The sequence below is a fragment of the Oreochromis aureus genome, linkage group 22 (assembly GCF_013358895.1).
Source record: "Oreochromis aureus strain Israel breed Guangdong linkage group 22, ZZ_aureus, whole genome shotgun sequence".
NCBI lineage: Eukaryota > Metazoa > Chordata > Actinopteri > Cichliformes > Cichlidae > Oreochromis > Oreochromis aureus.
Window position 1 is genome coordinate 6,856,182 of NC_052962.1, and position 72,089 is coordinate 6,928,270.

Consider the following 72,089-nt stretch of genomic DNA (forward strand, 5'->3'; position numbering starts at 1 on the left):
GAGATATTGCACAAGTGAAAGAAAACGCTCCTACATATTTCTTTACTGTACAAACCAAAGGACATATCCTGGTCAAAAACAATTCTAAGATTCCTCACAGTATTACTGGTGGCCAGGGTAATGCTATCCATTTATGTATAATGGAAACAAACAAGTGTTACCAGCACAGAATCTGGTAGAACTTCTGGTAGAAAATCAACATTTACACAAACAAATTGTAGGTTATTAGATAGATTGATCAAACCACACAGGGCAGTAACTTTTAATACCTATAGCACAACTCTAATCACTGCAAAAATATTATGGTCAACAGTACTGATTGCTCCATTGCGGTCTAGCAGAATAAGCACAGAGATAAAACACTGTCAGAGGCCAGAAGTAAATCGTTTGTAAACTTCACTAATGCCGTTTCAGTATTGAGCTCTGAAACCCGACTGAAACTCTTCAAAACCTTTTCTCTGCAGATGATCAGTTAGCTGTTTTACAACTAAAAAATGGCTTGGCCAACTGTTGGCCGTCACTGACAATCCCATAAACCTAACCAAGTCCAAATCCTGATTTCAAGTGCCTCTACATGCAGTCCTTACTTTAATATTGGAGCACATGATATTATTTCAGTTTAGTCATTGGCTCGGCTTATATTGTCATGACTACAGAAAGCTTTCCTCATCTACAACCAAGGCAGGTCAGCATAACCTCCTGGATCGAAGATTACTTTAATCCATGGAGCTTTCCTGTATGAGGGACTGAAATCTGAAGATAGACCTAATCATTTACAACAGAGTGCATGTGAGCATAATGAAAGGCCTCAGACTGCAGCTTACATTTTTCTGAGCAGCTTATCAGACCAGTACAGTGTTTTACTCTAGCCTGTCTGTGGCTGTTGCTTGATGCTGACAGAGCGCCTTGCAAAAACCACAGGGCTGGCTCTAAAGGTGCTGGTCAAAAAGAAGCTCAGACTGGCCTCTTAAAAAAAAACACCTGTCCACCTCTTCATTCATTCAAATGTAAGTTCATATTTAACTTTAAGCTATATGAAAATTAAACCATAGGATATTTGAAGGTTATTTTTCCTATATTTGTGTCATTCTTATCATTTGTAAACAATGAAATTAGAGATAGGGTGAGAAGTTCGGCCATCCGGGAGGGGCTCAGAGTAGAGCCGCTGCTCCTCCACATCGAAAGGAGCCAGTTGAGGTGGTTCGGGCATCTGACAAGGATGCCCCCTGGGCGCCTCCTGGGTGAGGTGTTCGGGCATGTCCCACCGGGAGGAGGCCCAGGGCAGACCCAGGACGCGCTGGAGAGATTATATCTCTCGGCTGGCCTGGGAACGCCTTTGGTGTTCCCCGGATGAGCTGGAGGAGGTGGCTGGGGAGAGGGAGGTCTGGGCTTCTCTGCTTAGGCTGCTGCCCCCGCGACCCGACTTCGGATAAAGCGGATGAGGATGGATGGATGGATGGATGGAAATTAGATACATACAGTAAATGCCTTTGCTGCAGTTGGTACCTGTACATCTCACAATTCATTGTGATTGATGGTTCTATCACTAGTCACATCATCAATAAACACCAGTTTCATAAAATGTCGAAGAAGGGCTTAAAAGAAGAGTGCTTCAAGAAGCCTGGAGAACAATTACAGAAAACTACTTGAAGGACTTGCCCAGGAGAATTCAGACTGTGCTGCAGTCATGCCAAATATTGATTTCTATTACTTGATTAACCTATTTAAAATTTTCCAAGCAGAATATAATGAAATTGTCATGATCCTGGGTCTGTGACCCAGCGCTTTGAGTTTATTGTTATTATTTTTAAGTTTATTCTAATTTTGTATTAGTTCTTTGGGTTTGGTTATCGTGTTTATTATCCCTACCTGTGTCTTCCCTTTGTGTTCTGTTCGTGTCTCCGAGTTTTGTGTCGTAAAACAGTCTGTCGTCTTCTTTTTCTTCTTTTACGTATTATTGGCAGTTAGCAAACAAAAACAATCTGTGTGTTTCCTGTTTTACTTTGTAGGTCTGTGTCTCGTTATGTCCATTAGTTTCAGCTGTGTCCACCCCTGCGCGTCATTTCCTCATTACCTGGTGTGTGTATTTATAGTGTGTGTCAGTCTGTGCTCTATGTCGCATTGTCTGCTTTTCTCTGTGTTAACTGGTATTCAGTCTGCGTCTCTGCCAACAGTCTCTGTGCATTTTGCTCCTTCTCCCGTGTGTGTTTGGTTTCAGGTTAGTTCTTTAGTATTTCCCCAGTTTAGGTTTATTTGTTCCTTGCTCTGCTCTTCCTGTGTTTTTGCCTCTTCATCACTTCTGTAAATAAACACTCACTCGCACCCCAGCCAGTACCTGCATTTTGGATCCTTTTCTCGATACACCACACAACTGCTGCCCCAGCCGTGACAGAAATGAAGCTTACAGGTAAGTTCAATAAGGAAGATCTGTAATCACCCTGCCTGCTTTCCTGTGTGTTCAGCAGCTTTCCTGTTCTTTACGTGACTGCCGTTTTCTCACACTCTTTCAATACTGACATCATTACTCTAGTCCAATCATCTTCTCACCTGCTTTTGATTTTTGAGCCAATCACCCTCTGCTTTATCTTCACCACCATCAACATCTAGAATCCAGTGGTTCCTGTCCTAAATCTTATCACTGCTGAGATCACATTCTGCCATGACAGGTCATCTGTGTCTATTCGCCATTTACATTCATTTCTCTAGCTCAATAAATTGTGTTCAGTTCTTCCAAGTGATCTGTCTTTATTGACGGGTGGCTTGAGACGTTTGCACAGTACTGTATTTCCATTCCTTAGATCCCATTAAAGTATGGACTTACATTTTTGGAAACGGTGTGGGCAGAGCAGTGGCAATCGTAAGCATATACAATTTGGAACTTGACAAAAGAAAAATACAAGCATGAATTCAAGCTTTTATCAAGTTCAAAGAAGGCCATACTGAAATTTTTTTGTATGGTTTAATCTCCTTATGTTTTTAAGATAAAGATAATTTAAGAATATTTACATTAGTAAATAACTACAAGATCTTCTTCATTTACAACTAACAACCATTACAGATTTAGATTTAGAAATAAATTACCGGTGAAATCATTACATACTAAATCAAAAGGGAATGTCAAGAAATACCTGCAGAGAATAAGGCAAGTCCTGAGGAGTCAGCGGAATGGGAAGAGCAAGATACAGGCAATCAGCACCTACTCCCTGCCAGTCATCAGACACCCTGCTGCGATAATAAGCTGGCAAAAGGAGGAAATAGAGGCCATTGACATCAAGACAAGAAAGCTCCTTAACATACATAAAGGGTTTCACCCCAAATCCAGCACGCTGAGACTAAATGCTAAGCATAAGGGAGGAGGGCAAGGAGCAGTGACTGTCAGAACACACATCCATTGGTACATCAGGAAGATGGCCACAACTGGCTGTGTACTTAGTGAATACCCTCGGCAGCAGAAACCCAATAAAGAAGAGTAGCAAGAACAGGAACCATCGTGGATGGCCAGCAGGTACAACTGGGATATAAAAGAAGTGGCTGATATTGAAAAATCCTACCAATGGCTGGACAAAGTTGGACTGAAAGATAGCACAGAGGCCGTAATCATGGCAGCACAGGAACAAGCGCTAACCACAAGATGGGGTTTACTACGCCAGACGAGACCCCAGATGCATGCTGTACTGATTCAAGTAGAGGTGTGAAATTAGGGCTTTGACGGCTTCTGGGGAAATACTGATGCCTAGTTATTTTATATTGTCATTGTGAAAGTGATGGGATGTCACCAGGGCTGCCACATTCCAATTTTTGTTTAGAAAATCAAAAGTAGCTTATTATTGGGAACACTTGCAGTTAATGTAGGCTACTTCTATGATGAACACAATGTAGCTGATGTTTCTTTTTCTAAGAGATTGAGTGTGCCCTTTGTGAGTGTAGGTTCCACTGGACATGTTTACTATACCTTACCATACCATAATTTATTTACATAGCACTTTCATACAACAAATGGCCGACCAAAATGTTGTACAGCAGAAATATAAAAAGTACAATAAGAACAACAAATACAATAAAATAACCGTGTCAGTTACCCACTGAGTCAAAAGCCAACGAATAAAAATGAGTTTCACCACTGAAGTAGATGGCCTAATGTGAAGAGAAAGATCATTCCAAAGCTTAGAGTACACCATGCATTCTTAATAGTTTCAGCCATGATTTAGGGACTGAGAGCAACAGCTGCTCAGCTGACCGGAGGGAATGAGGGGGACATATGGCTGCAGCAGATCGGACAAATATACAGGCGCCAGACCATTTAAGCATTTACAGTTTTTTTTTCAATCGCTAACAAGCGCCTACCCATACTTCAGATACTTTTTCTAAACTCTTAACACAGACTCACACCTACAAAACACAATTGGCCAAATGGATAATTTTCTTCTCAAAAATACATTTTGTTAAATATATACTAACTCTTCATTTCAAAATAGAACACATCTTTCTCTGCACACACTAACTGTACAAAAACACTATAAATCTGACTCAATATGAAATTAGTCTGTCAAAGAATAACACTTGTTTTCACTTCACAAGGTACATGGAGTCAAAGTACACCAGGTTTCAAAATACTGGCTATTATTGACATTACAAAAACTGCATAGACTTTTATGTTTCAGTTTTACAGGTATTTGCATGCGAAACATGCAATCCACCATTTTGACACCAGAAATGTCTTGGTTGGTAACTGTATGTCCACATGTACAGTAATGTTCACATTCAAAAGCATTCCAGTAAAAAGCAAACAAGTTTTTGTTTCTTTACTGTTCACCACAGGAGGTACAGTAGAAACACGGTATGATAGGACAGAGAAAGTTTTACAGTATTGCTTACAGTGAACAAAATATCCATGAAACACACAAGAGCATTCTGAACAAAAAACAACAGCAAAAAGCCAAGATAAAAAGGGGGGAGAGGGGGGCTAAAAAAAGGCAAAAAATTTGCATCTAATCTCTGCGATCTTCAGGGTTAGGCCACATGTTTTCATCAACATCACATCTGATGTTATCCAAGTCGATGCACCTGGGATAAAACCGCCTGGTATGTCGGATCCACCCTTGGCAATCATCAACTGTGATGTCCCTGGAGCCAGCATCCATGGCTTCAAGGAGGGACATCTGGTCATGTGGCTGATGGTCATAAACCTTCCACCTCCATGCAGAAAAGAACTCCTCTATGGGGTTGAGGAAAGGTGAATAGGGTGGAAGGAAGAGACTTACCAGTCTTGGGTGGACTTCAAACCATGTTGTTATTGCTTGCGAGTGATGGAAACAGGCACGTGCAGAGGGGGGTGCTAGAGGTGCTTGAGCACCTGCCCCTTTCCTGATGGGTGCCCAAAGTGCCCTTTTCTTGAGGCAACTTTTTAAAAAAAATATATATATTTTTTTTTTAAATGTGTGTGTGTGTGCGGAGTCCTGTCTGTGCCCCTCGACAATAATATTTAACTATTAATCACAATTTGCTAAATAAAAGGATCTGTCTTGCATCAGTCACATGATCACCATTAACCAATGATCGCCCTTGACGGCAGAACGCGCTGGTTACGAGCCGGGAACGAGCTCATAAAGAGCACGCGCATTTTTAGCGGTCCGGAGCTGTAGGAGAAACACAAATTACCTCAGGCACACAGACTGATGCGACAAAACCGGTAAGTAGGTGTACAGCGTACACTGTAGTCTACAGCACACAGGAGTATTAGCTTATTACGTACACGTTGGTAAGTTGTCTTGTGACAACTGACGAACTGAAACAAATGAGCGTGCTGTGTGTGCAACAGCGCGACAAACATTACCTGTCCTTTTATTAACTACACAAGTAGTGCTGGTCATAGCTGCTGGCTCACTGGGTAAGGCTGTCATGGGTCTGTAGCTCTGTCACCGTTTTAGGAACATATTTAGTTTTAAAGCAAGTTACAGGGCTTTTCCTGCCTTTCTGGAGGATTATATTTCACTAAAAACGATCTAATATGCATGTCCACATAATTATGGATTATTATAATTATAATATTTAAAAACATACGCTGTATTTTAAAGAACATACATTAAGACACAGATTATAGTAGATTTATATTTTAAAATGCTGATTTTATAGCAGTAAAATTTTGTATCTCTACAGTTAAAAAATGTAATAAGCTTTCTCCCTGCACACAGTGGATAGTGAAACAAATGGAATCATCATAAATACATTATTTCATATTTATTATTGTTTTTCCTCATTGCTTTATTATTGTAGCTCTAGTAATAAATAATAATGGAAGGATTCTGGATCAGCACCATGATGCCTACATTATATACAGTATTCTGAAGGTCTAAAATGTCCCTGTGTGTGCATGCATGTGTGTGTTTTATGTATATGGATTTTTAAATTATTACTCATGATATAACATTGTCCAGACATGACTGGTTAGGACATGAGGAGGAAACAGTAGGAGCTGTGTGAGGCTACTAAAGGCAGTGGATCCCTCAGCAGCTGGATTACAAAGAACACAGGTAACATTAACACATGTACCAGTTGTTGGAGAGGTATTCCAGTATAAAATAATAATAAGCACAACTGGAATGTTTTGCTTCTATAACATTTTTCTGTCGTCATTTTATTATAGATTAAATGCAGCAGTTGTTAGGTGTGGATAATTATATAATAGTTTATTGCAATAGCAAGTTGTGCCTTGTTCTCAGATAGACAGCAAGTGGAGAGTGATATGTGAAATGAGGGGATGGAAAGAAGAAGAGAAGCAGCGTGATTCACAGGCAGAGCCTTGTTTATTTCTCACAGTTTTTTGTTGCTTTGTGGTTCCAAGCCCATTTTCTTATGTTCTTTGCATTTAGTTATTATCTCATAACACTTGTTTAATCAGCTACCATCTCTCCTATGAACATTTTAATGTCTACAGTCTCAGATCAGCACAGCCCTGCCCTCCAGCACTATCAGCAGCAGGAGCAGCAGCAACCCCTCAACAGCAACATTGTACCCATCAGGTAAAACATAGGCTACGTTTGCTTTGCCTTGTTGCCACCTCACAACAGTAATGTAGTATGATGCGATCCCATATTAGATTCTTGATGAATGTGTGTTGTTGTTATTCAGCCTGGTTCAATGTGCCCCTTTTTAACTTTGAGCACCCGCCCCTTTAAACGTCTCTGCACGGCCCTGGATGGAAAGCCACATTGTCCCAGGTAATTACAAAGGTCCTCATGTTTTCACCCTCCTGACCCTGCTCTGGAACCAGGCGCTGGTGGAGATCATTGAGAAAGGCAAGCAAGCGCTCTGTATTATAGGGTCCAACCTGACATCTGTGAAGGAGTAATCCTGCATTTGCAATTGCTGCACACATGGTAATGTTTGCCCCTCTCTGTCCTGGCACATCAACTGTGGCCCTTTTCCATTACATTTCGTCCCACGTCGACGCCTTTTGGCCAGATTGAATCCTGCCTCATCGATGTATATGAATTCATGAGGGGCCTGGTTGGCCTCAATTCCATAACTCTCTGAAACAAAGTTTATGTAAGTCATGTTATTACTGTATACCATACTGTACTGTAACCTAGTATTGTGTAGCTTACCTACTTGCAAAGTGCAAAGCTTATAGAACTGGACATTGGATTGAATATACACTATACCTGGACATATTGTCGTCGTAGCTCCTTGACCCTCTCACTGTTCCTCTCAAAGGGAACAGAGCTGCTTCATCCGCACTCTGTGTTTGGACAATGTCCGCGTAATGGTTGTGAGGCTGATTCTATCGATATTGTCAAATATCTCATGGTCCGCCACAATTCTAGCTTGAATTTCACGCAGTTTTATTGCATTATTTGCAGCAACCATTTCTACAATGGCAAGCTCTTGATCATTACTGAGGAGCTTTCCTCTTCCCCCAGAGGGTGGAAGACGTTGCATTCTTTAGAAAGACAAAAAATTCAACATATGCATTACTGTATGACCATATTGACATGTCAAGTGAGAATAGAAACAATCCATGTAAAATGCAATACTTACCTGTTGGTTTGTTGAAAGATGCGTATAATGGAGGCAACCGTTGACCGCCTCAAATTGGGCTGCACTCTTTCACCAGCCTCTCTTAGTGAAAGACCATGGTTGATTACATGGTCAATGATAGTGGCACGAATTTCATCACTGACTACTGTTCTTGCAGCCCTTGGAATGCCACCACCACGCATTCTTACACCTCTACCTTGCCCTCTCCTTGGGCCTGCTCTTCTCCCTGGGCCCCTTGCTCTTACTCTTCCTCGACCAGACATTGCAGTGTTTGTCTTTTTTTTGTTTCCAAAAACATCACTCCTCAAAGTCTTGCCTTATAAACCCCACTGAGTCTAAGCCAGAATGGAATAAGCTGTGGTTGGCCCAATTTACCCAACATAAATCAGCTGTGTGTCAATTATTCAATTGTTTGTTTATTATCAGCTGAGATATATTTTTGATATTGATATTGTTTTTGTACTGATATCATTGCAGAAGCAGAGGTTTTTATACTGTATCTAAGGTTTGGAATATTGTTTTTGCTATTGTGGGATGTTGTGTGTTAACATTCGTAAATACTACAAAAACAGTCCATAATTTTGTTGGGAGGTATAGCTTGTCTGTTAAGAAAATGTAAGCATTGTGGAAATGTGTTCACTGACTGCATATTGGGTGAAAACGACATGAAATGTGTGAATGGTATGGCCACAACAGACCGATGCTGTGCTAATTGTGTTTAGAGTTTTGAAAATGTGACAACTGTTTGGACAAACGCTTGTTAGCGACTGAAAAAAACTATAAAAGCCAGTAAAAGGGTTTTTAAAATAGATCCTAAATTCAATTGGAAGCCAGTGTAAGGTGGCCAGAACAGGAGGAATATGCTCAAATTTTCTTTTACCAATTAAAAACTCTGCCACAGTATTTTGCACCAGTTGTAGGTGTGACAGACTGCCCTGGCCAGCCCCCATTAAAAGAGAGTTGCAGTAATCCAAGTGTGAGATTATAAAGCATGGATGACAGTTTCCAAGTCATGCCTAGAAAGAAAAGGCTTAACCTTTGACAGACGTCTGAGGTGATAGAATGAAGATTTCACCACCCCATTTATGTGGCTATCAAAACTAAGTGCAGTGTCTATTTTTACCCCAAGATTAGTAACGTAGCTCTTCAGGTGAGGGGTCACAGTGTGGCAAAGTCAACATATGGGGTACCAGAGGAACCATTGGGACTGAATAAAATTGTATCTGTTTTACATTCATTAAAATAAAAAAAAAATATTAAAAAACCCCAAAACATTTGAGCCATCCATGACTTAACATCGCTAAGACAATCAAACAGGAGTCTAATCGAGAAGCTATCAGAGTGATTGAAAGGTAGATCAAGCTGGCAATAGTCACCATATACATGACATGAAATTTCAGAGAGACAGCAGGAAATACAGTGAAAACTCTTGCGGCCCATGCGATACACCCCATGGCAAAGGGGGCACAGAGGATGAGACGGAGCCCAACTTAACTCAAAAGCTCCTGTTAGAGAGAGATGATTTTATCCACGAACGTACCGGAAATTCCCACACCATGCTGTAGTCAAGAGATCCATGATCCACTGTGCAGCGGTCAGATCCAACAAAACAAGCAATACATTGTTATGATTTAATGTTGTCAGTGTTTTGTTTTATGTTATGTTTAAGGATTTGTTCTCGTTTCCTGTTTTATTGTGAAGGTCTGCGTCTCATGTGAGTGTGTTCAGTTTTACCTCTGTCTCGTCTTGTTGATTATTCCCAGCTGTGTTCCCCACCTGTGTGCAATCTCCCTGTGTTTCCCTGTGTGTATTTAAGTCGCGTCCTCTGTCTTTGTAGTTTGGCTGGTCCGTCTGTGTATCCACCATGTCTCATCCGTGTGTTTCCCTGCTGCCCAACCGTCATCTGTTTTCTGCTGGCTGTTATTCGTGTTCAGGTTTGTGTTTCTGTTCAGGGTCAGTAGTTTAGTTTTTCCCAGTATAGTTTAGTTCTCCGTTCACCATTTTGTCCATCTCTTTTGTTGTGTTTGCCTTAGTGGCACCAGCCATTTTTAGCCAACCTGGTTGTCCATTTTAAGATAAAGCCTCTTCTCACCCACAATCTGGTATTCATCTTCTTTTATGTTGCGGCCTTGAGCCGGGTCGTAACAACATGTTTACCACTGTCCTTCACCAAAAAATGTCATTCATAACCTTTATGAAAGCTGTCTCTGTGCTGTAAAACAGCTTAAAGCTGGACTGAAGAGCTTCTGAAAATTAAAACTCATTTAGACAGTCATCAGCTAAGTGTGAACAATTTTTTTTTTTTTTTTTTTTTTTTCCAGGATCTTACTCCAAAAAGGAAGCTTAGAGATGGGTCTGAAGTTTGTCATAATTGAAATGTCTGAGCCTGGTTTCTTAGGTAAAGGATGGATGACGGGATGATTAAACTCACTCAGTAAAGATGGGTACTGATTGAGTTCAGAATATGTGGTCCAAACAGGGAATGAGATCATTCGGACAACCACATGATTTAGCGTTTCACACAATCTTCTCTAGTTCAGGTAGAGCAAAGGGTTGAAAAGAAATGGGCAAACTTGAACAAGGAGCATGCACAGCCAGATCAACAGAAGATAATGTAGAAGATCTTGAACTGGAAACCTTATCCACAAAGAAGGTGAAAAACTTGTTACACACAGCCTCAGAAGACTGCAAGGGAACATGATCTTCTCCATTTAATGCAGAATTTATGGTGTTATACAAAAGACAAGGATTATGTGAATTAACAGCAATGAGTTGTGAAAAATAACTGTTCTTGGCAGTCTTTTGTGGCAGTGTTTGTGAACCATCTATTGAGGATTTCTTTTGCTGTGCCTGTGTGTAAACCAATGCCAGCTGTAAACCAAGGATTTTTGGCATGCAGAGTGAAGCGGACGGGGCTCAAACCACCAGGCTTCCAGTCAGTAGGTGACCTGCTCTACCCCCTCGGCTACAGCCCCCCCCCCCCGAGCTTGGGCTGCCATAGGAAGTGCAGTTCTACCATTCCTTTCACAGAGTGATTACGGGGTGTTGCGCTACAGATATTGTGGGTAAAACTGGCGCTACACAGCTCAGGTGGCAGACTTATTGAGAATTTTTAATACTGTTTAATGTGTGTGTGTGTGTGTGTGTGTGTGTGTGTGTGTGTGGATTTAGCATTTTTGGTTTTGGAATACATGTTAGTGTTTTTATTTATTATGACTGTTAGGGACTTGGTCTTGGGCTGGGTGTCCATAGTGCTGAAAGATTTTTGACAGAAACAGTGTGGCCTCCCTGGCGGTGGGTCCCCTGTTCCGCATTTCCTTTATAGTTCAGCACTCTGGGTTGTGAAGCTGATGTGTAATGTATTTTTCATTCCGCTTCGTCAGGGCCCTAAAATACTGTTAAATCCATCCTCTCTCCCTTTTGATTTGTTGATATTATTTCAAAACACCATTAGGTCACTGACAGCCTTATTTTTATTGCATTACTGTATTTATTTCCATTAAAAGGATATTTCATCACTGAAACCCCCCTACGTGGTGTATTGGTATATTTTCAAACCTATGTAGCCTTCAATTTAGTTTGCAGGCTGCCTCAGCCTGTGGGTGGATCAAAGTGCGGGACTTGTGACAACGCTTAAACTTTGAAAGTGGCTTTAATGCAGAAATCTCTTCAAAACTTTTTACTATGAAACCCAGGTAACTCTGGAGCCAGAAACTAACTAATATATGTGTCAAGGAAAGGCCACAAAACACACAGGGAACACAACTATGTGGGGATGTTTGACGACGACATGTCAAAGAACAAAGAAAATCGAGGATTTAAATACACACAAGTTAATAAGGCAGAGAGGAGACACCAGGGCCCTGTTTCAGAAAGCCGGTTTAGTGCAAACTCTGAGTAAGTATACCCTGAGTTAACGAAAACTCTGGGTTTTCGGTTTCACAAAGCGAGTTTAGATTAATTCTGAGTGAGTTACTATGACGACACACTCCGTGAAGCTAACCTGCCCCCTAGCAGGTTTACTTCAACTAACCCTGAACTTCTCCGCCTCTTTGTCGGAAACCTGACTGTAGGAAGTGTCAGACATGGCGTGCCCCTTCCTTGAAGAGCCAGTAGATGTTGAAGCCCAAATTCTCCGCAGAGCTGTCCGCCGGGAGAGAGTGATTAGAGCGCGTTTGGACATTTTATCATGTCCTGATGATTTTCTGTGTGAACGTTACCGTTTTTCAGCACAATTGATAATTTATTTGAATAACATCCTCAGGCCTTATATTGCTCATGTGACACATCGCGGACATTCTCTCAGTTCTGTACATATTATTTGTATTGCACTTCGTTTTTTTTTTTTTGCAAACGGGAGCTTTCTGTATAATATTGGTGACGCTGAGCACGTTTCCAAGGCTACCGTCTGTCGGGCAGTCAGGAATGTTACAGTTGCACTGAAACGTCTCCTGTACTCGTTTGTGGTGTTCCCGGTCATAGACCCACAAGATTTATCAAAGAGGATTCCACAAAATTGCAGGTATCAGGATGAACAAAACTTAATTCATGATGTGGTGATACTTGAACTACTACTTAGATTTTACATTTATTTTCAGGGCTCCCAGGCGTGATTGGCTGTATAGATGGCACTCACATTCCATTCTGCTGCTTGAAGTGTTCCATTTCCAAAAAGCATTTTTTATTTTCTTGATCAAACAGGTCTTGTACAGCTGCTTTACAGGGAGCTATTGAAACACAGAAAATAGCATTGACATTCATAGTACATGCCTACTTAGGTTGGTTGTAAATCAGTGCTGAACATCTTACTGAGGAAAGGTTTGTTGGAGAAGTGGCTGGACCCTCTTCCTCTACATTTTTTTTTATATTTCATTTTACTTGCTGCCAGGAACGTTTGGGGCCTGTTGGGTTGCACATGCGCTCACATCACATCACAAAATAAAATGTATAAAATAAAAATAAAATGAAATATAATAAAATAACGTGTTAAATGGGTGGAAATCCTAGATCAATTTTTAAATTAACACTCACGCATTGACTCTGTCGGCTATGTATTGCCATGCATGCTCCCTTTCTTTTGCAGCTGAGGCTGTGTTACTTTTTTTTCCATAAAATTTGCATGTTATCGGCATATGCTGCCATCAGAATTTCGCCTCAAGCGCTGTAAAATACATTGGCCGTGCCTTCTTTCCCTCCGTCTCCATGGTGACTCGCTTAATCTGTGCTCCACTAATCAGGGCTTTATGCGCGTGCTTAACTTGGGGTTAAAGCAACTCGCGTTGATTGAACTAATTGTTATCAGCCTTTCTGAAACCGAATATTCGAGTTGGACAGTTCGGGGTTACTCAACCCTGAGTATCATTTTTAACTCTGAGTTTTCTAAACCGGCTTTCTGAAACAGGGCCCTGGGAATACAGCTAAACTAATGACACAAGGCTAAACAAAACTGAACATAATGCATATCAGACGAAGACACAGCAGCAACAGAGACGGAGACTAGACAACACACAGGGAACGCAGGGAAACCAAAACACCCCAAGCAGAACATGAACTGGAAATAGACATTTAATAAAACTCGAGAACTAGATTACTATAAAAAAAACCTAGAGCTCCAGCACATAACCAAAACATAATTACAACAACACTGAAAAATCTCTAAAAAAAAAAAAAAAAAAAAAAAAAGTTTTTTTTTTTTTTTTTTTTTTAAGGACAAAGAACAAAAAACCTCATACCCAGGAACCATGACAGTTTAAATATGCTTAAGTATTCAATCAATATATTTCCTGGGGGTGAGATTCACTTTGGCAAAAAAAAAAGACAAATGACAAAAACAGAAAAGAAATGAGATACTTGGAGTGTCAGATTTGACAGACCAGGAATCTGTTGATTTTGTAGTGAATGAAGAATAAATAAAAGAATAAATAAAATGTGGTCTTCCAACATGAATTGGGGCGTGGCTCAGGGTCAGGTTAACGAGTCAGCAGAGAGGGCTGGCATCATGGGCAATGTTCCCTCTAATTTTTCGTGTCTGAGCGAACACACAAACTCCCTGAGCGATCCCTTGGACCACTGTGAGCGACATTAGACGTGTGCACTGTGGTCATGCCAGCATCGAATCCATCCAAGTTACATGGTTCATTAAAATAATAAAATTACAGCATTTACATTTATGTTAGACTACTTTTAATTAACTGCTTTAGCCCACTTACAATGAAAATTATAAAAAAAATCTTGTTCATGACCTGTGTAGTATGTTAACACTATTGGAAGTAAAAAATAACTTGAACTCCAATTTTGACAACACAACTTATTTAAATTTAAAAAAAATAAAATAAAACTCTGACTTATATAATCAGTATGAGTCTGTGGTCTGTGAGAGAGTCCTGTAACTCTCTGTCTGCAAAATACAGTATATAATTACCAATGTTGGGCAATTAATTATATAGTTACTACTTCAAAAAAGTAACTGAGTTTTGCAAACAAAGTTTTTTGCAGCTGTTTACTTAAAAATGCAGCCAAGGCGTTTTTTTTTAAACAAACATTTCAAACTATTTACAGAACAATCAGCTGTTCTGCATCAAATTTGATGCCACACAAATTATTTGTGCCACTCCAAAAAATAATTTGTCCCCTATGAGATAAAGGAGAACAACAGCCTGATACCTGCAGGCCTGACAACAGGAGATGTAACACCTGTAACATTCAGCAGCCGCTTCATTGTTCTGACACACACAACAAAACTATTGACTACACTACACACTAACTACACAAGATTTGCGCTAAACGTTGCAAATCTCTCACATCTCAAAACACCGCCGTCACTCCTAAAACTTCCCCCTTCCTGAACAACTAAATGCCATGTTTTGATTGGTCGACATGGTACATTTTTCGACCAATGGAAAAGGGTGAGGGTGTTTTGTTTTTGCTCACAGGCGGAGAGTGCTTTCGAGCGTTTTCCTTATAAAACGCCGTTTTTACCCTTTCTTCCCGCAGTAAATATAAACAACGATAGTATTCAGGAAGAAAACCAAACATTGCAGATATTTTTATCATAACTCTGGTTTTACGTGGCCTATCAACACAATTTAAAAACTGGTATAAAGTCCACACTTTTTCCGTCAATTGTTCCGTCTGTCCTGCTCACATCTCCAATGGCTGTACACGTTGTCATTAACGTGGCTTCACTCCACATCAGCCATGCCGCTTTGCTAGCTAAAACACCGGTGTCGGCACATATTTACTTTCATTTCAGTTCAGGTTAGAATTTTTTTTGTGGATGAGGAGAGGGATTTGAAATTAAATTCTAAGGGCCAATATAGAGTAGCCAATATGTTAAAGTTCTGATCTTTTTTTTTCTTACTCTCATCTCGTTATACCCCACCCCACTTTTTAGTGTAAAAGTGTTTTACACTTTTTAGTGTAAAACTACACATCTTTTTAGTCTTGTTCCCTCATATAGTACCAATTTAAAACTCACTTTTGCACTACAATGAGGGACAAGGTATGTGAGGTAGTGAATGTTCAATATCTCAAGTAAAAATTTCACAGTGTACACAGCCTCATATTAGCTTGCAGAATTGCTACTACGCTGTTGACTTTGAGGTTTTATATTGATAAAATAAAAATTACTGTTGGTAAAATGAGTCAATTATCACTCTTCCTAATTCAAAGGAAACTGTTATTAATCTCTAAACATAACCATTAGAAATGTAAATCATGACCTAGTTGAGATAGAGTGGATATTGTAGAGAAAAGATCCTTTATGTCCTCACAGACACACTTTTTAAAAAGGTTCCAGTTTATTAAAATTATTATTATTTAAATAATTATTACTTATTTTAGCTCCCAATATATTTCTCTCAAAGCACAGTTACAGTGGTAATCTTAAATAAACAGGATTGTTCATCAAGTTCAGGAGTGTTTATTTTGAGAGTAGAATGGCAGAAGGCTATCCTGCATGTCAGAATACTCTTGTTGAACTCTTTTGAATACTTACGTCAGGGATTTGAGCCATCCCCTTGCTTGTTAAAGCGGTCAGCCCTTGGCTAATCAGCAGGGGGCTGTCTCTGTTGTTGTGGGTAATTGATGAGTGGCTGCTACAGAAGGAAACAGTCATAATTAAATTGAAACTCTTCAGCTCTTTCACTAGAGTATTCTTTGGCTGAGGTGACTGTCAGTCTCCATGGCAACCGCAAGATGCTGACACACATTTGCAAAGGAGATACAAAGTTGGGTGTTTAATTTCCTGCTGGCGGTGAGCAGCACACTCTGGGACTCAGAAGAGTCTTAGGTTATCTCTTGCGTGTTTATCCATGCACCCGTGGAAATGCACTTTGCCACGACTGACCAAAGTGAAGCACTCTTAGCTGTTAAACTGAATCATGGTCATGCAAGATGGATTGCTCCATTATGAAACAAATCGGTTTAAAGGAAATATTATGCCCTCTCTTTTCCTCATTACCAGGAAACCAAAACTAAAACTAAAAGAAACAAACAAAAAAAGCTCACAAAGTTTACTCAAAGCTTTATTTTATTTTCTTCACTTTTGCCTACAATTCAAGTTATACTAGAAACACAGTAGCTGCAAGATAAATGTTTTAAACAACATTTGCACCAAGAAGCCAAGAAATATGTTAACACTGCAAAAGAAGCAGTATAGTGTTAAATATGATTAGCCTTGCATTTGATATTGCAGTCAGTGGTTATCAACAGCTTAGCATATAACACAAATCTACATCTGTTAAATTCACAAAGGCTGCTTTAATATTCTGTTTACAGAGTTAAGCTGTAATGGATCAACGTCAAAAGTGGCAAAGTTGCTAACTATACTAATACAACGTAAACGACAGGCGTGCAAAAAATGTACAAACCCTGACAGAAGATTAAGAAATGAATCAGACGAACTCTTCTGAACAATATATCAGTAATAGCATTTACTGATATTTCACATCTTACAAGTCTCCCTAGTGATTCTCCTCTGTATCAGGAGTGAACTACTAATACATTTAATTATGAGTTATTATTCATCTCTGGCTCTCTTCCACAGCGTGTCTTTTATCCTGTCTTCCTCTCATCTCCTCCTCCCTCAGCCTGCTTCTCCTAGAGGTTTCTTGCTGTTAAAAGGGAGTTTTTCTTTCCCACTGTTGCCAAATGCTTGCTCAAACGAGGTTGTTTAATGTTGTTTCAATATAAAGTGTCAAAAGGCAGCTGTTTCTGTTAATTGGGTGAATTGAATTGATCATTGGAATTTAACCAGTTAAGCTGGAATTATTAAATAGCTCATGATAAATTACTATGACGACATAGATCGTACTACCGAAAGTCACTGAAATATTCGTGAAGCTTTAAAGCTTTACATCGTTGCATAGCAGTGATCATCATAGTGTGTTTATGTATATATGTCTGTATTTCCTGAACACGGGGCCAATCTGAGCGAAACTTTGCATGGAGTTTATCACACATACTGTGATCATTAACAGCAATATAATTTTACAACAGAAGATTGCATGTATTATATTCATTTCATATTCCCACATTGAAAGCACACTGTGTCACATTCTCGGTTTGCGTTTGTTTCACGTGTCACAACAATGTGTGTAACTTAACGATTAGTAAAATTTGTACACAATGGAATTTTGTTCAAGAATGATTTTTTTTTTTTTTTTTTTTTTTTAAATGGTGGAAATGTGGAAGCGTCCATATATAATGGGCATTTCCACGCAGTTTCCATATAATACTAACATGTAAACCAATGTATCAAAGTGCACTGAATATTAAAGTCTGGCAAGTCTGTTTTATGTGGTTAGAGTTCTGAAAGTTGATTAATCAATGTAAAAATACTTAGTGTAGTCCTTGTTGCTGGTTTTAATCAGTAGCACAGCAGGTTATATGAGAATCACTTAGAGGCGGGGATCGGTTACCTTTTTGTCACATTATAAACAAGGATAGTCTCAGAAGCTTTCATCTTTGAAATTAAATCTTGCGTCTTATTTGGCCAAACAGTTTTTCTGTATTAAAATTTATATTTGGGAATACCAAATTCCACATAAAAAAGAAGCTGTGTACCCAATCCTGTTTCATGTAGCACAGGACACACTTCTGTGTAATTTCTCACTGGAAAATGTAGGCTTCCTTTTGACTATTAACAGGATATTGTTTCAGTGCCTTCCATTACAAAACATGACTTAGAATTTTCTGGTTTTTACTGTTGGGACTCAGGTTTGGTTAGATGAATCACAGCCCGACACGATCTGTCATGTTCAAGTTTTGGAGTCCTGAAGCTCCAGGAGGCGGGGTTTAGGAAATGTTTATTTTTGTGCCAAAATAAGGATTTAATGTCTCTGACTTAATCTTCCAAAATAAAAGTAGTGTTTATTCTGAAAGGCAACAAATAATTAAATATTGCTTAGCACCTAAAAATAGACTAAGTTGTTTGGTTTACAGGGCTAATGACAAAGAGATTAATGGGTTAGCAAGCTGTGTTGAGCTTGAGGTCAGTGTTTTCTGTGTTACAATGGTTCTATTATTCACAGCATATTGTTAGTGTTATATATATTCCAGCTGTAGGAATATGTGCAGCTAAAACCCCTAAATGAAACCCAACTGTTCCTCTTATTTTGTACATATTCTTCTTGTTTGTCATTTATTCCTGTTTCGTCACTACTTATATGTCCTGCACAGTTGGTGTGGAGCACCCACAGTGTTATTGTATATGTACATTGACAGTTCTATTCTATTGAAGATACAAACTGTGTCGTATTGTCAGTTGGTGATGCAAAAACTCTACAAAGGTTTTTATCCTTGGTTCTAATCTGCTTTATTTGAAGTCTGTTTTACATTGCTGGAATTGCAGCTACTAAAACATAGATTAGAAAAATAAAAAGAGCTTTTGTTATAACTAAGAAGACCTATTAAATCAAGAAAAGTAAATACTGTGAACTTGTGAATTGTGAACTGTGATTTTCCATGTCTACTATAGTAGGCTATGGAACCTTTAATGTTCAAATGTATAAATTTTTAAGTTTCAGAGCTCTAATGTGCAGTTCTGATATTAGAAATAACCTTAGCTCAAATAACCTCTTGAGCTAAACCCCAATATTAACAATTTTCTGCTGCATTAGAACTTATTATTTGCAACTTGGGTTGCATTGTACTGTTACATTTTTATCATCATTATTTAATAATGTCTCTAATTGGAGTAAGTTGGGACTTGTGCAGAAAAACAGTCACATGTTCTGTGATGGCCCTTTCACATAGAAAGCGGTATGCACTGCAGTGACTGCTGGTTGAGCGAATTTGCTCAGTCTAGCCACACGTCTCTGCCAATACTACGTCATTTTTTGCATCTGCGTATGTTTATGTGTACTATATGCACCTAGTCTCTGTCATTCCACAATTCTACTGGTTGGCCCTTGACACACCCCTTTTATGAGAGTGTGCACAGAATCTGAAGGTTGGCTTATCGAAGAAAGTTGATAACCACTTTTGTGATAGCCTGTATTTTAAGCTTTTACGTTTTTGTTTTTTGTTTTTTCAGGCCAGCTAAGGCAACAAAAACCTGGCTGTATTCCTTCATGGTGTATCAAAATGGCCAGATGTTCAGTTCAACTGCCTGAGGACCATCTCCCTGGTAAAGCTTGAAGCCTCCATATCCATTAAAGCAATATTAGATGACTGGAATAGACAAATAAAGGTGGTGGTAGTATATAACTTATTTTTCAGGTTTGGACTCACACAGAGAAAGTAACATTCCTTTTGTAGCTCCCTGTATCGCGCTATGGAAAGTATCTGACTGTAAAAGAATGAGAAAGCCTCATAAGGAGGGCTAATCCTGGTTGTACAGTGTAAATCATCCACATACATTTTACTTATTCATACCCTGAATTCACATGATTCATGCTTTGCTTTTTGTAGTAATTGCTGATTTAGTCAAAACTGAAATTTACACACTTGTCATCCTTTGGGATCGCTAAGTCTGTACATTCCATCCTGATATAGTTTGGTTTTGCGAAGATAACAGCAGCTCACACATATTCTGCACACCTGACAGATTTGGCACTTAGAGCTACGCAGAGCAGGTATATACACCACATTACACTTTATATCACACACTATCACTGTAAGAAAACATACACTACAAAGGTATCAATATCCTGCTGCAAACAGAGATTTTTTTGTTTGTTTGTTTGTTTTTCTCTTCTGACCATATCTCTGTGGGGAAGTCCACAGCCAGTCCAAAGGGAAATTGCTGAATCTGTAAACGGAACACAAACTCAAATCCAAACAAATTGTAAAGACTTATTTTGCTTCTCTTTCTTCTTTGCTTTTTTTCTTAAATATTTTTGAGCCACATAGATCAAAAGCAAGGTGATGAAATATCAAGAAATATCAAATGCCAATATAAGCAAAGCGTTAAGGAAAAATACAGAACCACAGACGTACCTCGTGGTCATTTTATCTGTGTCTGAAGCCAAATTTGTTGTAATGCAAAAGCTTAACATTATGTACAAATTTACATTTTTAATTCATTTTCGACCATCTTTTCATTCACAGTCTGCTCCGATGTGTTGTTACTGCTACATTAACCTCATTTTGTCAATTATGCATTTCAGCACTCACCAACGCGACCGTGACTGTCTCGGAAATATTTCCACATGAGAGCAAATTCAGATAAACTCTGGATTATTATCTCTAACACAACTCTTTGTGTATGCAAAGCTGAAATGATCATTACCTTCACATTGACGGAGTTTGATTCATGTCGAGCACCGTCATAGCACATAAAACACCAAGAATGATTTAGCTCTGGCTAATGCCATCTTACTTGTCTTAAATGTGCTACAGATATTCAGTGTAACAGTTTTCTAATTTAAAAATGATCAATAATCTTAATAACCCTTGGAGCAGTTAGTTTGACATCAGGATGGACGTCTAGAAAATAAGATAAAGCCAGTCTCAGTCTGAACAATAGACCAATACAATGAGTGAAGTGTTGTGGCTGCCAACAGTGTTCTTCCATGGCAGGTTTATCATCCTTTAGTGATTCTGCTCAGAGGCTTTCTGTGCGTTTGACACCACTACAGAAAGTCAAGTAGGTAAGCAGAAAAGAAGCCCATGGAAATCAAAACACAAGTGGTTCGATGCTATTCTGTCTTTTTCTAAGCACAAACCCCATAGAGTGGGCTCAATTCTGATTCCACGTCTGTTATGACAGACCTTTTTCAAATCCACTGAGTCCAAAATTGTCTTTCAGCACAGGCCAAGTGTCTCTTTTTAAAACAAAGAAAAATACAAAAAAATCCCCCAAAGGGTGGTTGAATCACACGGAATACCAAAGAAGAATTCTCTGCTTCTCCATGTAGAGAGTTGCTGGCGTTGTGCAACAAACTACACTGTAATTCATCATCTAGCTGTCGGTGGGCAAGAGTTGTATGATTCTCCTCTGTAAGGCTCACTTATTATGAGATGATGTTAAATATACAAATGGAAAGAGTTAATCTCCAAAATTCTTACTTTTCAGTCTTTTAATCCACATCAAATGTCTCGGATGAAATGGCAAAGTCGGATTTGAAAAGGCCATTGTTTTAAACTTTTGGCTTTTTGTACATCAGTCATTCTCTGCTCTATTTTAGTACCAAGATAAATGCCATATGAATGGCACTGAGACAGACTCCTTCAGGGATTTCTTTACTCTTTTTGCATCATCAGAAAGTTCAGCTTTCATTCTCTAAATTATGAACTGTTTCATTATCTTGATATAACATTTTAGGCCATCAATATCATTCTACTCTCAGTGCCTCCGTAAGGCATCACTTTGAAGGGGGACAGTAAGAACTTTAATAGAAATATAAGATCAGAGTGAAACTTGTTTTCCATTACCTTTAATTATTCATTTGAATGTCTCGTTTGACAGCCAAATGAGAGAGAAGAAAGCAAGAGTTGACACAGTCAACTCTTGCTTTGAAAATATCTTTTAAAACTCTGTTGTGGAGATCTGGGTGACTTCTGATTGGAGATCTTGCTGGATCCTCCTTGAACGAGAGCAATGGGGGACCCGGTCCATGCCTAGTCACGCCGGCTTCTTTCCTGCTTCTGTTGGAGCACAGATGGACACTGGCTCCCTGGTGGTGTTGTGGCCTCTGGTCAGACTGTTTTGCTCCACACGGGTCCGACAGGGGAGGCAGAAATCCCTGAAGCATCGCTTGAAATTTTCATCCAAAAATGCATAGAGGACAGGGTTGAGGCTGCTGTTGGTATACCCCAAAGCAATGCACAGATGCCAGCTAGCTATCACAAAGGGATTCCTGCTGTCAATTTCTATCATGGTCTTCACAATGATGAATATGTGAATGGGGGTCCAGCAGATGATAAAGGCCGCCACCACCACCAGGACCATGCGGGTAATGCGGCGCATGTTGCGGTCTTTCTCCTTGGAGCCTGAGAGCAGACGAACACTCCTCAGACGCAGGATCATCAGACCATAGCATATGGTGATGACCATCACAGGGACCACAAAAGCAAAGATAAAGACGCAGATCTTTGTCACAGTGTCCCAATACCAGTCAGGCTCAGGAAACTTTAACATGCAAGTGGTTTTACCTGAAGAAAAAAAAAAGAACAGTTAGATAAAGTAAGGTTTGTGTTAATTAACAGTTATAAAAGTTATAAACAGTTATAAAAGATCTGAGTAAAAATCACAGGCTTTAAATCCAAGATCAAGAACCTTTCGTGTGTAATGCAGACTTTTAAATTCAGCACATTTTCACACGGTCTGTCATGCAAGGTTTCATAATGTTGCACTCAGCTGTTCACACAATAAGATATAAAAAGTCGTCTAACGTATTGAAGAAGACAGCATAAAGCAAAAGCTATCAGATGGCCACTTTTTGTCATCTCACACAGTTCCCAAGCACTATAATTTTGTAAAATTTATAGAAGCAATTACACATGTAGTGACATGTAATTCACATGTAACTTTAGGCACACACTATGGAGGCCTTTTCTATCCTTACTGCCCACCTAAAGCATATTAAAATACCACACACACACACACACACACACACACACACACACACACACACACACACACACATATATATACATACATACATACATTTATTTTGTTGTGTTTAGCTCCAGTCCACAGTTACTTCACAGTCACCAAATCCTTATTGATATTATTATAACAGCTGATCAGCTATTAATTCATATATTAACAGGGACTGAGAGCAGACAAGGGGATTGGGTTTTGGGGGGAAAGCAGGAGTAGAGAAGCTGCAGAGAGGCGTTTGAGACTAATTCTGCTTCCTGGTCCCAACTTTGGATAAGCGCATTTTGGGAGGGGTTTAATAAATTTAGCAAGATTTCTAGAAATACTCCATTGAGAGTAAGAGGAACGCTATCTTTGCTTACAGGTTTCTAGGTTTCCCAATTATCTATAGAGGCCACATCGTTTTTTTGGATACCACTCACACAGCCAGCTATTTAACGTGTGGCTAAACATATCACACCTGGTCCATCTGGGAGGGGACCAGAGAAAACTACAGTCCAACACTGTTTTGGCAAAGTTACACATCTATTCTTATATTAATTTTAGTGACCTCTATTTGATGTGAACAGGTATCATTACTGCCGGTCAGCAGTTTCAGGTTTCTTTTAATGTTGCCTACTCTGGCCCTTGGAAGACAATTCACTATGGCTGCTGTGGTCTCTAGTTTCATATGTCTCAAAACAGAATCGCAAAAAAACAGAGTTTGTTTCTCAGTGGGTCTTTTGCCAAGTGGGTTAAAATGATTCAGACATGAATGGGTTGGTGGTGTACTGGGGATTCAGGGCTACACCTTTTCCTCACTGTCACCCAGCAATCCTATTTTCCCAGCTGCACGGGACACTCTGTCGGGGCAGTGCTAATGGTGCGTACCTGCCTCTGCAGACACTCTGAGTAGAGGTACCTTGCCAGCCAAAGTTTTTTTTCTGGCCCCCAGAGCTAGAAAATTAATTACAAGTAATTTTACTTGTAATACTAGTATTATTACTAAGAGAAGGCCAAGAATTAGCTAAAAATATTGTACGCTGAGCAGAAAGGTGCAGAAGGGACAGGTGAAGAGGGTATGCTACTACAAGTTAAGCTAAGCTAGCGAATCCCTAAAGACACAGTGAATGTAGCGGTGAATGCAATAACCAGTTAATTTAACACTGAGTGTGCTTTGAAGATTACACTATGAAATAAGATGTTATGTCAAAGTTTTAAATAAATAGGCTACACCAAAATAGTACTGTACCAGGAAGAGGAACAGATACTGTACCTCAGAGAGAGTGAAAGAAAGGCTTACAGTATCTGGTATTCCCACAGGTCCAACGCTACTTAGCTTCTGAGATCAGAAAAGATTGGGTGCTCAGGGTGGTGTAGGTGTAAACTTTTTTATGCTATAGTCAAAACACCTTAAACTACCTTAAACTATCACTTCACTGCATCCTGTCAGACACAACTTCTCAGCTATCACTGCTAAATGACAGCTAGATGACTTTAAATTTTTAATTGCATTGGGTAGTAGATATGCGATTTTTGGAACACACTGTGACGTCTCTAGTGGGATTCCACAACTGAGGATTACACACTTTGCTAAATAAAGGGCACACTACCTCCTATACCGGCAACTATATTTCAGCAATAGTATTTCAAGGATACATAGTTGGGTTTTTTCTACATTATGTTCCTTCAAAGATTTGCTAAAGGTTATCAGAGAAGGCTGTGACTTCATTACCAAATACATTTATTTGGAAAAATGAGTAATCCTCATGCAATCTTAGACTTATGTTGTGGCAACAAAAAAAAAAAAGACGTCTGGAAATTCAGTTCAAAAGGACCTACCCTACATTATCTGTCTCCTGGAATCTATTACCTTAGGTTTCGTTAGACAGTTTTTGTATCAAGTAGTGTAGATGTTTCAGAGGCTCTTCTCCTTGCTCTTAGAATACACAATGGATGGTTCAGAGTACTGATTCAGAATCAGTTGCCGCTATTGTTGCATTTCCTTTGTGTACAGTTTCATTTCTGACTGAAGGACCAGAAGGTTTGCCTGATAGATGCAAATTATTCAAATGAATGCAGAATTACCTTTGTTCTCCACCACTTCGACCAGCACTCAGTAACCATACATATTCAGCTTTATGTTTTGTAACAATATAAATTAATTCAGAAATCATCTTAAAATATTACCAAGAGGTAAAGAACATGCACTTGCAGTCTTACCATTGTCTGCCACTTTGGTCACAGCCATGATCATGACAGGCACACCAATTGCCGAGGACAGGACCCAGATGAGTATGTTGATCAACTTGGCCTTGACAGGCGTCCGAAACTCCAGCGCCCTGACTGGGTGGCACACGGCGATGTAGCGATCTACACTCATCATTGTGAGGGTGAAGATACTTGTGAACATGTTGTAGTAGTCGATGGCAATAATGAGCTTGCAGAGGACATCCCCAAAGGGCCAGGTGTTCATGAGGTATTTGGCACTCTGGAAGGGCAGCGTGCTGGTGGCCAAGGCATCGGCAAGAGCAAGATTGAAGATGTAGATATTTGTAGCAGTGTTCATCTTGGTGTATCTGGTTGTGGTCACAAAGTAGACAGAAGGTGTAGTAAAAGTTAAAAAGAAAATGATATTTTTTACAGATTTTTTTTTTTTTTCTAGTCAAAAACGGGTTATTTCAGATTATCTCACAGTTGCCTCCCTGGCCCAGTCTACTTGCAGCTGCTGTTGAACTGAAATTCATATAGTTGTTTGGGTACAATGCACTAGATTATTGGAGAGAGAAATAGTGTAGATGTAGTGTAGATGGGAAAATAGATGACATGAAGGCCTATGAATCGACATTTGAATAGAAAAAAAAATAGTCATTTGTGTTACTGGTGCATTTTTATCCTTTCTTCAGGGAAAATGGATCTTTTTCTGTTATTCTGTTACCTCCTCTAGATCCATTTTTACCTCTAGTCATTTTCATAAAGTTATTATAGAAATAATTAGATATAATTCCATGTTGGAACTGATTATAAACAAAGGCTTAGTTTAATTTATGATACGGTCTCCACTGCCTTGCTAATTTCTAGATTACCAAATCCCAAAAATAAACTACACGTTAATTGCTTTTCTCCTCAGATCCAAAGTTAAATTAAGAACTGAAACCAAGGATTCAAAACCAACACTAGAACAGCAACTCATTCAAACTCCATAAACCCAAAACAGTCACTGCAACTCAAACACAACAAGTACCAAGTTCCTGGAATATTAATGAAATTTAATTAGGGGTCAAAACCTCATCATTAACAATAATTAAAGGCTAGCAGCTTAATTAATAATAATTATTAACGATTATTAATAATAATAAGTTATTATTTCAGATCTCAAAGAAACTCAAAGGTTTTGGGATTAAAATCCAGGATGGTGACAGTTTTATTAACCCAAATTCAGACTGCCTTGCTCATAGTGCAAAAGAGATTCAAGTCACATGCTTCATTTGTAGCTCATTTCCAGCATATTTTTTTCGTAGTCTATAATCTTAACAAGAAAAAAATGTTGCTTTTTTTTCCATTTCTATCTTTAACTTTTTAACATAGGAGATATGGACATTACATTTTATAGCAGAAAAAGATAACAATATTATTGTAAAACCTAAACCATACACAAGCAGGCCATCAGCTAGTGGAAGCCAACCTCATTTGTACCTGTCCATGATTCTACAGTGGAATCACTGTGGCTATTTATTTGTGTTGATATGTAAAAAATTTAAAAACTTAACCTGGGTCTAAAGTCATAAAAGGTTAACTAGTGACAATGCATCTCAGAAAATGTTGGAGTATGAGTAGTTTAAGTACTTTCTGCAGGGAGTAATTATTGTATTACTTTTTCAAAAGCTTACAGGTAATATGTAACAGATTACTTTATATATTACAGCAACACTGTTATTTCTGCATGAGGGTAAATATGCAGAAATAATTGTGTAGGAGATGTAGATAAATAGCACAAAATATACTGTAGATACATTTAATGTGGGTTTCACTATTTGCACTATTTACAAGCTGCTGGAGCTTGTAAATAGTGCAAATGGTGAAACCCACCCTGCATAGACTCTCCTTGTGACCCATTGTAGAGCCAAAGCAGTAGATAGGTCATCATACTCTCAAACGTTTTAGTGAATCTTTTTTCAATCCACCACATGTAGTGAGATCTCAATAGAGGGGTTTGTATCCAAAAACTCAGTCACAGTCACTTATATTTTAAAATCTAATTCTATTTAATTAATAGATCTTTTTTTGTGTGTCCTTTTAGATACACTAAAAACCATGGCTGAATGACTTTGATACTAAAAAAAAATCTACTTTAATGCCGACATTTCATGTTTTTTCATTAATTGGATCTAGATTATTATGAGATAAATCATAATTAGGCTATGTCATTTTTTGAAGTTGTGGAACAGTTGCAGCGTGTCATATTAGGTCAGGCCTTAAGAGTTAAATCATCTTTGGGAGTTTTTCCACTAGAAGTATATTAATGAAAGAACTCTGTAGTCTGATAGAAAAGTTTTGTAATAAATTAGTCTAAAGCGAATGTGGGCTTAATCAGGAATTTATAATTACAACTGCTGTCAAAATGTCTCGACAGCTGCTCTATTATTCACTCTCAGCATCAACTTTAGTCTCTAAATGACATCAACGTTTCATTTCAATCTGTTTCTTTTTTTCAGCTGAAGGTAAAACTGACACAGACCATTAACAAATTAGCAATTATTTATAAGAGCAACGGGCTTTTTCATAATTCATAAAAGGAAGACTACTGGTGTAATTAATTAGAGGCTGCATTTCATTCATGTGTTCCATGTCAAAGAAGCTGCTAGTTTTTTGTTCAATGCATCTCAAAGTGGCTATCTTATCTTTTGCACCTCTTACTAATTATGGAGGGGAAATTGCCATCAAATATGAAATGTTAATCATTCAGGAGGCTATGCAGAGAATGATTATCCAGCAGTAGCACACAGAAGATTTTGCAGAAATTACATACAGTAATTCAGGGCAGCAACACAGAAAAGTCAACCTTATGATAGAGCTGAGTTTTTAAATTTCAAAAAGACAATGGTGGAATGGAAAGGCCAGAAATATAATGCATCCCAAATGACCTTGCACACCTTAGAGACATATTGAACACTGTAGGAGTGCCTGGAAAAAAAAAAAGTTAGCTGTGAGGTACCACCGGTTAGAGCCATAGCATCCTTCTTCCCTGAATGTCTAATCATTCTGCAAACTTTTTAAAATGATGTAACTGCACCTTGTCATGTAGTTTTTTTTTTTCTGCTGCACCAATTTAATTCTCCTTCCTCATTCCTGGTTCTATCATCCCTCTTTTTCTGCTTCTTTGGCCATGAAGAGTCAACCAAACACTTATCCGTAGACTCTCTGCCAATTGCTCTCAGAAGAACTGAAGAAGCTTCTCGGATGAGAGGTGAAACATCTTCAAGGAACCTTAAAGAAGTACAGACGCTTGTACTTGCAACTTGTAGGGGATTCTCAGTGATATAACACCCACTCTGATATGACATGAGGAAACAGTGGAAATGACACAGTAGAAAGATTGTTGAAATTTGAGTATATAAATCAGCTTTTGGCTGTAGACTTTTTCACTGACATTTTAGTCCCTCAAAGCATTTAATACAACAAGCCTCATTCACCCATTCATACAAGCAGCTCATCTACAGTATACTTAAGTGGTTTTTATCTAGCATTCACACACACATTCCTACTCCGATGGATGCGGTCAGAGAACAACTTGGGGTTAGTTGGCTCAAGGATATTTGGCATGCAGACTAAAACAACCAGGGATTGAAACACCAACCTTCTGATTAGGAGATGCCCTGCTCTAGCTCCTGAGGTACAGCCACCGCCAAGCTGTGTCAGATCCATGCTAGTATGCCCTAGCTTGGCTGGATTGTAAGAAATCCCAAAAATTGTCACGAAGAAGGGAAAAGCGCCTGCATGGAAGGCTCTCTTTTAGTATTATTGCTTTGGTCTACACTGCACAGTATGCATGCTCTCAGCAGGAAACAAGCAAAAGACACATAGACATACAACATTAATTTTACACCAGACACTGACAGGTTGTTATGCAGAAGTATTTTTCTGATAGGCACTAATACAAGTGGTCCTGAGGTTCAGTCACAGCCAGCTTTCAGCATATAAAGGTGACAGGCGGAAAATCTTGTTCCTGTAGTTTAATCACATTTTCTTTTTCTTTTTTTTTGCTTTGGGTTAAAACCATGGGCATCTTGCTAAGTGGCTGTCACAGCTATCCAATCGTTTCCTCTTCAACTAACACAGAATGAAAAAAGAAGTCTCAGAGCAGTGGGCTGCAGCGGGGGTCCCTGACCTTCATTTCTAAGCAAACGATGATGCACACTGAGAGTGTCTTAGTAATGCTAGCCATCCTGTTTCCTGGGCTCTGAAGGTAATTTCTGCTCATTCACCTTGTCAGCATGCCAGTGATCCCAACAAGTTAAATATCTTTTTTTGGATCATGAAGAATCCACACAGCCTTTATACTTTTAACCATTAAAGAAAGACATGTTATGAAATAATTATCATGATTTCTTGGGCTTCTAATTTTTTTTTTTTTATTTTATTTTTTTTACTTTTTTAAGCTCTTTATACCATTTTTGCCTCAATATATCATTTTTTTTCTCATGCTTAGAAATGTATGATGATGACATCCCTACAAGCACGTACCTTTACAGGTACTATGGTACCATGACTCAGTTTCAACATACCCTGGATATATTTACCTAATCTGCCTTCATTTATCTAAATATCTGCAATCAGGCTAAGTGGCATATGAAGGTTGTGATTAAGTCGAAAAGTCAGCCCAGGGATACCCAATCTGGGTACAAGCGTATTCATATGAAATTGGTGGGACTGGCAGCATCTGAACAGTCACAAGCATGGGTAGGTCTGCTGGCAGCAGAGCAAGTGATTTCACAAAGGCACGGTGTGCTGCTATTTGATTTCTTTTAGCCTATTTCACTTTCTCAGACAGGTGCTGTTGAAGTCATTTTTTTATTCAACAGCTTTGGCAATAATCAGGCCTTGGTGGGGGTAGTGAAATTGAGCTCAGCTTTAATAAAAGATGTGGTTAATCACATTTAATTCATGATTTAACAAGGTGGAAGGACAATTACTTTTTATTACTTTAGGGCCAAGTTGATTCGGATAGGTTTCTTTTTTTTTTCTTTTTTTTTTTTAATAAATAAAACCCTCATTTAAAAACTTTGTGTTTACTTTGTATTTACTACTTGTTTCTGCACTGTATTGTGATGCATAGAACAATACAATTGTACAATTGTGGCCAGCCAACAGAAAAATTAAAAAAAAAAAAGAAAATCAAGGAGTACACTGCTTTTTTTCTATATTTCTTACTGAGGTACATCAGGGGATGACAAAGACTTGTTAGCCAGTAAAAAACTGTGGAGCCTTGTACTATCTCTGCACTGATATCCTCGCAATCTTCCAGGGATGTTGACACTATTTTGCTTGGGACTGGTTGTTCAGTACATTCCATGCCTCTTTAATTTGGAACAGAACCTGCTCTAGTGCTGGTTAGGTCTGCAGCATAAGTCACCATGGCCGTGCACCTTGGTACGATGTGAAGCACCTTCACATCGTACCAAAGTACAACCTAAATCATATGAATGATGTCAACTGAAAGCACAACAGAACTAAGAAATTATAGTACCATTAAATTACAAAAAATGCTTAGAAAATTCTTAAAGGAAAACATAAGATTGTTTATTACCATTACACTGTTGTCACTGTTTGTGTTCTACCACAGGGTAAAAGTAAATATTCAGCATACACCTACTTTTTTATTTAGTATTGAGGATGCCCACTTCTTGAGCCCCTCTGGTTTGCATTGTCCAGCAGTGCAGTAGTGCGCTCAGGGAAAGCTTCTTTGTTTTAGGCCAACTAGCGGGCTGCCTAAGGAGTCACCAGCTCAAGGGTTACCACACAGATGGAATAAATATTAAGCAATTAATTTTATCTGCTCTTCAAAGTCTGCTGCTTGTGTCCGCTGCACCCTGCACACTGTTATAAAAACTCTAATTTCCAGTGCGCTCCATTGCCAGATGGAAGCAGTGCACTACCGGTATGTGGGCTACTCTTGCCGGTCCATAAACCAGTTTTTTTTACACTTTTTACACTTCTCCCATTCCTGGTGCTCTCAGCCTTTATTCTGACCCACTTGTCAACCAGTCAACATTAACACTGACACTTGTCATCTGGTTCTGGTGACACATAGTCAGGATATTTAGGGACTGCGTGGGAGCCCATATGGGGCGGGTGAAAACCCCTCTACCCCCTCTGTCCAACACAAATCATGTACACGGAGACACATCTGTGTGATGATAAATTAAGAATTTGAGAATCACATATGAGTAAGCAGACTAATGAAAATATTAGAAGATTAGGATAACGTCACCCACGCTGCTATAAAATAATGATGCAGATAATACTGAAAGCCTGGGAGGATGAACAAGAATTGCGAACAAGGAAAGATCGTATTACTGATGTTCTGAGCAGCAAATCCATTTTTGATACTGACAGCATATGAACTAGAAATGTAGAGGTAATCGTGGCTCAAGAGTTGGGAGCTCGCCTTGTAATCGGAAGATTGCCGGTTCGAGTCCCGGCTTGGACAGTCTCGGTCGTTGTGTCCTTGGGCAAGACACTTCACCCGTTGCCTACTGGTGGTGGTCAGAGGGCCCGGTGGCGCCAGTGTCCGGCAGCCTCGCCTCTGTCAGTGCGCCCCAGGGTGGCTGTGGCTACAACGTAGCTTGCCATCACCAGTGTGTGAATGTGTGCGTGGATGACTGGATGTGTAAATCGCTTTGGGGTCCTTAGGGACTAGTAAAGCGCTATATAAATACAGGCCATTTACCATTTAGATATTTCCCCTAAAGTAAACGCAAAAGACACAGTTTATGTTCTTAAATTGCTGGGGGAGAAAAGAGCTGTGGAGGAGGTTAATAAAAAATCTGTCATTCCAGAAATTGATGTTTGCTGTCTACTCACTTTCCTGTGAGATTATTTAAAAAAACTAAAGGTTTATTTTAAATTTACCTACAGCTGAGTCTGTGAGATTTCTGAAAGCAAGTAAATTGCAACCCACAGATGTGGTGTTCATTATTGCTGAGCGACAAGACCTATCAGAACCAAATCTTAACTCTCTGTCTGCACTTTTCTTCATCTCAGACAGGTGACACACCGCGACGGTTTTATAGTGAAAGGATTTGATACTCAGTGGCTGTCCAAAGGATGAGATTTGAGCTCCATCACAGCTCAGACCTCAAACTTGGGACTGTCACGGCTGGGGCAGCATTCTTGTGGTGAAGTGAGAAAAGGATCCAAAATGCAGGTACTGGCTGGGGTGCTAGTGAGCGTTTATTTGTAGTGAAAGCAAAGTAAAAAAAAACAGGAAATAGGAACAGGGAGCAACTAAAACCTAGACTGGGAAAACTAGAACCAAAACGGGGCCCTAGAAGTCCACACAAAAGGTTCTTTACCCACCCCAGAGCCCAACAACAGTCCAAAACAAAGTCCAAGAGACAGACCCGGGGCCGATGGCACAGAAGGTCGTACAGTTCAGGTGGCCGTTCCGGAGGCTGCCAACACAGGACTCTAGAGTGAAACATTTCAGGGGGTCGGCTCCGCAGAAGGTTGTGGCAGCGTGGAAACAGTTCAGGAGGCCGCCTGCACAGAAGGCAGCGGCGGCGACACAAATCCAAAAGCCGGCCGCGCGGAAGGCATTTGCAAAAACATGAAACATGACACCCAGTTTTATAGAACAATCAAAGCATATGTGCTGCAAGTTGCTGAGAAGATTATTTTTAAAACACCAAGGGTTAAACATTATTTTATGAACAACACAAACTCTGGATTTGGGCTCATAAATATTAAAGAAGTAATAAAATGATTATGCTTGTATGTTCCTCATTAGGCACCCATTCAATCTTATGACCCAAAATAACTCCTCGTGTATTTATGCTCGGATAAATACAAATAATGAGTAATTGGTAATCCATTTATCTAACTGTGAAAAGATTTTGTTTATTATTCAAATATGCTTTGCTTGTGATTGTGTAAACTCTGAATGACGATTCACTCTGATAAACATGAAGCCTTGCCTATGCTTATCAAATGCCTGTGAAGACAAGTTCCTGTGCAAAAACAGCGGAAAATGACATAAGCAGGCGTTTAGTATAGTACGGACAGAATGTTTAGTAAGATATGCATTTGTCAGTTAAGCAATCTATATTCTGAGAACAGGCGGAGACTGCCTCCGTCTGCTGTGTAACCTACATGCCTATATAAACTGCAATAAAGAAGAGTACTGGTGTGACTGTCTCTTCAGGCGCTCACCCATGTACATGTGATTTTATATTGTCTCATTGTGTCTCTGTTTTACTTTGGCAGCCTTCTATTTGGGAATTTTCCCCTAACATTTCTTGGTCCTTGAAGCCGGATGAGACGGCCTATTTAAAGCAACTCTCACAGAAAGCGCCTCACCAGGTCCCGTCGGTGCGAGAAGCCCACGTTGAAGTCTGCCGGCAGCTCACATACTAGGTGTGTGATAAAACCCAAGAGCGTGGTCGGGTCTTGGTCAGCGTTTTACAAGCGGTCCGCACCGTCGGGGGCTGATCAGGTGCATCTGAAGAAACCAGCGCCAAGGTAAGACAGACTACTTTGAGATAATAAAGGTTTGCGCAAAAACGAAAACGAAACTTAAGACTCGTCCAAGACAGACTGGAAGCATTAAGCTCGTCTTGAGGACTGGTAGTCAGCTCGCCCGCAGAGGGTTGGAAGCAGTAAAATAAAGATTGAGCTCGTCATAAGTGATTGGTAGCTCCCGAAAGGGTAAAATAGGCCTAGCTCGCCCACAGTGGCTGGAAGCAATACGCTCGCCTTAAGAGGCTGGTAGCGTGAGCAGCGTTAAAACTGTCTGTCTTTTATTGTCTTTTTGGTGGAATAAGTTGATTTTACAGCACAATAAGGAGGCTGAACTATTCCACTGATTTGTTTACTGTTGGTCGCTGAAGTACTGGTGAGCTGAGAGGAAGGTCGTGTTTTATCACGTAAAGGTGACACCGCTTTCAAGAATAGCTGAAAGTAGAAGGCGTGTCAGCCACCTCTCTCTGTTCTCGTGCCAGTGAAAGCGCGCCGCAGGTGTGTGTGTATTACTAAGCGCTAAAAGAAGCATAAACTAATAATGGGTAATAAAGCAACAAAACTCACTGCTGACGAGCAGTGGCTAGAAAAAAAGAAATGTCCAGGCGCCGGACAAATTGGTGCATATAGATGGAGAAATCCAAAGAAAACCTAAATGTCCCACGTGAGAGGGAAAATGTAGCCCCTCCGCATTAACTAAATTATAAGAAACCCTCCAAGCAGAAATAAATACTGAAAAGGAAGCTAAAAAGAAATCAAAGCATACACAAGAGTTGTAATATTTTAAAGCATGGAAAGTGGAATAAAGAAAAGGTTAAATTAAGGTTAACTTAAATTAAAGCAATGAAACAAAATTGGGAAGACAACCAAGCTGAATGAATAGGATGCGTGAAACCAGATAATTCACACAAAATATATCAATAAAAAAGAGATGCATAAGGTGTATTAAGGCTGTGTCATTGTTCAGCCAAGGAAAATGTCTCCAGCTTGGGAAGGTGTGAAGCTGCAGGTTCACACAAACCCGTGATGGATACATAATAAAATATAAACTAATATACTATTGTATATTAGTAGTAAAGTAGTGTATTGTGATATACTATTGCTGTTATAAAAAAGGAAAAACAATACAATGATAACATTAATAATGACATACTATTAATAGGAAAAGGCACCTCAGTCAGTTATGATGCGAGGTGGAAGATTATTAAAAGTAGTCTGATTCAAGCTTAAGGTTTGCTCAAACTCAGTACAATGATATAGGAAATGAAGAAAATAAGGAAATAACTACACTAATCAGGTGCATAGAGACACTTGACCTGCTTGTAAACCTGTCATCTTAGATGAGACTTTGTAAAGATGAAGAGCAAACCTATACTAACAACTAATGAGCCAAACCCTGTATACAACAGCTAAAGCTACAGGTTTGAGAAGCTGAATAAAATGAATTAAATATGTGGACACTACCAAGCTGATGAGCAAGTTACACATTTTTATTTGTTTTTTAGAGCAGAAGCTGCATATTAAAGGTCACACATGCAGCTGTCTGTGAGCTCAGTTTTTTCCTCACACTTCTGCTTTGTTTCTGGCAGCAGCTTTTTCTTTTTTCTTTTTGTGTCCTGACTCATGTGTGTAAAGCCTTCATGCCATCGACAATTTGTTTTTTTGTCTTTGTTTTTTGTTTTGTTGGTTTGAAAAATGAATAAATCTGTGATCATACTTGTGGATCACAGTGGCACATAATGATTAGGCACATGATTTACTAATGCAGATGTAATAACTTTATTCTAAAATTCAAGGAGAACAAACAAGAACAACATCTTCAGTTATGTCTTGTTGTTGTTCTCTGTGCAGTGTGCTTAGTTTTGTTTTTGTTTTTTTGAAATGTTGCTTGAGTGATGAGTACTGTAACTTCTGAAGTAGCTCTCACCATGTGTCCTTGATGATGATAAGTCCAGAGCCAGCTGAGAGCTGGGTTATCTGTTTTGTTTTATGTGACAAGGCTGAGAGATTAAAACTTAGGTTCTTGTTTTGAAAGAAAAAAAAAAAAGGAGAGGTTTTGTGTTTCTCAGCCAAGAACAACTACAATTTCATTTTCTGTTTTGAGACAGGATAATAATAATAATAATAATGATAATAATAATAAAACAAAGAGTGATGTTTTGTTTAAGTGTTGAAGCAGGCTAATACTGCAACATATCGTCTAGTGCATGATCTGCGAGCAATATATGAAATCATCTTATTTATCTTTAAATAAACTCCAATTATGGAGACCTGAAGTCACATGCTTAGGGCACACTCTCAGGTGAAGGCAGAAAGCTACTAAACAAAGAAAAGAAGCTATACAAAATGCACCACAGCCACAAAACTAAGTATTCACATTCTTTCTGACTCTTAGTGAGCCTGAGTTATGACCTTGGCTCCCTGTTTTCTGCTTCCACCAAAGGTGGGGTGACGCTCCGTGGCATGTGCTATGTTCTCTTTACTATCACAAAGAAAAACAAAAAGAGAGAGGCCCCTACTGTCTGAATACAATATTCTCTTCATAACTCGGCAGTATGAAATGTCATGAAACAGTGTAACTCACTCACAGTAAATCAGCAGTATAGGATGATACAAACCTATCTAATAAATCTAATGATTTCCACATTCTTTTAACTCAGAAGTGTGATGCAAACTAAAACTACATACTGATTACACAAGAAGTATGATGTGGCCTACAGCAGTATCATGATTCACTCATTTTGATTACAGGTATAATGTAATATATAACAGCATAATAATCTCACAACTGCTACAAGCACATTTGCCTTTCTTAACACACGCGAGTGAAAGGCAACTGTTAAGAAAATGCCCTTTTGGGTGAGACAGGCCCAGAGGCCCTGCATGCAAGCTATTAATACACATACATGCAATGAAGAGCAGCTTACACTAGAGCACACACTATATGTGCACCTCTATATCTCACATTGGTGTTAAAACAGGAAAAACTTAATAGTTTTGTTATCAACTGCTGAATTTACCCACTACTGACATTTAACTCTCCAGCTTGCAGGACAATAGGTGAAACGTTTGTGAAAACAGAGAAGGAAAAATAAAGACACAGAGAGAGTCTGGTATGACCAAGCAGTGACCAGACAATAAATTTAGTTGGTAATACAATAAATTGTGAGATGCTTTCTGCTTGATTGATGCAACACAGGTAATTTACATGGGAGGAAACTCCTCATGTGATGCGACATTTAGCAATTTGCAAGTGTGCAGCACATCAGAAGAATGACTATGAATTACAAAGGGAAACAATTTTACTGACAAAGGATGAACAAAAAGCAGCTCCCACAGCTGAGCAAAAGAAATGGCTGAAATGCGGGGCGAAACTAAGAGATGACTTGATGATTTGTGAAGGAAAACCAATACTTCAAAATCTCTACACAAAACAGCAGCCTTAGTGACACATGGAGTTACTCTCCATGCGTCAACAGGAGGATAGGAGATATAATCTCCAAAACACTTTTACACTCTAAATTTCGAAACTTCAGCAAAAGAATTTGTCAGAACATGCATGATTTGTCAAAAACACAATGTACAAGGGAATCTTAGACCAAAGAGAGGTCATTTTCCCACACCTCCCTCAATCCACATGGATTTTATTGAACTAAATGAATGCCAAGGCTCAAAATACGCTCTAGTGATCATAGGCGTATTCTCAAAATGGCCAGAAATCTGTCCAGTAAAGAAAGCAGACACCATTTCAGTAGCAAAATGCTTATGTAACCATTTTATTCCAACATATGGCATCCCCACTCTGATAAGATCAGATAATGGGGCACACTTTGTCAATGAGGTAATCAGCAAAGTCTCTGAAGCACTAGGGTTTAACATCAAATATCACTGTGCTTATCATCCTCAAAGTGCCGGCCTAGTAGAAAGGACAAACGGCACAATAAAACAGAGGCTTAGAAAATGTATGGAAGAAACAGGAAGGCCGTGGCCAGAGTGCATAGGCCTAGTAAAAATGTGGATGAGATTAACACAAGGTTCACAAAAACTTACACCTTTTGAAATCATTCATGGCAGACCATTTCCACTGCCAATCACAAGTGAACCTTTAGATAAATCAATCAGAGAAACTACACTAGCAGAATGGATGTCAAAACTGCTGGAAAACAAAGATATTGTTTTAAACAATAAACTGCCTTCGAATCTTCTCCAGTATCTTGCAGGTTGAAGCCAGGTGATTGGGTCCTGATTCGAGTTCTCCATAGAAAGAATTGGAGCTCGCCCGCTGGGAAGGCCCATACCAAGTGCTTATCACCACACCAACTGCCTGTAAGATAGCAGAGAGACCATCTTGGATTCACCAAAGCCACTGCAAGAAAGTGAGTGACAGCCCAGACTCCTGGGCGCGGCACCCCTACCCTCAGGTGATCTGACTGGTGAAGGGAGGGCTGATCGGGTATATCCGCCCTCTGCTTCTTGCCAGTAGTCTACTCACCTGAGGACCTAGGTGTGTTTGGTCGCCATGAAGACTCCTGTTGTCCTCGTGGCTGTCCTCCTACTCTCAGCAGGACTCCTCATGTTTCTAGAGGATGGTACAGAAGGCGAACAGCACCATCTACGGACGAGATGGACGCATGACAACTCCCACCTCCGTGACATGACACAAGACCACATTCACCCATGGATGAATAACGCATGGTACCGCTCACGTACATGACAGAACTAAGGAGAGCCTAATAACACTGCATGTTACGTCCGCTCCCACATGCCATGCACTTCAACACATCCCACTTTTTATGGAAACTACATGAATAAAACACAAGCCAAGTGCGCTGCCAGCTTCGCGGGCATTGGCTATCAACATAAGAAAATCATCATTGATGAGACAAGCTCTGTCATCTATGCGCTTAACCTTCTTAGTATCTTTCAGGGACCACCCGACACGAGGTAACCACCGTCAAAACGCTGGACTTGACAGCGGGCGTGTGACCAACTCTTCTGGATCAACTTCAGCGTGACGAATCGAACACGTCCGTTCACTTCCCAGTGTTCTTGGACCCAACCCCAGGGAAGAACCACTCCATGTGCTACCGACAAGACAACGGTAACAGACCCTAGGCGACACCACCAACTGTAACCAAACCACAGCCAACGGGAGGCGCACCTGTAAACACGTCCGTGCCCAGCAGCGGCACCTACTGGGTGCAGGGAATGGCCTGGCTGTGTGGACAACGTGCCTACTTCATACTACCACCGGATGAGCGGGCACCTGTGCCCCAATCTTCATTTCAGACCACACCTTCAGGATGTCAGCTGTAAATATCTCTCAGACTACAAAGACGGCGATGAGACGTCTCCACAGTGCAACCACATGACCCCATCTATGGCAGTGATGTGCCAGAGGAATTTAAGCTTTGGACCACCGGACAAAAGGTCCTCCACTCACTGTTTCCATGGGTGGGCACCGGAAAGAACATTTTAAGGATTGAAACTTTGGATTACCGCTTTGGACTGTTCCTGAATGCCTCATGCAAAATCAACAATCAACAAAATGAAGAGATTGATGCCCTGCGCATAACTGTGATGCAACACCGAGTCGCACTGGACATGATTCTAGCTGAAAAAGGAGGACTCTGTATACTCTTTAACAACACATGCTGTACATACATTCCAGATAATGTTCACTCTTCCAACATGACCGACGCCTACGCATGCGCTGAAACAACTCAGGGACGCTCAGCAACAGGACTATGTCACGAACACTGAAGATTGGCTTACCTGGCTGTTGAGTGGTTCCTGGAAATCTCTTTTAATAAAAGGACTGGTTTTTGTAGGAGTTCTTCTACTCCTACTCTGTTGTTTTACTTCTTGTATTTTGCCATGTGCACAATCAATGATTAATAAAGTTGTTGCAGTCCATGTGCAGGCATACCTGACACTGCCCATGGACGAAGATGATGATAATCCCCTGACACTGAAATACTGTAATAACACCAATGTATGACGTGCTGATTAAAAATGCGCTGCAAGAAATCATGCACAGATAATAAACCAATGGTGTTTTAACTAGTGTGAAAGTTAAACAACAGGAGGAAATGTGAAAAGATTTTGTTTATTATTCAAATATGCTTTGCTTGTGATTGTGTAAACTCTGAATGACGATTCACTCTGATAAACATGAAGCCTTGCCTATGCTTATCAAATGCCTGTGAAGACAAGTTCCTGTGCAAAAACAGCGGAAAATGACACTTAAGCAGGCGTTTAGTATAGTACGGACAGAATGTTTAGTAAGATATGCATTTGTCAGTTAAGCAATCTATATTCTGAGAACAGGCGGAGACTGCCTCCGTCTGCTGTGTAACCTACATGCCTATATAAACTGCAATAAAGAAGAGTACTGGTGTGACTGTCTCTTCAGACGCTCACCCCATGTACATGTGATTTTTATATTGTCTCATTGTGTCTCTGTTTTACTTTGGCAGCCTTCTATTTGGGAATTTTCCCCTAACACTAACATACTAGTCAAGTTTATTATGATGCAAGAAAATATTTAACAGAACTGGTCTATAATAGCTAAACATCTCTGCTTCTGTCTCATCTTTAAGGTTTTTAAAATTTTGTCCTTAAAGATAAATCTTGGAATTAAAAGCTTACTTTTTTCACATAATTTCTATATGTAAAAGGGAAAAAGGACCATGTGTTTAAGAGTTTTTAGTCTTTCAAAACAATTGTGAAAATACAGTATTTCAGCTAGCTAATTCTTGATCTTTTAGAATAACTGGAATGAATTGCAATGCCATTATGGACAAAAGTGTATTGTAATGTAACACATTTTAATACTGCTTTTTCTAGTCTTACTGACTACTCGAAGCACTTTTACATAAAGGTCACATCAAGTGTTTTTTAGTTAGCTGCCACATAGCTCTCTCATTTGTTCTTGAGATACTTGAGTATGACAGCATTGTGCAATTGCTGCAGATGCAAATGATCATGCACATCTCCATTTCCACCACATTCTAAAGGTGCTCTGTTGCACTGAGATCTGGTGATTGTAGAAGCCATCTGAGTCACTGACCTCACTGTCATGTTCAGGAAACCAGTTTGAGATGATTTGAGCTTTGTGACACTGGAGGCAGCCATTACAAGATGGGTACACTGTTCTTGTCATGATCCTGGGTTTTACCTCAGCATTTTCTCTTTGGGACCTTTCATTTCTGTCTGCTCTGTTTCACATTTTAAGTTTGATCCAATACTATGCTTTGCCTTGGTTGCATTCTCTTTCATATTTAGTATTTCAAGTTTTATCTGGCAGTGATAATGTGTTATCAGCCCTTCCCTGTTCCTTGTCAAGTCGTCATTGTCCCTGTTTGCGATTCCATAGTTTGGCATAGTTTGGTACTTCCTGTTTTATTTTATCTTCATCCTGTGTGGTGTTTAGTTTTCCTTCTCGTGTCTCGTGGCCCTTGATTGTTGTCAGCTGTTTTCCCACCTGCTGCCCATCCTCTCACTATCCTGTGCATGTATATATTGTTTCTGACTCCCACTGTGCTTTGTTGAGTCATACTGTTTGCCTGTCTGTGTGGTCCTGCTGTGTATTCTCGTTTGGTTTGCTTTCAGTTTTCCTCTGTCATCTGGATTTGCTGGCTCACCTGAATAAGGGTTCATTTTCATTTATTCCAATCTGTTTTTCTAGTCTGCATTTTGGGTCCAAACTCCACACACATCATGAAAATTATTACCACAGGCTGGTGCGGCAATGTTGTGCTGATCCTCAGCTACTACCAATGGACCTAAAGTCTGCAAAGAAAATCTCCCCCACACTACTACATCACCATCAGCAGTTTCAACTGTTGATACAAGACAGGAGGGATCCGTGTTTTTTACTTCTGACCCTACTTTGGCAATCTCACAGTAGAAATCAGTCTGACAACAATAACCATGCCACATTCAACATCACTTTAGTCACCTTTCTTCCCCATTTTTATGCTACTTACAAACTCATCGCTTTAATACACGGCTTTCATCTGATTGGCAGATTTTGTACAAGTAGTTGAACAGGTATACCTAATAAAGAGGCCAATAATTTTATATTTTTCTAAAAATCTCTAAGTGCTGATTGATACACTGAGCTATAGAGATTCAAGATTTGCATTTAGATAAGTCCTCATCTTTCATCTCAGTGCAGCTTAAAGTTACAATACATTTTGTGACTACATCAGTCCTTTCAGTTTTGACACAAAAGTCAGGTTCGACTCTCCCCTGAAGGGTACACATGGACACAAACACAAGCACACACTGACATCAATCCCTGCTGTGTGAGATGCAAGACAAGCCATGGGATGCAGTCGCCATGTTGACTCAGCCCAGGAAATGAACAGACTGACTGCCATCTCTCAGACACACACAGTCATGTTCCTACTGGCAACGAGCTACAATATTTCCAAGCAAATCTCAAACCCCAGTAATTAACTTTAGAGTTTGTCATTAACACAATATTCCCATTACAGAACGTCCAAAACATAAATTATGAATGTTTTCAAAACCTACTGTCTCAGTAGAGATTGAACAATAATCCACAAGCAGAAGCTCAGTAAGAGTCTATTTTCACACAAACTGAGCCCAGCCTCCATTACCTGCATATCGATCTGATTTCAAATTTAGCCCACTTGACAGTATATTGCATGAGCACTGAACCGGTTCTTATCTAAACAGTGCAGCAGCAAGAAGGTGGAAAACCAGTGGAAGATAAGAGAATCCTGACCTGCCCTGTGTAACTGAATGGACTATCGCTTGAAGTGTGTGTTTACATCTGCGTCATGCTCCATCAGCAGACAGGCTGTCAGGTCACGTCAGACCGGTGTGACATCCACAATGATGTAAGCATCCAGGGAGACTCTGCTATAAACGTGGAGCATGTTTGCGTGTGTGTGTTTCTATCGAAGGACCTAAGTGGAGGCACAAATTCAAAATTCATGATGTTTAAAAAAAAAAAAATAGATGGATATTTTCAAATGGGCTTTTGGTTTATTATTATCAAAGTTGGCAAGTGGCCATGATTTGTCAGTAAATAAACCAGTTCTAGTTATTGATTTATTCAGCCATGCATTCTGGTATTTTACCCTTTATTTCACAGGACAAGTGAGTTGGGGGAATTATACTCATTCACCTGCTAGCACCTATGTGGCAGCATTTAGCTCTTAGCTTAGGTCACCCTTTGGCAAAACACCTCCAGTACTCTTTGCCATTCTGTTCAGCCTGCATCGATCTCACCTCGTGTAAGGCAGAAAAATTCTCAAATATTTCATTGCAATACTGTTACAGAAGGAACAGAGGCTACTGTTTACTTATTCATAAGAGGTTCTCACAGCCCCTGACACAACCCCAAAGGAAGTTGTCTCTTTCTAGTTTGGGACCAGGGACTTTCAGGTATTATGCTGAGACACTTTGCTGCAGTAACACTGTACTGCACCACCAAGTCACTTTATCAGTGATGACAATATAACTGTTCAACTTGGCTGTAACTTTCTGCATGGATTATGAAAGCAATGCATTCCTCAGAAACAGTCACTGTGCCCATCTTCAATTATCACAGCAATGAGTGTAATGGACACACTGGTTCACCGTGTGACTCTCACCCCTTGCATCTTCTAAACTGTGAAATAGACAAGCATGCTTAAGTTGCATTACCAGTATGGGGAGATAATGTAATTAAAGCCAACACATGTCTATTAAACACTGCCGTGATATTTGGTTGTTCCATCAGAGTTCATCACTATTACATAAATAAATAAATATCAATTAAGCTTTTTTTCATTGATCTGAAATGACAAAAAGAAAATCATTATACAGTATAATAAATTAAAATTGGAATTCTGAATTTATCGCTAGTATTATTAGTATTGTCCTGAAGGAGTCATCCAGGCTGGAGAAACTAATCAGGAAGGCTGGCTCTGTGGTCGGCATGAAGCTGGACACTCTGGTGACAGTGGCAGAGAAAAGTACACTAAAGAAACTGCTGGACATTATGGATAATACTGGGAATCCTCTGCACACGGCCATAAACAACCAGAGGAGTCTGTTCAGTGACAGGTTGCTTCTCCCAAAGTCAAGGACCAACAGACTTAAAAACTCCTTTGTCCCACACGCCATCAAACTGTTTAACGCCTCTCTGGAGGGGAGAGGGAGGAGAAACAGGAGGAGAAAGGAGGGGGAACAACTAAGCTGTAGTGCCTCTTCACTGTGTAATACTTTTTGTTAATATCCAATGGTGCAATAGACTCACAATACTTGAAATGTGCAATTCCCTTGTATTCTTATTCCTATTTATTCTATTTATCCCTTTTGTATACTCTGTATTTATATATGTCTCTGTATTTATATATGTGTATATATGGTATATTTCTGCTCACATTCTGTAACTTCTGTCAGTGCTGTGCTATTGGAAACCGAATTTCCCGGAGGAACCCACCCAAGGGATTAATAAAGTTTCATCTAATCTATCTAATCTATTTGGAGGTGACAATTTAGAATTTTTGAGAAAAGACAATAAAGTGACATTAACATTAACATGACCTGTCCAGGACGTATCCCACCTCTCACTACCACAGAGTGAGAGGTGGGATACGTCCAGCCCCCTGCAACCCTCAATTGGATAATCGGAAGAGGGAGGATGGATGGATGGATGGATGGATGGATGTTATTGAATAAGAGTTCCTAAAATTTTTACTTCAGTTCTGCATTGTCCTGATTCCTGGGTCCAGACCTTTGCAATTTTGGATATAAAAATATACAGTTTTCAGCTATATAAACCCAGTGGCCCTGCATTCCATATTTGGAAAATACAACAAAATACATACAACACAAAATCTACTTCCAATACACCTTTGATCAGTTAATAATAAAATAGTACTGTCAGTTATAACAGTTTTTACTCTCTAAATCCCCCCATTACTGTTGTTCTATAAAACAGATGGGATTCATGCCTAACATTATGGAGAAATCCTTTTTTTTTTTTTATTTCTGGATGCTTTTGTATTTTTTAGGAAAATTCTCCTGTGGCTTAACATCTAGTTATTATTTGTAGTACAGGTGGCATTAAAGCAGTGTGTGCAGTTATTCTTAACTTATCAGTCAGCAAGCATTAGCAGGATGCTAGCCTCTTACGAACAGAATTCCTGTAAGAAAAATTAAAAGACATAACTGCCGTATTATTAATGCTGTTTTAATTAAAATGTTGGTTGAATTGCAGCCAATTTACGTAAAACGGAAATTATACAAAATGTATTTGTTCCACAAAACAATGAGGAACAATTATGAGGAAAAGCACGCAGTGATTGTCTACCAAGTAGAAGTGCACAAAGATGATATTCTGACCAGAGATGATCAGGCTACGATCTGCCCTCCAGTGGATGGACTTACACAAGGTCCCTTTACTGTTTTCTTCAAGATTGTTTAACCATATTTTGTGGGTCTTTGTTTGGTTTTTTTTTTTTTTTAGAAAATTATGAAAATGTAAGAAGAGCGAGATAAATTTGGAAGTCGTGGGTCCATTACTGGAACATCATGTGGATAAAAATAGTGCTTTAAAATGCAGCTTTAAAAAAGAAAAAAGGAAAATGTAACCTGTCAAATATTATAGTTCTGGAGGTGCCCCTGCTTTTTTGCTATTCACGCCTCCAGCTTTTGCATCCACGAAGGGACTACAAAACAAATCCACCTAAAGCATTTTGTTATTTCGTGTATTAATGAGCTCATAAATCCATAGTACAAGTTAAAGGAATATAAATAACAGCTATTACAGAATGCCAAACTTTTCATTTGAAGGCAACTCTAAGATTTTGTTAATAAGCTCATTACTTTCAGAGCTTACGGATGTTCCACAGGAGATAATACATGCTCACTGTGCTCGGGCTTCCCGTCTCATGGAGGTGTGGGTGCTGTCTGAAATATGTGACGTAAATGTCAGGTAAATCGCTTCACAGTATGACTCACTGACTTTGCTGACTCCTCAGACATCCCCTTTTTGTCTCCCTCCTTCCTCCCTTGCTCCCCTTTGTGTTTAGGTGGCTTATTTTTCCCAATCTTTTCACATCAACACCTGAATGGAAATACCTCGGAGCTCTGAATATGTATCAGTTTTGTTTGCCACAGCATACATTCCACATTTTCCGTTATTGCTCTGTTTGGATTCCCCCTGCTGCTGTCTTCTATTGTTCCCTCCATAGGCTGAAATTTGACCAGCAGCTAGGATATATATATATATATATATATATATGATTGCATTATTTTTGCCCATCTTGTCAAATTTTTACAGCTGCTTTACCCCAAAGCTGGTGCCTCCTAAATTAATTTTACCTGCTTCTTCAATTTTTCAGCCAAGAGTCGTGATTAATACTTTGGCTGATATTGGGGGAACAGATAAAGAGAATATCTGAGATGAGGAGGTATAAGAATAAGGATAAGGATAAGAAGCAAGCAATATAAGCTATTTTTTCTTGTCTATTTATTTGTTTATATTTTTCCCTTATCATGCAGGTTAGGGCTGGGAGGCTTTTCAGGAAAATAAGTGGGTGCAGGCTTTATTTCATTTCTTTTAGAGTCAGATCTTGGACTGACAATAATACTGTCAACACCCACTAATGGAATAATAATAATTATTATTAATATTATTATTATTATAACAAGAATAATCTTAAAACTAGGGCTTATAACCTACAGTTTTATAAAGAGACCAAATGCTGTCTCCGTCGGTCCTTCTAGCTGCAGGATTTCCATTTCTACTCTGCTCCATCACACTCAGTGAAGAGGAGCGTGCAGCTGATGGTCCACAGATCAGTTTGAGCTCATGAAGACTATTTGAGTAGCCCTCTCTCCCTGAGGCACGGCTGAGTCAGTCATAACAACCATCTTTAGTATGAAACTGGTGCATGTTGTTGCTTCATGCAGAAATAATAAAAGACCAATCTCATGGTTTATGCAGGGAATCTTAAATCACTTGTTTGGCATGCGCATATTTCACCTACAAATGCAGGTGTAGTGCACGCACACACTTGTGGCTCAACAGACACACACACACACACACAGAAGTGCAGTAAAGGGAGAATCGATGGGTAATTAGCAGGAAACTTTCCGGTATTTACACCATGTGTATCCTACAAGGGTATGACTGAGATTTTTTATTTTTTATTCGTGTACATTTCCTCAGAAAACATAAATTTAATTCGTATTCAGACAAGCTCTTGAGATAATTGAAGAAAACTTCAAGCATCACGTATTTGAATTGAATTTGATTTGAAATCAGCGTTTATTTAAAAAGCGAAACCCCCAAATTAAGCTTTGCATTTCGCATGAAGTGGGTTTTGTTGCTCTCACCAACAGCCACACACTCATTACAGTGACTGTGCTAATAAAGCATGACAGTGTTTACCTGACCACTCCATACATGACAAGGACGTTGCCAAGAAGTCCCACCACGCAAATAACGGAGTAGAGCGCCGTGATGGATATGGCTATGATTATACCCCCGGCGCTCCTCACCGGATTCTGCTGCTCGGTGTAGTTCTGCAGCCTGTCGCCCATTAAGTCGCTCTCCTCGTCCGGGAGGGTGACATTGAAGGGGATGACGGAGTAAAGGTCGGACAGGGAGAGCTGAGCTCCAGGGACCGTGTAAGGCTCCATGCTGCTGTGCTGCCCACTCTGTCCTCGGTGATGAAAACTTAACCGCGCAACAGTGAGAAGAAAGGTAAAGATTTGAACTGAGGCAGGAGAAAAAAACTAGTCAAACTGGAGGGAAGAAGTGGAAAAGGCGAGCTGGAGAGTTTCCAAAAAATGTGCAGATTAGAGCCTCTGAGTAAGAGTTTTCTATCCAAACGGACGAAGAGTAAGTGCCCCCCCGGAAACGGGCAGCTGCATCTGTGCGCTCTAGCTGTGTGTACACCTCTTATACTCTCGGAGACCCCCACCTCACAGCCCGGCAGCTCTCTTACACCCGTGCGTCGACGTCAAAACTGCTCATTTATATGAAGTCACACTGGAGTCAACGGGAATGTAAGGTTTGGGGTTTCAGTCTTTTAAACAGAAATAAAACTTTAAAGATGCGCAGAAAGAGAAACAGATTCAATCAAATTCCACTTATCTCGTGTAAACTGGGAACAGGGCCAGGGGCGGATCTAGAGAAATTTTCTTAGGGTGGCATGAGGGTGGCAAAGAAATCAAATGGGGTGGCAAAATCAAAGCCTTTTTTTTTCCAAACACATATGCAGGTGGTTACATATGGTTAAAATGATTCAAATGCAGTAAGTATACACAGGGGCGGATCTAGAGAAATGTTTTTAGGGTGGCATGAGGGTGGCAAAGAAATCAAATGGGGTGGCAAAATCAAAGCCTTTTTTTCCCAAACACATATGCAGGTGGTTACATATGGTTAAAATGATTCAAATGCAGTAAGTATACACGTTTTTCATATAAATATAGTCTATAACTTAATTATTGTCTGTAGCCCACATAATTACACACTTTAGTTACATAAAACAGTTTTGATGTTATGTACTGTATAGCCTGTATAATAAATAAATATGTTGCCCAATAAGTATAAAACCCAGAAAGGTACACAACATGGGGCGGTTCATTTACAAACACAAGTCTAAGTTTCACACTGTTTTTTGTTAGAAATCAATCACAAAATGTCAGAAATCTGCACTGTCATGAACAAAAATTTAAACCTAATTTTTCATGATTTGTTGGATTAACCCACTGAGAGGTCTGAATTACAACTGCCCATTTTGACTCCTTTTGAGTTTACGTTTGTATTTCACCCTCAAATTGTTTCATTTTATTTTTTTCCTCTTGCCTTGTTTGGGATCATTCTTTTCAGCTCAACTGAATTTAGTTGTTTTTTTCACTGACATACTGCATTAGTATTACTGATCTGAAATCACACAAAGAACTTAAAATCCTAGTAGTATTTTTTTACTATAAAAAAAACCCACAGGCATGTTGAGTAAATTTTTTTAACTTGAAATGCAAATATAAATTGTACATTTTGTAAACATATACAACTATTTATCTAAAAATGCAGCCAATACACCTGCCGTTTCTTTCATTTTGTACAACCATTTAAAAATATTACTAAAACTAAAGTGAGAGAACAATCAGGTGTCGCAATAAGATGCCCCACAAATGATGTGTGCCAGTAAAAAAAAGTTTGTCCACCAAAAGACAGAGGAGAGCAGCACAGGGATAAACCTGCAGGCCTGACAACAGGTGGTGTATCACTCCGCTGGTTTTCTGCTTAGTGACAGTGTTTACGTTGCAAATGTGCCTTTGTGACATTCATTAGTGCCCTCACTGACACACAAAACAAAACGACTACACAACAGAACAACTACACAAGACAACACAACACACTAAGTATACACTCCACACTAAACGTCACAAATCTCCCACATCTAAAAACTCTCTCGCTCTCTCTCTCTCTCTCTCTCTCTCTCTCACTCGCTCGCTCTGTCTCGCTGCCGTTACCGTCACTCTAAAAACTCTCCCCTCTCCCTAAACAACCAAATCCCACGTGTTGACTTTTTTAAAAATTGGTTGACATGGTACATTTTTACACCGATAGGAAAGCGGTGGCTTCTTTTCCTTTACTGTTTTCGCTGTCCTTAGAAAGCGCTTAAAAAACACACACACACATAAAAATGTGACGACAGTATTTAGAAAAAAGCATGATTATATATTATCACAACTCTGGATTTACTGGCCCGTAATTAAAATTTAAAAACTTTGAAGTCCGAACTTTCAATGTGGGCTGAAATAGAGACTCAGCATGGCTGCAGCTTGTTAGTCATGTGATTTGCAGGTGCAGTGTGTCCGTGGACCACAGAGGTTTAATAACACTCACCTTCCTTCCATTTCCAGAGTGTAACATCCAACCACCTGTGTAAAATCCGAAATTCCCATGGTGTTGTTCAAAATGTGCTCTGGCACAATCATAAACATCGCTTGCTACTGATAACAAGAAAAAAGCCGGTCCTGCAATGGGCTGAACCATTTGTTAATGGTAGAGGGGGGGAACACTATGCAATATATTCAGTTTTAGCATTTATATTCACTGTTGACTGTAACTACGCTCAAACTGTTAATGCTATCTTATTTTAATAAACAACACTGTCATATGCAAAACTGGGGTGGCACTTGGGGTGGCAAGGGATCATTTTAGGGTGGCAGTTGCCACCCCATGCCACCCTTCTAGATCCGCCCCTGAGTATACACGTTTTTCATATAAATATAGTCTATAACTTAATTATTGTCTGTAGCCCACATAATTACACACTTTAGTTACATAAAACATGTGAGTTTTGATGTTATGTACTGTATAGCCTGTATAATAAATAAATATGTAGCCCAATAAGTATAAACTCCAGAAAGCATGGGGCGGTTCGTTTACAAACACAAATCTAACTTAAGTTTCACACTGTTTTTTGTTAGAAAACAATTACGTTGTTACAGCTTAAATTACACAAAATGTCAGAAATCTGCACTGTCATGAACAAAAATTTAAACCTAATTTTTCATGATTTGTTGGATTAACCCACTGAGGTCTGAAATACAACCGGCCATTTTTGACTCCTTTTGAGTTTACGTTTGTATTTCACCCTCAAATTGTTTCATTTTATTTTTTTCCACCTTGCCTTGTTTGGTGTCATTCTTTTCAGCTCAACTGAATTTACTTGTTTTTTTCACTGACATACTGCATTAGTATTACTGATCTGAAGTCACACAAAGAACTTAAAATCCTAGTAGTATTTTTTTACTGTAAAAAAAAAACACAGACATGTTGAGTAAATTTTGATAACTTGAAAAGCAAATATAAAATGCTTTTCAAGTTATCAAAATCACATTTTGTAAACATATACAACTATTTATCTAAAAATGCATCCAATACACCTGCTATTTTTTTTCATTTTCTACAACCATTTAAAAATATTACTAAAACTAAAATGAGAGAACAATCAGGTTTCGCAATAAGATGCCCCACAAATGATGTGTGCCAGTAAAAAAAAAAAGTTTGTCCACCAAAAGACAGAGGAGAACAGCACAGGGATAAACCTGCAGGCCTGACAACAGGTAGTGTATCACTCCGCTGGTAGTGACCCAGATCAGATTTGAAAATATCGGATTTGTGCTGTTCACACTGTCATATCATGATCGGATATGGGTCGCATAGGGTAAAAAAATTGGATTTGATGCGCTTTCGCCTGCAGTGTGAACGTAGCCTTAGTGACAGTGTTTACGTTGCAAATGTGCCTCTGTGACATTCATTAGTGCCCTCACTGACACACAAAACAAAACGACTACACAACAGAACAACTACACAAGACAGCACAACACACTAAGTATACACTCCACACTAAACGTCACAAATCTCCCACATCTAAAAACTCTCTCTCTCACTCTCTCTCTCTCTCTCTCTCACTCGCTCGCTCTGTCTGGCTGCCGTTACTGTCACTCCCCAAACTTTTCCCTCTTCCTAAGCAACCAAATCCCACATGTTTACTTTTTTTAAATTGGTCGACATGGTACATTTTTCCACCGATAGGAAAGCGGTGGCTTTTTTCCCCTTTCTTTACTGTTTTCGCGCTTTCCTTAGAAAATGTTTAAAACACACACACACAAACGTGACGACAGTATTTAGAAAAAAGCATGGCTTATATTATCATAACTCTGGATTTACAGGCCTGTAATTAAAATTTAAAAACTTTGAAGTCCGAACTTTCAGTGTGGGCTGAAATAGAGACTCAGCGTGGCTGTAGCTTGTTGTTATGTCAGCTTACATCAGTCATGTGATTTGGAGGTGCAGCGTGTCCGTGGACCACAGAGGGTTAATAACACTCACCTTCCTTCCATTTCCAGAGTGTAACATCCAACCACCTGTGTAAAATCCGAAATTCCCATGGTGTTGTTCAAAATGTGCTCTTGCACAATCATAAGCATTGCTTGCTACTGAAAACAAGAAAAAAGCCGGTCCTGCTATGGGCTGAACCATTTGTTAATGGTGGAGGGGGGTAACACTATCCAATATATTCAGTTTTAGCATTTATATTCACTGCTGACTGTAACTACGCTCAAACTGTTAATGCTATCTTATTTTAATAAACAACACTGTCATATGCAAAACTGGGGTGGCACTTGGGGTGGCAAGGGATCATTTTAGGGCGGCACTTGCCACCCCATGCCACCCTTCTAGTTCCGCCCCTGAACAGGGCACGTTAATGATACTGAAACTGCCTTTTAACGGCACTCTCCGTGAAGCCATTATAGAAGACATAAACACACGCTAAACACACGCCTACAGGTGGTAAATCAATCAGGTCTTCAAACGAAACCGAAACAAAACTTCACTGCATTTAATGTTCAATCATGTTTCCACTGAAAAAGCTTAACACGGTGCCTGTGACAGAGTTTCAGTGTTTTGGTTCTTTTTAGTGAAAACCAAAATCTGCGATATAGCCGCTTAGTTTAAAAACCAAAACCTGATAACACGATAAGAATACTACAGCAATGCCTAGCTGACCTTATTATCATTCATTAGCTGATGAAGTTTGTATGTAGTTTTTCCACACTAAAATTGCTTTCTTATATTAAGTTGACTATGTTGGCGCAGGGTCGGGTTCATGATTGTGGTATTGGGGCTGTTTTGTTATAGCTGCATAAAATAGGTGTGAAACTAAGTGTCTAATCCAGCCATTAGCTGTTCTTCTTAACTGAAGATAGGACACTCTGGAACCTTTGGTGCATAAAATGTACCAATATACAAATCTGTAAAAAAAAAAAAAAAAGAAGGAAATAAATAAATAAATAAATAAATAATGTTATATATTTACGGTTTGGATTATTGTACGTAAAATTAAGTATTGCACAGTGGTGGTTTATAGAGGGAAGTCCTTGGAATGTTGGGTGGAACTGCGTTATCAGTGCATGTGTGAGTTCAGGGTGGTTATGAATTTTGGGAAGAAACTGTTCTTGAGTCTGTCGGTCTTTGTGCTGATGCACCGGTAGTACTTCCCTGAGGGAAGCAGTTTGAACAGGTCAAAGCCAGGGTGGGAACTGTCCTTTGGGAGGAATAAATTATGTCTTCAGAACCACGGTACAGATCAAAATTAGAGATCAACTTTCAAAGTCCCTGCTTTTTACAATTTAAAATTATACTAAAATGTAAAGGAGGCATCTATCCATTCACTGGGCTGACCAAGGTACAGCATGATTCAAACCCAACATGAAGGTCCTGGGTTTGAATCCCTGTGCCTGTGTGAGTTCTCTTTGGCCAATCTGACTTCTACTGACAGTCCAGAGAGATGCGTGGGTTACGTTAGTTGGTGATTCTAAATTGACTGCAGGTGTGAAAGGTTGGCTGCCTTCATATTAGCCTTGTGATACCCTGGTGTACCCTGCCTATTGCTCTATGACAGCTGTGATTGGCCCTTGCCCTCCCACAAGTTTTTTTTCTTAAACATTGATTTAACCAGGTTACAGACTTGAAATTGTCAGTAAGTACACTAGTTGTATTTATGCATACCAGTTTAAGACAATTTAAAATAGGCTTGAATTTACTATGCAGTTGATTATGGTGGTGGTGGTTATAGGTTTACTTTGTCGTACTGTTTTAAATGTAAATTTATTGGGTTTCCTACTACGCATCTTCATTTATAACCTCTGTTTATCTGACATTTGTTTGTCAGTTCAAATGACAGTATGAATGTACGCCCATCTGTCATAGCTTATTTTTTTCATGAAACACCAAAGTAAAGGGAGCCAAATGCCCCACTGTCAGAGTTGGTTGCCTGTCCAGTCCTTATGCACTGGCGCTGACCCTAGTTTGGCCACTGCAGAGTGGACTTTCAGTCCAAATTCTTCCAGGTGGTGAGATACTTTATGCCAAGAAAAAGCTTTGCCCCATTCAGGAGAGAACTGGCAAGCAATTCAAACTACAAATGTAATGTCTTAGATACTCTAAGAATTATCCTCCTACAAGTAACTTTTCATATTTTCAGAATATAAAAAAAATGAAATACATCCCTCTGACTGAATCATTTTAAAATGGAATAAGTAGTGCCATTAATATTTAGAAAAATTTTTTTTTTCTAATTTTAATCTTGAGTGCCGTGTGGATGGTTGGCAAACTGGAACCAAATGCAGACCCAAGGGACACTCAGGGAAATGTTTACAGTCTTTATTGATTTTGTTACTATGGAGCAAAGGTAAACACTGGGAATGTCAGGAGAAAGTCCTCCAGGTTCAGAAAAGGCAGGAAATACACAAGACAAAGAGAAGCGTGTTTGAGCCAGTACAAAGAGCTTTTGGTGACAGAGATTAGTGTTTATGTAGGGAGGTGCAGAGCTTACTTGCATTTCTAGGAATGGTCCTCAGAGGGGTGAAGTGACAACAGGGCTGCCTGTAACTCCTGATTTAGTGTTTCCATCTGGACTGAGGGTGGTATCCTGAGCCGAAACTTGCCTTGGCCTCCCAAAGCTGTACAGAAAGTTATCCAAACTTGTAAGACCACAACTGGACACAATATCTACAGCAGGGATGTCAGACTCATTATACATCGCAGGCCACACACAATCCATTTGGCCTTTTTTTCACTAGTACCTGCTCAACTTGGCTCAGCTTTTCAGGGTTTTCCATTTAGTAGTAGTACCTGGTATTTAGTAGATTTTTTAGCTCCCGTTTGGTCAGGTTTCTCATGAGTCATCGAGTGAGTCATAAAATTGATTGATTCAAAAAATAACAACCGACACTTTTGAAAAATGAGGGAAATGATTGCTCACAAACCAACACCATGGTCCTTGATTCTGACAAAAAGCCATAGACTGAGCCGCGGGTGCACCATTGCCATGACGTACTCCATTGTTGTGTTGTTTTTGTGTCACATACAAATGATGTCACAGACTTTCAGATGCATTGCTATAAAGATCCCATCCACACTCAGGTGGCATCTGAATTGTAATGGAAAATGACTGAAACCGAGTAGAGCAGAGTCGAGCCAAATAGGTTCAAGTGGAAAAGAGGCATTTGATCTTTTGTGGGCCGGAACAAGAAAACTCCCTTTTCTGTCAGTGTGCAGAAAATTAACTGAACATTTAATCAATGAGATATCTTAAGAAAAAAAAATCACAATTTCAATAGTGTGTCTCAGTTTTGGTGGTTTGGGCATCGGGATGCCTCCTGGGCGCCTCCTGGGTGAGGTGTTCCGGGCATGTCCCACCGAGAGGAGGTTTCGGGGCAGACCCAGGACACGCTGGAGAGATTATATCTCTCGGCTGGCCTGGGAACGCCTTGGTGTTCCCCCGGATAAGCTGGAGGAGGTGGCTGGGGAGAGGGAGGTCTGGGGTTCTCTGCTCAGGCTGCTGCCCCTGCGACCCGGCCTCGGATAAAGCGGATGAAGATGGATGGATGGATGTCTCAGTTTTGCTACATCATACAGAAATGATGGTCTAGTAAATATAATCTGTCAGCATGACTGAAGAAGCTAACAAGTTTCTTACAACATAGTGCCTGAAACGAAGCAGACGTATTGGTTACAGTGAAGGGCATGACTAGATATTTGAAGTGTTCCAGAGGCATATTAAACACAGTTTTCCATTCGTTACCCTTATGGATGTGGATAAGGGGAAATGCATTACATTATGGAGGTCTAGTTTAGTGAAAATAATTCCAACACCGAAAGAGTCTTTAATATATTTTTCCATTGCCTCTCTCTCAGGACAAGAGAAGTGAAATATTTTTTGTGGGTAGTGGAGCACCAAGGAGAAGGTCAATGGTGAATTGTATGAACAGTGTCTTGGGAATGAGAGGGGTTTGCCTTTATTGAAAACTTGTTGTATACCTGTATTGTTGTATTCCTGGGAAAATTAATGTGAGACCAAGAATGTAAGAGTTTGTAGGCTCAGAGCTAGCTGGGGAGGTAGGCTTTGTGGATTTTAAACTGTCCGTCAAACAAAATTGTCTCTTGGGCACAGTTCCTTCACTTAAAGGGATGCCAAAGTTTTTCTTTAATTCCCCAATAAGCAAATCATAAGAGCAGGTGGAGATTGGAGTACACTGGAAAAAGGTGTCTGCCTAAGCTAGGGCCTTACCTCATAGATAACCTACCACATAGGAAAGTTTAGCTGCTTCAGTAAAACTGAGGTTTTTGAAGGTGCAGCAGGTGCTTCTGTACCTGCAGGAGCCTCAATGGGGGGAGATGGAGCCAAGGAACCTGAGTAGGAAGCAGAAAATACCTCAGCATGAATTGCTTCAATAAATTGAGTAAGCCAATCAAAGTGCTGGTTAATGATTACGTGTTAAGCTCTCCGGAAATGTGTAGCCAAAGGTCGTTTCTCAATATGCGTACTTGTGCGTACTTGCGTTCTCGTGTACTCGTGATACGTCATCAGTCGGAGACCAAGTACTGTTCCAATTCGAAGTACGCATCAAGCCGAGAACGCGAAAAAGGGGAGAAAGAGAAGGGCAAAGACACACAGCAGATCAGAGGGATACTGGTCTGACTTGAACTTGAACCGTGCCTCTGCATTCCAGCCATCTGACATATGGCTGCCTGCTCACCCACTGAGCTCAATTGGAGCCTGCCATTTACTTCTTTTATACATGCACATCGTTTATAACTTTCTACCATACTAAATTTAAACACTAAGACTAAAAGTTTTATTTGTGGGAAATTGTCATTGAGTATTTTAGTTTCCGATGAGGCTTAATCAGTGAGTTGGATGGACACTAAGTGTACACTGATCATTGGGTGATCATGTTCATCTACCACTAAAAGTTTCTGTTTAACATGATGTTGACATAACATAGGACATGGTAAAATGGTGTGTATGAGCTGCAATCTAGACCTATGCATTCAGACATTTTTCATATAGCAAATGTAAATGTTTTGGGCAGGGGGGTCATTACACTATATTTAGGTGATGGCAATATTAGTAGCTTTCAGTTTTTAACTCAGTTTTTCTTCAGAAAAGACAGGAAGTTATGAAGTTTTGAAATTCTTCACCCTACGTTTCAAATAAATCGAAAAATGCATTTGTGCTCAACATCTGCATTAATCTTGTCCTCACTTTAATGTTGCATCTCCGAATGAAAGTAATCTTTGCCCTGGCTGCCTAGATCTCTACTGCACACATCTATAAGATCGATCAGCTAGAAGTTCAGAAACACAGCAATTGCAGTATGATCTTCTAGGAGAACTGGGGTTCATTGATCATGGATAGTTTCCACTTGCTCATCTGATTGGTCTGTTACCCCCAATGGGAACAGAAATGCTTGGATCCTACCTGTTCTGGAATACACAGTAGATAGGTCAGTAGATGCTTCAGATCAAGCTTTTATCTTAACCCCTGTATCCCTGTATCACACTGTTTTTTAATCACTTTCCCAATCAATCTCTACTATAACCACAGAGATCATGAGCTAGCCTCCTTTGACAGCCTTTTAAGAACAGCATACATGTATAATGGTCATGACTTTCTCCTCCTCTTCAGACATCCTCTACTTTACCAAAGAATGAAACTGTCTATTTCTCCAGTAAGCCTTTGTGTCATTTACCTAGTATTGAGTTTTGCTATCTGTAGTACACTTTCCATTTGCTGAACAGAGCACAGCCGTTTGCAGTGATACCATCTCAATTCTTAATTACCTTCAACAGAAAAAAACTTTCCAACACAGATTCATTATTTTTTGAATTTTACCTTCTGTGCACATGCATTTCTTCTTCATGTCAGACAATCTGTCTTCACCCCGTCGAAATAATTAAGCAGACACTGTGACACAGAATATCAGAATTTTCATCTCCACTTTTTCGTAATAGCATACAGTCTCTGAACTGAACAGTCATTTGCTAAAACACCCAGACTGGATTGTTAAAATGGGGGGAAAAAACACTCTATTCACTCCATTTGGAACTGACCTACGGACTCTGGATGGATCCTAAAACAATAAGCTTAAAGCTCAATTTCACATTTAGACCAACATTATTATGTTGATGCAGAAACAACACCAACACAGGGGCATCAAAAGAAAACTCTACAAACAGCTAAGCAACAATCACAGCTTCAGCTCCTGTTAATGATTTGTTGCTCACAATTTTACATGTTTAGCAATTATCTTCATAGTTGCCTTGAGTGCTATTACATCCAGTTTTTGATGAGCAAGAAAGTGAAGGCCAGTATCAACACAAATCACAACGTTCTTCATGCAGAAAGTTTAAAAAGATGGGTGAAGCTCACAGGTCTAAAAACCGAAGGCAACATAGAAGGGCCTTAAACCATTTCTTTTTTTAATAGCCCTCAGTGGATTTGCCCTGAGAAGTTAGTAATCACTTTCCTCCAGTGTGTGTGTGCTCCACATCGAAGTCATCTTCATTGTTATTATGCTAATCCAGTTGATGGATGCTGATCTTCCAGGTGTTGTACAATAAATTAGATTCATACAACAGAGTGATGTTGCAGTTCAGCTAACACCTTTGGGTGTCACCAATAACAGTATTTTTCTGAGACTACGCAGAGCTTTTGCTACTTTATACTTAGGGGAACATGCAGATATTTAAATATTAAAAAAAAACAATATTTAAAAGAAAGAACAAGTGCAGCAGGCACTTTGAGTCCATGTCAGAGCTCAGTATATCACTTGTCTTTTGCTCTTGAAGGAGAGAGACACTGTGTTATACTGAATCAACAGCCTGCAGGCAGGTTCACTGAAAAAAAGACAAACATTTCAAGTTACACCTTCATGCCAGGATAACTCACATGCCTCGTGGCATTAAGTGTTTTTTGTTCTTTGGCTGCTACAGTCTACAAAGTATCCTCCAGAAAGATACTTCACCCCGAGATAAGTAGACTGTTCAGACTTAAGCATAGAGGAAAAAGTGCTTGTGTGAATGGGTGTGTGAGCTATGTTATGCTCAGAGTAGAAAAGCAGTATATAATAAGTGGTCCATTTACCATTTAGTTATGGAAGTCATGTTGCCAGGAAACGGGATGTGAAATTGCTGTCAGAAGAGCATGAAAGTGCTCATAAGATGATTGGCTACTGATCACTGAGTAGTTAAAGCAGAGCAGAACTTGCAAGACTCGAACACAACAAACAGAAAAACACTGAATATGATACACTACCTTGATGCAGTATTAATTGTGCTGCTGCTGTTCATAATTGCAGAACTCAGAGGGCAAAGTTTAGAACAATTTTACAAGTAAAAAGTGCAGCATATACCATGTCTATTTCCTATAGTTTCCTTCTATTAGGAGGCATAAATGAAACTGGATTCACGGATTCATTTTGCTGCTGTATTTAAAAACGTCTGAATTTCCTGCCTGGAGACATCAATAACACAACTATAATTTCATGATGTAGATCATTTGGATTTGTTATTCAATTTACCAGCTCACTTACTGCCAGACTACATGAATAAAGATGTAAACAGACTTGTACACATACCTACAGTATTGTATTCTACCTTTGCATGTTAGCATAGTGAAACATAGCCCAATCAGATCTCATGTGTTTATGCCAGCAGTCATCAAGAGCAAAGGAGGGCGATACACAACATAGTTTAACAGCGGAGATAATTGTACATTTTCAGACTATTTCTCCAGGGTACATTGATCTTGGTTTGACAAAAGGTCAATAAACGCAGTGTTTTTGGTGGGTAATGCTGAATGTAAGTGGAACATGAGTACCCAACAGGGAAGCTTTTAATTCCAAGTTAAACTAGCATTTTCAGTTTAGTTCTGATTGAATCCTAAATCAATCCAATACAATCTAACAGTCATTTATTTTCTAATCAATAACTACACTCCTGTGCATCCATCGTGGGTTTTTTAATGAACATCAAAAATGATCAATATGTCCCACTGCACATGTTGGCTGTTGCACAGTTGTACTGGGAGTTATACTCACTTTTATGTGCCATATAATAAAAAAATGCATAAAAAGGAAAAAAAAAAATGTGACTTACACTGACAAATAGCTAAAGTCTGTTTTCAGACTCAGGCTCAATGACAAATGGGAACCTTCGGGTTGCATTTGGAGCGCTGGGTGATCACTACCTTTCAATTCTCAAAAGAAATAATACACAGTAGCCTACTCTACACTGTGCCTAACAAAATGGGGGTGTAGGATTTAGAATTAGGATTGAGATTTTGAGTTCCCTCTTATTATTTATTAAAACATATTTTGCAGTAGAAAAATTTAAACTTTCTTGATGAGTGTTGAAATTCATGTTAGTTTTTGGTGTTATTAAAGTTAAATTAAGCTTTGAGTTTCATTTCGTCTCCGTTGGTAGATTGGAAAAAATCAATAAGGGGCTGCACTGCTCGTGTTGCTATTTCTCCTTTAATAGGTGACGAATGTGCCATTTTGAAAAAGCCACTAGAAATAATCTAATATTTCTCCTCAGCATCTCTGAATATTCCTTTCAAATAAATATGACTTTTTATGAGAAAAACATTTTGAACCACATAATTAAAGGAAAGCTGTGCTGATTGTTCTACACCATATGAAAAAAGTAGTGTCTATTATTGGGATGCTTGGTACAAAGACTAAAGTGATCTCAGAAGAAGTACCTGAAGGAATTTAACCAAACTCTGTGGGTGAGTTTTACAAATAGTTTGGGGAGTGACATCTCATCTCTTCAGCAGGTTCGAGGTTAGAGACTAGATTAGCTGCTAGTAGAATAAAAAGACCAGAATCACGAGCTGATCATTTTGTGGTTGAGTTGCATTGTTGCAAATATAATTACCAGATTTGAATAGAAAAATGAATGGTATCCGGCCCGCAGTAATTTTCCCTTCTCTCTCTTCCATTGAGGCTGGTCCCTTTAATGTATATTCATATTTCCTTTTCAAACTCTGCTCAGGGTTATTGTGCTTCTCTGAGGGATTTTAAATGCACAGCATGGACTTATTAGTGCAGTCTCACATTATGGAACCAATTCCTAGCTTTTATATAACTTTGTTATAAATATATAGAGAAAACTGTCTTGAAGATGGAACCTTTTCACATATAGCTTAAAGAAATGTACGCTGGCTCAGTGTTGATTTAGAGGTGCTACTTAGATTGAAGTGCAGTTGTCTGACAAGAGTAAAGAAGGTGACAAAGTATTTGAAATTCATGATATGGTTTAATATGGTCAGCTTAAGGAAATATATGTAGTTAGCAGTTGGTTATCTAAAATTAGTACATGGGTTGTTGAAAAAAAAGTTGTTGTCACAGGAAAACAAGGAACAGAGCAGCAGTCATTTGTAAGTTAGTCATTTACATACACACAAATACCCCCCCCCCCCCAAACAAATGTAAAGGAAACTTGTAGACAAATTTCGAAATGATTGAATGGAGCGGCTCATAAGCCAAAGCGCCACCTCATCTGTCAGAAGCAGTGGTGCTTCTCTTATGGCTTGAGCTGCCAGAAAGCTGGTCCTTTGTTGATAGTTTCACTACTGATGGAAGTAACAGCAGTAATGCAGTAGTAAACTCAAATTCAGCCAAATGCATTAAACCACACTGGACAGCAATTCATCATTCAGCAGGACAGGAATCCTATTGCCAAAGCAACCAAAGAACATTTCAGGTTGAAGAAGTGAAACTATCGACCTGCTGAATCAAGGACAAAAGGAGCCAGCTAGAGCTGATGCTGTTTGTACAGGGTGGGCCATTTATATGGATACACCGTATTAACATGGGAATGGTTGGTGATATTAAAGTCCTGTTTGTGGCACATTAGTATATGTGAGGGGGCAAACTCCTCGAGATGGGTGGTGACCATGGTGGCCAATTAGAAGTCGGCCATCTTGGATACAACTTTTTTTTTCAATAGGAAGAGGGCCATGTGACACATCAAACTTATTGGTAATGTCACAAGAAAAACAATGGTGTGCTTGGTTTCAAGGTAACTTTATTCTTTCATGAGTTATTTACAAGTTTCTCTTTGTTCACAGCCATTGCCATGTCGAAGAGGTTAACACGTGAGGAGCGGATCGAAATCGCGTTGATATCTGGTGAACGCAGTAAACGGGTCATTGCAGCAGATTTCAATGCAAGACACCCTACGAGACCACCCATCTAACAAGCTACAGTCAGCAAACTGCTTGCTAAGTTCCGTGAAACTGGTTCAGTGTTGGATTTGCCAAAATGTGGACGCAAGAAAACTGTCACTAATGAAGAAACATCAGTGGCTGTCCTAGCTTCATTCAGCAAGAGCCCACAGCGTAGCACTCACCGCAAACTCCAGCTACTGCAGCATCTCAACGAGGATGATCCAGATCGGCGCACAGAATTTGCAGAATGGGCAAAACAAAAATTGGAACAGGACCCTCAGTTCACGCAGAAGATTTTGTTCAGTGATGAGGCAAACTTTTATGTGAATGGTGAAGTTAACAAACAAAACCACCGCTATTGGTCTGACACTAACCTACATTGGATGGATCCCTCCAAGACTGTTGGAACAACAAAAGTGATGGTTTGGTGTGGTATATGGGGTACAACGATAGTGGGTCCATTCTTCATCAATGGAAACCTCAAGGCAACTGGATATTTGAAATTGCTACATGATGATGTATTTCCCTCTTTATGCACGGAAGCTGACACGTTCCCTGAGTTTTTCCAGCAAGATGGTGCACCACCACATTATGGGTGCCAGGTCCGAGCATTCCTAGATGAACAGTTTCCTGGAAAGTGGATTGGTCGTCGTGGGCCAGTTGAATGGACCCCAAGGTCTCCCGATCTGACCCCCTTAGACTTTTATCTTTGGGGTCATCTGAAGGCAATTGTCTATGGTGTGAAGATACGAGATGTGCAGCACCTGAAACTATGGATACTGGATGCCTGTGCTGGCATTTCTCCTGCGGTGTTGCTATCAGTGTGTGAAGAGTGGGAGAAGAGGGTTGCATTGACAATCCAACACAATGGGCAGCACATTGAACACATGTTATAAGTGGTATGAAACTTGTAAATAACTCATGAAAGAATAAAGTTACGTTGAAACCAAGCACACCATTGTTTTTCTTGTGACATTACCAATAAGTTTGATGTGTCACATGGCCCTCTTCCTATTGGAAAAACAAAAGTTGTATCCAAGATGGCCGACTTCTAAATGGCCACCATGGTCACCACCCATCTTGAGGAGTTTGCCCCCTCACATATACTAATGTGCCACAAACAGGACTTTAATATCACCAACCATTCCCATGTTATTGTGGTGTATCCATATAAATGGCCCACCCTGTAGTTCAGTGCTATTTGCACTCTTAACCAGGTGATATTTGATCGACTGGAAAGTTAAAGCTTAAATGTCCTCATTTCTGTTGGGGTCACATTTGATCCTTTGATAAACTGGCTGTTTCATGATTTTTATTTGTTTATCAATGAGTGGACAGAGTTGTGTTATTCAGAAATAATGTGAGAATACTGGACAGTAAGTCCAACGACAAGTAGTTTGCAGTACGTTTGTACAGTTTACAGAATGAACTTTGTATGATTGGTGCAGGGCAGGTCCAAGATCTCTTGGTCAATGGTTGGTTTGTGAAGCAGTTATTAAAGTGAAATTAAGGTAATAACTAACACGCTTTATAGTATGAGCAGCCTTGAAAGTTCATATAACATCTGCTTATATATCCTAGAGTGTAGATGGTGAAATCCAGATTCAACAGTAAACCTTGGAGTCAAAAAGTCAACTGTTTACTCCAACATCGGCTGCAGACTCACCCACCCCCACTGTTGCTGTTCCACCTCTGACACTTCACACCTCCTCTATTCACCCTGCTCACTCCTCCCCACCCCCAACAACAGCATCCAATACACAATCAACACAAGGCTCCAGCCTGTCTCTCTCAACCACCCAGGTTAGGAGGGAACTGAGGAGGATTAATGGCAAGAAGGCAGCGGGCCCAGATGGCATCATCTCAAGGGTCGTCAGGTCCTGCGCGGACCAACTGTGTGGGATGATCGAGCACCTCTTCAACCTGAGCCTGAGGCTGGGAAGAGTCCCACAGCTGTGGAAAACCTCCTGTGTTCTTCCAGTGCCAAAGACTTCACGCCCCAAGGACCTCAACAGCTACAGGCCGGTGGCTCTGACATCCCACCTGATGAAGACCCTGGAGCGGCTGGTCCTAGCTCAGCTTCGGCGCCTGGTGAGCTCATCACTGGACCCACTTCAGTTTGCCTACCAGCCTGGCATTGGAGCGGATTATGCCGTCATTCACCTCCTACATCGTTCCCTCGCGCACCTGGAGACCGCTGGGAGCACTGTGAGAATCATGTTCTTTGATTTCTCCAGTGCCTTCAACACTATTCTTCCCTCGGTTCTGAAGGACAAGCTGGAGAACTCAGGAGTGGACCATCATCTCACTACCTGGATTTTGGACTACCTCACCGACCGACCACTGTATGTGAGGACTCAGGGCTGTGTGTCGGACAGGGTCGTCTGCAGTGTCTGGGGGCCCCACAGGGAGCGGTTCTGGCTCCGTTCCTCTTCACCATCTACACTGCAGACTTCTCCCACAACTCCACCCAGTGCTTCCTGCAGAAGTTCTCTGATGACTCTGCAATAGTCGGCCTCATCACTGATGGGGATGACAAGGAGTACAGAGGACTGACTCAAGACTTTGTGGACTGGTGCCAGCTGAACTACCTCCAGATCAATGCCAGTAAAACCAAGGAGCTGGTGGTAGACTTCCATGAGGCACAAGCATCCTCCACTGCAACCACTGAACATCCAAGGTATGGACATCGAGGCTGTGGACAGCTACAGGTACCTTGGTGTTCATCTGAACAACAAACTGGACTGGACTCATAACTCAGATGCCCTCTACAGGAAAGGGCAGAGCAGGCTGTACCTGCTGCAGAGACTCAGGTCGTTTGGAGTGGAGGGCCCACTCCTGAAGACCTTCTATGACTCTGTGGTGGCCTCAGCCATCTTCTATGGTGTGGTCTGCTGGGGCGGCAGCATCTCTGCTGGGGACAGGAAGAGACTGAACAGGCTGATCCGAAGGGCCAGCTCTGTTCTTCGCGGATTTCGCAGGTCTTTCCTCCCCACTGCTGTCAGACTCTACAATAAAGACTTTTGCAGCTGATCAAACACACAAACCCACACATGTGCAATAAGACTGCTATATGTGCAATTGTTCTTCTGACGAAGTTGTATTTTTGTATTTTCCTACTCAGTTGTATATAGTATTTGTATTTCCATTTTATTCTATTGTATATATTATTTTATTCTATTTTATTCTATTGTATATGGTATTTTATTTTATTTTATTGTATTTTATTGCTTTCCAGTGTTTTCTAATTTCTGCTACATAACTTTGCACTTTTGCTGTAACAAAACAAATTTCCCACCTGTGGGACTAATAAAGGTCATCTTACCTTAAAGAAAACAAACCTAACTGATCTCACAGAACAAACTAAACTATTTCTTATCTTATTATACAAGTTTTTTTTTAATAATATATCAGGTTGTACCTTTTAGAATACAACTCTTGAACTTTGAATGGTATATTTTAAAGCGGTAATTTAATATGAAAAATGAGTTCAAAACTCAACTCCACTATACTGTATTGCTTAAAATCATCAAAGACTCGTGTCAGACGTTTTACTTGTTTCATGCTTATTTTATTGTGGTGCATAGGAAAATTCCACTGAGGCCCCTTTCTGTAAATCATATGCACATTACAAAAATCAAACATATATTTTTTTTATCAGTTTCTTTTTCATATTGCATATCTCTCACAGAGATTGGCACTCCAATGTTGTATACATATACATTTATTTCAAATTCAAGTGCAGAAGAATGGAAAATCCAAATGTTTGCAACTTTTTTTGCGTGAATTTTCTGTGAATAAATCAATTGGGATCAATTTGTTCTATTTTTATGTCTCTGTAGAAAGGACAGGGACTTTAAGACCCAGATCTTTGATTCTCTTCCTGCTGTTAAACTTGCATCCATGTTGTAAATGGTGATGTGTTGCTCCTTGTAATCCACATTGCCATCCAACATAGAGCTGGGAGCTTTTCTGGAAGCCTCTTAATCAGTGGCACAGCAGATGGAGTGGTGGGGAGGGAAATGTCGAGACACATTAGCTTCAGCCTTCTTTCCCTTCACACTCCTGAAAAATAGACGTTAGCGAGGTGGATCTGTTATGGAGCTGGGTTTTGGCCATAACATATGGTCAGTGCTGCTGTTCTCTCATTTTTAAGCTAGGGCTTTCCAATTGGGCAGTTATGGTTTGATGTAAATACAATTGTGGAAATTGAGTAGTTACAACGCAGCGATATTTTTCAGCATTTTACAAAATCAGTGACAATGTATTTAGTTTGGTCAGGAAACTTGACTCTACAGACAAACTACTGTCTTCCCTTTGCTTCATTGCTCTGCTTCTCTGGGGTTCAAAGGGGTCAAAGTCTATTTTGTTGTTGTTACTTTACTTTAGTCTGGGTGTATAGGACTTTTTGCAGGATGCATCTCTTCCTTTGCCTTCACAGTTTGTTCCTCTGTGCTATTTCTGGGTCAGTCATTACATGTCTTACTTAATGTAAAAGGCTAATCAGAGGCTTGATGGCCATTAGAGTAACACTGGAGGTGTTAAAAGGTGTTAAAAGTTAAAAGGAAATCACATCATCTACTTACAACATCATTAAGCTGCATATTTCAGCGGACTGCAGCTGGCACGATGGGTGTCCCGCTGATCTTAGTTTTAATGTCGAAGCATTGTGCTGGTTGTGCTTGCTTGGTTAGATGGACACATGGTCATTTGGCAGCACCACTTTACTGATGATTGCGGTGTCAAGACAGCATCTGCTCTCAAAACTGTTTGGCTTCAAAAGTGACAGACATAATGAAGGCCTGTTGTTAGTTCTTTACTATGCCTCCATGGGAGGTCATAGACCTAAAAAAATCATCACAGTGGTGGTGAAATATAGTGGTGGTTTTACTTATCCTTTAGAAATCCAAGAGAAATTTTTTTAAGTTTAGATGTTTAGATCAAGGAAACATATAAATGGAAATTACTAGAAGCTTCATATACAATTTTATCTTCATTAAAATCAACATTGAAGTGACAGATCTAGAACATGTTCCTTCTCCAATATTAAAGCAAGTCTCTATAATCAGTGGTTTAAATTAACAGAGTGTTATGATGTCTTTTAGGTTATAGTTTTCTAAGGTCGGAACTCCGCCAAGGTCAGTCCTAAGCCCAAATGCAAAAGGAAGAAGGTGGTCGCCCTCCCGAAGTGACCAGAACCGGGAGACCGTGGAAAACAGGCATGAAACCAATATGCCGACTGCGATGGTTTCGCCATGTGTGTTGAATGGACGCGAGTCAACTACCACACCAACTCCTCTGGTGTAAACAACCTACCCAGTGGAGAATCCAACGAACGGCACCGAAGAGAACATGGCTAAAACAGGACGAAGATGACATCAGAAATCGCAGAATAAATCTCGACGAGGCCAGGACAATCGCCAATGATCGTCATGCATGGAAACGATTTGTGAATGAAAATTCGACAACCATCGGCACCCACAGCAGCATATGGGCTTAGGAGTCGATCCAGGACTAACGCCAGCTAGGGATTAAAGAGAGAACATGAAGAGTTTTCTAGCAAACAGCTGTTTTGGGGAGCAGCTGCTTGTATGTCTAGACCTTTGCCGTGTTATTTTCACAGGGTTTGTTCCAACTATAGGGGAATCACACTCCCCAGCCTCCCTGGGAAAGTCTATGCCAGGGTGCTGGAGAGGAGAGTTCATCCGCTAGTCGAACCTCGGATACAGGAGGAACAATGCGGTTTTCGTCCTGGTCATGGAACACAGGATCAGCTCTTTATCCTCTCAGGGTTACTTGAGAGTGCATGGGAGTCCGCCCCACCAGTCTGCATGTGTTTTGTGGATTTGGAGAACGCATTCGACCGTGTCCTTCGGGGGGTCCTGTGGGAGTATGGGGTGTCTGGCCCATTGCTATGGGCCATTCAGTCCTTATACAACTGTTGCAAGAGCTTGGTCCGCATAGCCGGCAATAAGTCGGACTCGTTCCTGGTGGGTGATGGGCTCCGCCAGGGCTGCCCTTTGTCACCGATTCTGTTCATAATTTTTATTGACAGAATTTCTAGGCATAGCCTAGTGGTGGAGGGCTTTCACTTGGGTGGTCTCAGGATCTCATCTCTGCTTTTTTCAGAAGATGTGGTTCTGTTGGCTTCATCAGGTGATGGCCTACAGCTCGCCTTGGAACAGTTTGCAGCCGAGTGTTAAGCGGTGGGAATGAGAATGAGCACCTCCAAATCTGAGGCCATGGTCCTCAGCCGGAAAAGGGTGGAGTGCCCACTCCGGGTCAGGGACAAGTTCCTGCCCCAAGTGGAGGAGTTTAAGTATCTCGGGGTCTTGTTCACGAGCAGTGTTGGGTAAGTTACTTTAAATTAGTAACTTAGTTACATTACTAGTTACTTCTCTAAAAAAGTAACTCAGTTACTTCAAGTTACTCGTTACTTTCAAAGTAACTAGTTACTAGGGAAAGTAACTTTGGTTTTACTCAGAATTCTTTTGTTCATGTGTTGCTTCTGTAACTGGATACCCAGCAGGATTGCCAGTCTTCTAGCTTGCTTACTTGCCACAAGTGCACTGTGCCACCTACCAATAGAAAGGAAAAAATAGTGTGCACATTTCCATGAGAGAAATCCCACGCCTGGACCGTCGTTGACCGCCGCATGATTCTAGCCTGCTTTTTACATCCAACACAAAAACTGCAGTCGTGGTGCTTTTGATTGTACTCAGAACTTGGAAATTCTGCCTTCTGAATAGGAAGATGTAGGTAACACCAGACTGCAGATGAACTGCATACAGAGCTGGACTGGGACAAAAAAAAATCGTCCCGGGCATTTTGACTAGAGACCGCCCACCATTATAGGAAAAATCATAAAGCCTTTGAATGAAAATAAACACTGTTGTGACAGTGATGTACACTGTTCTGATGGTATATATGTATCAATCTATCAATTGTTTGTTGTAAGACTCCATCCATCCATCCATCCATCCATCCATTCGCTTCCGCTTATCCTTTCCAGGGTCGCGGGGGGCGCTGGAGCCTATCCCAGCTGTCATAGGGCGAGAGGCGGGGTACACCCTGGACAGGTCGCCAGTCTGTCACAGGGCCAACACACAGGGACAGACAACCATTCACGCTCACATTCACTCACACATTCACACCTAGTGACAATTTGGATTATCCAATTAACCTATCCCTCAAACTGCATGTCTTTGGACGGTGGGGGAAGCCGGAGTACCGGAGGGAACACGCAAACACAGGGAGAACATGCAAACTCCACACAGAAAGACCCCGGCCTGATGGTGGAATTGAACTCAGGACCTTCTTGCTGTGCGGCAACAGTGCTAACCACCGTGCCACCGTGCTGTTGTTGTAAGACTCAGATAATTATTTTTTTTTAAAGCGAGACATTTTAAATGAGAATAATAAAGAAAAGTATTTCCTTGTCCCCCCTTTCCCTGTTAATGCCCTACCTGCCCCCTGGCAACACTTTGCTAGACCCGCCCCTGCACAGTTACCAGCTGTCAGCTACATAGAAAAGGATCCTGGTGTTATTTGTCTCTCAGAAACAGTTCATAACTTCCCTTCAACTCATTCATGTCACCTAAAAGGTAAACCTGTTTCTCCATCACCTGTTCAGCTCTGATGATTCAGTAAGGACATCTCCTGGTTTCATCTTCATGTTTCCCTCTCACCAGATAACCAAACCGATATCATGACCAGCAGCTTTACAGCTGTGGCTCCAGCAAACATCAGCTGATACTAGAAATTAATATTAAATAAATTCTAACAACAGCTGATCAAGCTTAAACTTGCTGCTGTTGTTTAACGCGACATCCGCTGGTTTCCTCTTTCTGGCGCAAAGTGGGCGATAAATAAACAAGAGAGAAAAGCCGATCAGCTGATCATTGATCAGTTTCGTGATTGAAGTAGAAACAGGAGAGAGAGAATGAGAGAAGAAGAGGCAGCTGTGCAGCTTCAGCTTTGTGTCTTTTTCATTGTAGCTGAAGTCCGGGACAAACTGTGTTCCTTTTCACCTCAGTACGAAACGCGTAATATTTTCTCTGAATACCAGACGATTCTGTTTTTTAGGGCACGGTTGGCAACTCTAATAATTAACCGTATGAACAAAATAAAGTTCAACATCAGTAACATAGCACCCACACAGCTGTATAGAAACTCCGTCATGCTAGCTAGCACGCAGTACGAAAATGTCAGCATACCGAAAATAAACTCCACCTAAACTTGGTTTATATCTGACTCAAACTGCAGGTCATGACTTCTTACCTGAAGTTCAGTTCACCTGACACGCGGACCGGCGGCGGCTTCGGGTCTCTCCTCTTGCCTCCCTTTTCCTTCATCCACCTGCTGGCCTCCACCACTTGCTAATGTTATTGAATCTGTGGAAGCTCCGCGATATCCACCACACAAAGTAACGAGTAACGAGCCTATCTAAATCCCAGTAACGAGTAACGCGTTCCTGGTTTTGGCATAATAACTAGTTACCGTGCTCGTTACCACAATAATAACGTAGTTACTGTAACGCGTTACTTAATAACGCGTTAGTCCCAACACTGTTCACGAGTGACGGGAGAAGGAAGCGGGAGATCGACAGATGGATTGGTGCAGCGGCCACAGCGATGCGGACGCTGTACCAGTCTGTTGTGGTGAAGAGAGAGCTGAATATAAAAGCAAAGCTCTCAATTTACCGGTCAAGCTACATCCCTACCCTCACCTATGGTCACGAGCTGTGGGTAGTGACCGAAAGAACGAGATTGCGGATACAAGCGGCGGAAATGGGATTCCTCTGAAGGGTGGCTGGCCTCTCCCTTAGAGATAGGGTGAGAAGTTCGGCTATTTGGGAGGGGCTCAGAGTAGAGCCGCTGCTCCTCCACATCGAAAGGAGCCAGTTGAGGTGGTTCGGGCATCTGACAAGGATGCCTCCTGGGCGCCTCCTGGGTGAGGTTTTCCGGGCATGTCCCACCCGGAGGAGGCCCCGGGGCAGACCCAGGACAAACTGGAGAGATTATATCTCTCGGCTGGCCTGGGAACGCCTTGGTGTTCCCCCGCTGGAGAAGGAGGCTGGGGAGAGGTCTGGGCTTCTCTGCTTGGGCTGCTGCCCCCGTGACCCGGATGGATGGATGGATGGTTGGAACCTTTGCCCTATTATTTTCAGCCACCTACAGCAGTGTCTTCCATCGGAAGTTCCTGTACACTATCCGAGTCATTTGGTTGCCGATCCAGCATATATATTACTTCCTACTACTATGGGCTAAATAGTCTCTGGCTTCTCAGCACCTGTCTTACCTTTTGGGGGTATTTAGCGCTATCTAACTTTCTTGCTTGGCTTAACAACATCTGGGTCAGGTGTTAGAGAACTAGGACATACTTATGAGTAGATGGTTACTGAAACAAGACATACATGGCCAAGACTGACAATATGGGCTAGATGGAATTTTACTATGGTTTTAAATAGAAGACCTCTATTGAACGAAAAGAACTTGGTAACTCAGTGCTATAACATCACTAGAAGAAAGCTACTAATAATGCTGGAGATCTAGAGACTACAGCACAATGTTAGCAATAGTGAATAATATGGTTATTATGAGTTGATCCTGTACAGGACGGCAGTGTAACTGAACTAGATGGCCAGCCACCTGCAATAACAAATGTTAATGAGCTGGAGATGAAGATTGTGGCCAGATTCAAGTCAGGGGCACAACTCCCCTGGCTCACTGTCGAAGCCTCATCAAAGCAGATGCTTGCAGATGTGAACACAGCTCTACTCACCATTCACTATTATAACCAAAACCATTCATTCATTCTGGTGACTTGCTGTTGGAAGATCACCTTTGTGATGTTGATTGGTTCTTGTTATTCTACGTTGCTGTGGTCTCCTAGAATGGTTAACACTAGACACAACAATCCTGATCATGAGAGATTTGTAATGGTGTCAAAGACTGGGAAGCTTATTTGGAATGAAGATGTGGAAGAATAGCAGACACAGAGGACAGCTACAACTAGCTATCTCACAGGCCAATATCTTCATGGTGAAAACCTTAGAAAGCCAGCTAGAGCCAAATACCTCTGAAGACTGATGTTTTAAAGAAATCAATGATTTAAAAAGGTAATACTCCTTCTTACTTCCCAGTGTATTTCTTCACATTGCTAGACATACTGTAGACGTCGTTCATATATCATAATATCATAATATC

General features: G+C 40.2%; 1 protein-coding gene across 2 annotated transcripts; it reads right to left on the minus strand.

Annotated features, from left to right (window-relative positions):
• Window positions 1-22,088: 22,088 nt before the first annotated feature.
• On the minus strand, window positions 22,089-51,741 carry oprd1a (opioid receptor, delta 1a). Of its 2 annotated transcripts, none has more exons than XM_039606125.1 (3): window positions 51,690-51,741; window positions 25,289-25,644; window positions 22,089-22,635 (listed from the first exon to the last, which is right to left on the minus strand). In XM_039606125.1, exons 1-3 carry the CDS (start codon window positions 51,698-51,700, stop codon window positions 22,106-22,108), a joined length of 897 nt encoding a protein of 298 aa, XP_039462059.1. In that variant the 5' UTR covers window positions 51,701-51,741; the 3' UTR covers window positions 22,089-22,105. The 2 variants fall into 2 exon arrangements, with proteins under 2 accessions (XP_039462059.1, XP_031597569.1); XM_031741709.2 differs by lacking the exon at window positions 51,690-51,741 and adding an exon at window positions 47,226-47,709.
• Between the last annotated feature and the right edge of the window lie 20,348 nt (window positions 51,742-72,089).

Excerpts from the sequence above, each read along its gene's own strand:
- oprd1a (XM_031741709.2), bottom strand. The coding sequence starts at position 47,476 with ATGGAGCCTTACACGGTCCCTGGAGCTCAGCTCTCCCTGTCCGACCTT. Across the intron at positions 25,645-47,225 it reads GTCATGTATGGAGTGGTCAG|ATACACCAAGATGAACACTG; the intron begins GTAAACACTGTC and ends GACCACAACCAG. Across the intron at positions 22,636-25,288 it reads GACCAAAGTGGCAGACAATG|GTAAAACCACTTGCATGTTA; the intron begins GTAAGACTGCAA and ends TTTTTTCTTCAG.